Here is a 72,089-nt window from a genome sequence, read left to right as displayed (position 1 = left end):
AATTTTTTAAAACGTTAAGAATATTTAGTATATAAAGATGGGAGTCTTCAATCTTCAAAAAAAACCTACTGTCAGGATCATCCATCAAAGATTTCAATATTTATTTCAAGAAATGATATACGTGAACCTGTTTTTAAACGTAATATCCGCTCGAATTAAGTCAGAAGTAACCCCTGTATGTACCACCGAGCATAATGCTGAGTAAAAGTGCTCACTTAACGCACATCTTCCCAACGACAATCGCGATAACGGTTGTACAAATAAGTATACATATTAGCAAGATAATATCGCGCGAGGTCGCAAACGCATCATTTCGAGTAAAGTATCTTGTCATTTAGACAAAGTAATCAATAGCAGCAGCTTTACTTATGTGATTTCTAAAATTGTTCGATTTTATAATATTTTTTCCGCTTATAAAGTCGATTAATTCCAATCTCGTAATATGACGTATTTCATGCTCTAATAATAACACAATTTTTTGCTAGTGTGGAGAGATGCACAGAGTTATTTAAAACGATTAAAAATGATCCCTTAATTACACGAGTGATTTCTAGTCAATATTCTTCCACTTTAGCATATTCGTTGTTACTGTACAACAACGTGATTTTTAAATTCATCCAGGATTATGGACAACGGTGGCAAATACACAGTATTCTTGACGTACCCCAAAAAGAAAAAATGAAACTCTATGACTTGGTACTCTACAGCTGATCCTTTAAATCACCATCTTAATTTTTTTCTTTTAAGGGATTAAGCATGCTGTGTACTGCAATCCTGGATAAGCTCAAAAATCGCATTGTTATAGCTGTGGAATCAGACAACGATATGCTAAAGCGCGTATAAGAGGAATATGACTGTACGTCTCGACGTTACTTATGTAAGTAACAATAAGGAAAGTCACATCGAGTACTTATAAAATAAAAGACAAAATTTGGATAGTTTTTCTTTCGACTGATATATATCATTAATTACTATTAATTTGTAAACTTCAAAAATACAGTCATTTGAAATCGGATGATCATTTTGAATAATCCCGCATATAATCCTCTCAAACTAATCTAATTTCAATAATTTTACAGGGGGTAGACAAAATAATGTGAACACCTGTGAAAGAGGGGTATTTATATTTGTTTGTTAATAAAATGGGCTACCATTTGCTTTTTTTCTAATTGGAATGTTGTCTCATTCTTGTATCTACTAATTGCTTTGTTGAAGGAGGAAATATGTTTCTCACTTTTTCAAAATTGCCTACTGTCCGATGATATTAAGCTATTAAGATGTTTAAATATTTTTGCTGGCCAGCACAATTACCAAATTTGAATATCATTGAGCCAATCAAACGTTTTTTCAATCTCTTCTCCAAAACTGCCTATAGTGGTTCGATGATAATTGGGTTTGGTAATTATGCTGGCCAGGGAGAGTGTTTGGGCATTTTAATGGCTTAATATCATCGAACTGTGGGCAGTTTTGAAGAAGATTGAGAAGCGGATTTCCTCCTTCAACATCTATCTCTAAGGCAATTGGCGGATGGAAGAATGAGATAACATTGGAAAGGGGGCAAATGGTGGCCCAACACTGGAAAAGGGGCAAATGATGGCCCAACATTTAATTAATGTACATATATAAATACCTCTCTTTCACATAGGTGTTCACATTATTTTGTCTACCCCCTGTAGTTTCTAATTTGAAAAAAAGTGTAGAAAGGTAAAACCCTAAAAAATAATTTTTCCCTTCTAAAGTCTACGTCACGATTCCAATACGAGTAAGACAGATCGCGCGTATTTGATCTCAACACATAATTCTAATTATGCACACAAATTCGCTAAACGATTCATTAATTCGTACGAACTATTTATCAATAACGTAACGGGGGTACGCGAATTAAGACGGCGACGCGCGATCGAGAAGAGAGAAGCGGCGCACAGTCTCATCCTCAATCTACCCCAACTATCCTATCTACGGCATTCCGCGCGGTGTATTTCGCGCGTGCTGCACGTGGCTGCCACACCGCGCCGCACGTCATACCGTCGCCACGCCGAGCCACGCCGCCGTCGCCGTCGTCGCCGTCGCCGCAAGCTCTCGCTAATGAGGATTGTCCTTTCTTGCATGCCGGATAGCATTTCGACACCGAGCGTCTCGAATTTCTAGCGCTCGTGTTCTCGCTTCTCATTCCCTCCCTTCTCTCGCCTCATTCCGTCTCTTCGAGAACGATCGATGCCGAAGCCATCGAGCGAAACCTTCTCTATCTCGTTTACTCTTCATCCGTCTCCTTTTCTTTCAGATTTTATCCGTTATACGTGGTTAGGCACGACGATTTAGTTAAGGATACTATAGTTTTATATATATAGGATATATATGTGTGTGTGTGTATATATATATTATGTGTATGTGTAAAAAATAATTGGAAAATTCTAAAGAGCGCAGTAAATATTTTTTTATATTTTTATCATCAATTTTTAAGTACAACAAAACACAATTTTATTAGGATATATAAGTATATATTATAAAATTATAAATATATATTATAAAGATTATAAAAATAGAGAAATTCTTTAACTGTAAACTGTAATATATATAAGTGAGTTTTGATCGAGACTAAATATTTAAATATATGTGTACGTGTGTTTTATTCTATGTATCTTATCTATATCTCCAACATGTTTTACATTATATTTTGCAGATTGTACTGTATGAGATTTATTATAAGCCTATATTAATGCTCTGCCACAATTGTATAAATTATAAATTCATCAATAAAATGACCTGAGCGACAAACGCAAACCCTAGAATTAACATTGACATTATACATTATTATTTAACAAATGAATGAATTCTTTTGCCTTTCTTTTAATATCAGACTGATGAAATTCCATCGTAGAAATTTAATTTATATTTACACAGGATTTTTTAAAATCTCATTTTAAAAAATGAGCTTAAATAATGAAGAAACGTCACGTTTTCGAAAAAAATGTTTCAACAAAATTATGAAATTTCAGGAGGAATGTAAGCATAGTTTTAGTCCAGATAAAGACACTTTTGAGATTTTAAAATCATTACTTTTTTAAACGAAATCATCATAATTTTCTTACATACATCGATTTCTCATAATATTTGTAAAAAATAAAAAAATGTTAAAGCGGAAGAGTTGAGAAACGAATGGTTTACGATGAGAGATATTCTGCTTTATTTTGATATATTTGACTAAAAATATTAATATACTTATTTTTCGATAATCTGACCTTAAATTATCAACATAGAATAATGAGATAAATCAATCTGATGCAAAAATAAACATAGAATATTTAAAAAAAAAAAGTATATAGTTGCACATTGCAAATTACAAATTTTATTTTAATGGCAAGATGTCTTTCTCTGTTTCTCTACATTTTTATTATAATCTTTTATTTCAAAGTATGTTACAGAATACATCTATCAGTCTCTTTCTCTCTAACTGAAACTTTTTATTAACATTTTAGATTGCACAAAATCGAATAATGTTTTACGCATATACAAACTTTTCCCTCCTTTCTCGAAAAACATAAAATCTGCTTATGTGCAATTACTTATCACTCCACCAAAGGATGGGCTGCAAATCGAGAGTGAGAAAAGAAAAAGGAGATATGTTATTCGCGCGCACTTGTTATTGACGTCGCGAGCAGGTAGATATGTATATGTACTTGTGGAAAGCGGTGCGTACATACATGCAAAATGCATTTGCATAGTCGCACGCGCGCGTGAGTCCGGTGAGGTTCATTAAAAATACACACCCGTATATTCTACGTCACGCGGCGCTGTCGAACGCGTGTTCGTCGATTATCCAACACACTGATGAGCGACGTAAGACACGTTCGTCAGGTATATGTATGTCATGGTATGGCATGGTTGGAACTTTATACAGTTATGTGTCGCGCGCGTGATATATATACATGTCCAAACGATATTATAGTAGAGCGATATTTCGCTAATGATAATGGGATGAAAAGGTGGTAAATTATTGTGGATGCTCGATGAAGTAGTGAATTAGAAAAAATTATTGTAAGCTCTTCTAAAAAATTGACAATAAGATATGTTCATTGCAGTCAGAAATTCAGGAAAATGATCTATATTTAATTAAATATCAATTTAAACATAAATATATGTATACAATTATACATATGTACAATATATCTCTCAACATATATTTTCAATTTCTGTATTTAAGAAGAATAGAAATAAACATTTTTTGAAATGTATATATGACTATATAAGTACTTTTTTTATTTCTTTAAATTTTATTTTTTCTAAAAATGATGCAGATTATTTTAATTATTTTTTAATTATAAGAATAATTAAATTCTTATTAATTTTCCTCTCCATGCAGATAGAGATTTATACACAAAAAAAAACATTATATAAAGACATATTTTTTTAAATATAATTATACCAATATATATTTATGAACGGTCAATTTTTATATATTTTTAGACACTTTAAAAATTATTGACACTTATGAAAATTTTGCACCCAATGCTGCAATGTATATTCTGTACTGTCTAATAACGGTATATGTACATATATAGACTTTTTCAGGGATTTTTTATTGCAAATCAAAATCAACTATAAAGTTATTTGACATTGAGAAATTCCAATATGTTTTGTTTTACGATATACGATATAAAAGTTTAAGACCAAAGTAATAAATAAAGATCACGGAAAAAAATACAAAATAAAAATTACACGTTAAAATATGACATTCCGCTGATTGTTTTATTAATAGCTATAAGATCTTGTAGTTATATTATAACACCATAAAAGTAAAAATAGTTTTGCATTATTTTTGGCGTAGAAACAATAAATTAAATTTATACATTTTTCTGGTCTCAAATTTTTTGACAGTATAGTATATATGTACTTACTTATTATCAACATAAATGCGATTTAAATCATTTGGTCAAACAGTCTACGATCTTTAAATCGTTCGGACAAACTGTCTACGATTTTAAAATCGCACGTTTAATATCAGTACCAACTAAGAAATTTTCCTTCATATAATTATAATAAAAAGCGTCGCGAATTATCGCGTTAAAGGAACAAGATCACATGCATTTGCATGCCACACTACTTTCCATCCCTTGTTTTGCACGTATATATAGGGTGTTCCATTTAAAAAAACGAAGTTTCAATAATTAAGAAACATCACATTTTAGAAAACAATGTTTCGAACGAGAGTTGTTTGGTTTTGACAGAAAAAATTGATAATTTTGAGTTTTAATTAATTTTAAGGTAATTTTTTAAGATTATCTGAAGATCAAGCTAGACATTTTTAAACAGAACTATCATTATTTTTTTATATTAATCAATTCCTCGCATTATTTGGCATAAAAGTTATTGATGAGTAGGATGGCCAAAAAGTGAATAGTTTATGAGATATTTTTATACTTTGACATCATTATAAACTTTGAAATCTCTCTCTCTCTCTCTCTCTCTCTCTCTCTCTCTCTCGTAAAATATTCATTTTTCAGTAACCTTACCCAATACTTTTATATTCAGAATAGTGAAAGGAACAAATTGATGTAAAAAAAAAACATCTAGTGGTTTTAAAAAAATATGTAGCTATTAGTTGTAAATTACATACTGTTTCTTTATTTTCTACAGTCATACTCTTATAATTTTTTATGTCATGTATTGCAAAGAATTTATATTAAAAAATCGATTTATATTAAACAATTAGTGAAATTTTATTTTGAAAAAAAAACTAGATTGATTTAAAATTACTATAATTAAAATTCAAGATCATCAACCTCTTTCTCCCTCAAAGTCAAACAACTTTGGTTTAAAACATTGTTCTCTTAATCATTCGAGTTTATTTTTAAAAATGGGACACCGTGTATATACAGTATACAGTATACGGAGTGGGGAAGAGGATCAGAAGAGCGCGGCGCTAATGAGCCTCGTCTCTCGTCGCGGCGCGTAATGTCTCGCCACGGCCCGTTGTGAATTCGCTTCATCACCTCACAGGCCGTGCACCGCCGCCGCGCCGTCGTCGACGACACGCCCGTGAGCGTGTCGCGCGGCACGGCGACACGCACACACATATACACGCGTGAGAGCGTCAAGAGCGCGCCGCGGCCTTGGCAGTTCCGCCTGGGCGCGCCTCGTCGGCTTAGCTGCGACGGCGGTCGATTTAACCGCGACATGGCATGGCTCGGCACGGAACACGGCGTGGCTCGACGTGACGGCGCGGCGCGGCGCGGTGCGGCGCGGCGCGCTCTCGCAAAAAGCTTCGGAGCACCTTTCCCTCTTTTCTCCACTTCGCCGCTTCGCCCGGCTACCGTCATCTTCGCTCGGTCGTCTCCTCCCTCTTCCTCCTTTTTCTTAGTCCGTCTCGTCGTCGGAGAGCTCTTGTGGGTCTTCGCCGCGGGACAAAATAGCCTCTCGCCTTTCTCGGCCGCTTTTGCCCCGCGGCTGCGTCTTCACCGCGTGTCTTCGTCCTTCTTTCTCTCTCTCGTACCCTCCTCCTGCTTCTCATCATCATTGCTTGGTTTCGCGCTTTCCGAGAGCGACCGACCGACCGACCGACCGACCGCCCGGCGTCTGCGAGAATAATGGGTTTGACGTTCGTGAGTAGGTAGGTTCTTCGGCGATCTTCAGATATGTGTGTGTGTGGATGTGTCTACACTGTGCGGCTAGCTGCCCGCACGACGTAGATTTATATATAGATACATACACATGCACAGTAGGGCGAGCGATTTCTCGCGATGAGACTACCGGAATTTTCGTTTTATCACATATTTTTTGACAGTAAATATTTAACATATCACATCACGTTGTATATTCGTTATAATAATTGTTATGTTATTATTATATTTAAATCGAAACAATTTGTATTTTATTTTTTTTTCAATTTATGTATGAGCTGCTAATCTTATGTAAAATACATTTCGTAGATCAAAACACAACTACAAGAATCTGAGTTTTTCGTGTTTGACTGGCTGTAAATCAGTAACTATTATTTAGCTTTGAGCCAATTACATTTTTGTTTAGCGGATTATAAAACTACATATGAGAGAAAACCAGCAGATTTTACGAAGATTCAACTAAGATTTTATATAGGATTTTTTTAGTGTGGAATTTGTGAATGTATATGAAATTCTAAATAAAATTATGAATCCCGATAAAATCAGCTGGTTTTCTTATATGTCATAAATTGCTGAATAAAAAATGTAATAGGCTCAAAGTTAAATAATAGACAGTTACTGGTTTACAATCAGTCAAACATGAATAACTCAGGCTTTACGAGCTGTTTGACTGATTGCAATTCAATAATTGTTCATTATTTAACTTTGAGGCTATTGCGTGTGTTCAGCGTAAGCTACAACATATAAAAAAACCAACTGATTTAATCGAAATTTATTTAACATAAGATTAGTGCGGGATATTTAACAATTATAAATTCTATAATTACATATAAATTTGATTTAAATATAATTAATAGATTGCGATTCATTTGGATTTGTGATCTCAATTTCTTGTCTCTCTCATTCAGACCTAAGGTGTAAAGAACTAATATTAATACCTTGTTTTTTAAATAGCACAAGTCGAATCTTATTTCTGAAAATTCAGATGTGCCATTTGAAGAGGAAGAGATGAAAAATGATTATTATAAAAAATTCTTCATTACTTACTATTATAAAGTAAGTATTATAGGAAGAAGAGGTACTACTTCTCAAACAGATCTCGTGTAATTCTATATATGTACATAGGTGCTGAAACATGTTCCACGAAACTATACGTATCTATATGGTTCGATGTGCGCGTACGATCAGGATTCTCTAAAGGGGATGGGATGGGCAAAATGGTAGGAGAGAAATACATGCGAGATACGCGGAATCAAGGTGAAAGGAAGGAGGAAGTCTATGAGAGGAGAGGCAAGGCACTTTTTGGTCGAGTTCGACGTGACCGGAGTATCAAAGTCGTCGAGCGCTCGAACGCGGCTTGATTTCTCGAACGCAACTTTGCGATGCAATCATACTGACGAGAGATTCTCTCGTACGAAGAGGAAAATTCAGAAATGGACAATTCGAAACGCAAATCGATAAATTAATTAATTGTGGTCGCGCAGATTAAATCCAAAGACTTTTTCTCCTAAAGATACATATAATGTATAACAATTAAGTCACGCCCTATCTTTAGAGAATGAATTTACGAAGTTAAAACAAATCGAAAATAAAGAATAATGAAATTGCGTTTAAGTCTTCTTTAAAAAGTCACAATCAAAATAATGCGTTTTAAATCTAGAAATTTTATCATGTATAAACAATAATAATTTAAACACCTTCTGTTATTTTAATTTTACTATTTATTTGTTGTTAGATAATTAATATTATGATTCTTAATTTATTGTTATATCAAACCAAAACTAAACTTTTAATTCAAATATAAAAAAGAATTCAAATTTTTCGATTTTTAAGATGCGTGATATACCCTATATATCGATCTCTTTACGATTTGACTTATGATTTATAAGATTTATGTAATATAAGATCTCGGCGTGAATTCTAATCACTAAAATATATGAAATAATAAAATAGAAGGTACTTTTTTATCACAGCGCTCAAAATATGTACATATACATATAATATATACAAGATATATCTATCTGGTAATAAACGCATCACCTCTAGTGTATGATTAAACGAGATAAACATAAGGATATCTCTTTCACGTGTGGATTAACTCATCTTTTTTAATTAATTATTACGATCGTAAAACGATAGAAAAATTTTCTACTCGGTTAAATCTATTTTATTTACACTAGGAATCTAGCGATTATTACCGGGCACCCCGTATATGTATGAAAATATATTTTTTCGAGATTTATATGTTTTACAGATTAGTCCAACATATCTTTCCGGGCTTCGTAGCTCGATTTAAATGTTAACGGTAGGAATTTTCCGATCGATGAAAAAAAAAACTGACATCGTTGAACGTGAAATTAACATATCTGTAATAGTAAAATAAAATAAATAATTATATCAAAATAATTTATTATAATATGACCTGTAAAACTTAAAAAAACTCAATCAGAGATTTGTACAGGTATATCTATATCGAGCGTAATGCGTATATAAGATAATTCGTATAACGTTGACATTTCTGTTAGTTTTCTATTTTTGCAACGACACCCGGTAGGTACGGTCAAGCCAGGCGGCACGTTTCGCAGAGGCGAACCCAGCTCGAGGAGGCGGAAAGCGGGGATGAGAACGCGGTACATAGAATACATATATACATCCATCTATCTAACCAGCGGCGTGCGAGCCTTGCCTTGTGTGGGATTTCCCACAGTAGGATGAACCCTCCGCATCATCGCGCTACTGGCCGCCTACGGCGTGTTCCGAAAGTTTTTGTCGTAAATCAAGTCATGCGCGGCCTCAAGCTTTTTTTCTATAGCTGATTGTGATCGCTCGCCGCGCGATTTCAATTCAATTCCATGTCGTAGCTCGATGAAGGTGAAAAGATGGTAAGATGAAAAGATAAGCACGCACAAGTAGAAATAAATCATTAAAAGCATTAAAGGAGTATATCAAATTGCGAAAATTGGTTAAAAATCAGAAAATGTGTCCGATGTGTCATATGGCGGTAGTATCTATTTATCACTCATCACAATCTTACTTTGGCAATAGAATAACGTTATTGGTAATGTCGCAAACACTGCATAATTTTGCTGGCTACATAAATGGGGAGAAAAAAAGTGTGCCTAGAGTTCATAGAATTTTATAAAATAAACCCGTACTGATTTTACCCATTTCTATCTCCTTCGTCATTGTCGATGGCCATTTAGCCATTCGATTTCGGTTAGATTTTTTCATATTTTACTTCATACTATATCTGTGTCAAGTTTCATAACGATTGGTTTCGTATCATAAAATTTTCCCAATTTGGTATACTCCTTTGTTAATTTGATAAAAGAAAACGCCTTTTTTTGTATGCGCAGTTCGAATGTGCAAATTGCATAAATTTATTTGCGGATTCATAATAAAGAATACGCAATATAGGAAGTGTTTAAAAGAGTCACGGACAAGTCGAGGTGACATTTGACGTGGATAAAATCCGTGTTTATAATTTCTTCGACACAAGGACGTCGTGTGACCATTTGGATACGAATAGAAACGAGACTACGAGAAAGAAGTTGCTTTTTTTTTTTTATCGTATTATATCAAGAAAAAGTTTTATGCGAAAAGCGCGTATGGATCATTGAAGTACCAGCGTACTCTTAAGAAGAGCTTTCCCCTTTCCTTCTCTTATCATCCTTCTTCTCTGCTTTTTCCTTAGCTACTTTTCACCCATCGGAATTGATCCTTTCACATTCATAAAATCTCGCGATTTCCGTGTGCGAGCGCTTGAACGGCACATACGAACACACGCATTCGCTCCAGGCAAAAAAACTTGAAGAAAGAGAGATGAGTGCTCATGAGAGACTAGAGTAAAAAGAAGTGGACTCCTTATTATAGAAGGCGGTAATCTAGAAGATCTCCGACTATGGTTACGAACTACTCTACTAGTGGATGCTATTATTCCGACGAACGGCGGAGATGCGATGAAAAATAATCCCCGGTCTCCGTATGATTCGTGATGCACAGCGGAGCGTTGCTCGTCGATGTCTCGGGTCGATACGAGGCGGTGGAGAGGCAGTGCGATAACAACGTGGCGCATACACGTGCGCGCCACGAATGGTAGCGCGAATTAGATTTTAAATTAAAAATTCGCTCGCTTCTCGAGTCAGGTTTGCTGGAACTGGGTGATTGGTACAAGATGGTATAGAGGTAAAAAATGAAATGTAATATTTTCTCTAATTTCTAATGAGAACATAAAAATGTCCACGAAATATTACGCTATTGTGAAAGAGAGAGAAAAGAGTGCTTTGACATTTTTAGGGTTGAACGATTGTGACACAACTCTATTTTTTTATTTATTGCACGTGCGCGTTAATTTCATTGACATGCGAGTTTGGCACTTGGAGATACAGCCAAGCTCCATTATTCAATTTTTTGGTATCTCTGTCACAACAAAGTGTGAAATTTAAATAAAAAAAAGCAACTTGATACAAAATTAACAATCCTCATATAGGTATCATGGATATATTCACGTATGTCCAAGCAGTTCTCTACATATTATAACGCAAATATAAAATAATAAGAATTTTTTTTTTTTTTTTTTTTTTTCCGGACCAATATTTTTCTTGCTTATTTCTTTACAGGGGATGTTAAGAGAAGGAACAAGGGGAATTTCTGAGATCCCAACCATAGGATTCAAATTCCTTAGTTTCCAAATTTTCCAAATTTTCTTTCTTTCTTAATCGTTTGGCTCTATTGGTCGAGAGGAATGAAGTGTAGATTGTGGTTCAAATATAAAATCATTCAATTAAACGTTTAAATGATATTTCTCTCTTTAAATTTCGAAAGGGCAAGATAACCGATATTTGCCGCGTGACATTATTATATTCGCGAAGTCTCCTATAAACGCGCGTTAATCGTCCTCGTGTCGCGATACGCGTCGCTCCCTCTCGCCCTCTTTTCGCTCTCGTAGCGCGCAATCAAAAAAGTACGCGGCCGAAATAATGACCGTTTCGCTCGAAACTCTCCTCCGATTTCAGCCACAGCGCGCGTCGGCGTCGGTGTGTCATCCGACCGACCTGCTGCCGCTTCACACACACACACACACTCGCTCTCCGCGTGCACGCTTCACGAGAAGCGCGTGCGCGTGTGTGGGTAACGCGCGCTTCGTGGCGCGCGTGCCGACGACGGCGCGGCACGGCGCGGCCATCTCACTCCCTCGCTCGCTTTCCGTCGCACGCTTGTTACCTTCCCCCCCCCCTTCGCCGCGCGTTCCGCCGGCACGGCCGCCGCCCCGAGGGCTCATCGCCTCGCCGAGCCGAATGCCGGCACGGTTTGAGCTCCCACTGCTACGCCGCCTCTCTCGTTTCTCCCCTCTTTCCCCCTCTTCACTCCCCTGCCTACCCTACCTTCGACCGCGACCCGACGCGTCGCCTCGGTGTTTTTCGCCCCTTCTTCGCGTCTCACCTCCTCCTCTTTGCGGCTATTCCGTCGCACATGACGTGCCGCCGCCGCCGCCTTTTCGCGCACGTTGAGAGACGAGAAGATTAAAGGCCCGACGTGCGCGCGAATCCCTACGTTCCTTATCGCGTGCCACGCCGCGCGTAGATGCGTAGAAGCGCGGGCTCGTCTTTTCTCTCTCTCTCTCTCTCTCTCTCTCTCTCTCTCTCTCTCTCTCTCTCTCTCGCTTTCGCGTGACGACGTTTCAACGGGAATCGCGTGCAATGCTTTATATACCATTTGTGGCGATGCGTAGATCGATATCGGCGAGCCGCTAAATATTAGACGAATTCCACGGGTGAGTTCGCGACGAGCGAAAAAGAGTCTGAGAGTTGCTCGAGTTTCGGGTAAAAAAAAATTTTAGTAATAGTTTATATGTTTTTGTTTCACATTTTTATCCCGACGAAAGAGTTGAATGACACAATAAATTTTTTCCTCAAGATTTTTTTGAATTTTACGAATTGTATCATCAAAACAATTTTTTTCATTATCTTTTGGATGAAGACACTTCAATATGTTAAAGTCTTTCTTTTATTATATATATATATATATATATATATATATATATCAAATTTTTATTATATTTTGAATAATTAAACGGAATCGCAAAATTTTTCTGTAGCATGTACAATAAACCTATTTTAAATACTATCTTGCTATTTTTCGAAAACCAAGGCTTCTAAAATGTTTCATACAAAAGTTGTAGGATTTTAAGGAGGATGTCTTGTCGTAAATATAGTTTTCTTCCAGATAAGGGCATTTTTGAGATTTTCGATATCGTTATTATATTTTAAAAATGAAACTAGTATAATTTTCTTATATAAATCGATACCTCCGTAATATTTAACATAAATAACTGTTAGAGTAAAATAGTCGAAAAATGAATAATTAACGAGATATTTTATGCTTTATTTCGACAAATTTTGACAAAAAGTATAATAAACTTAATCTTATCTTAATAACTTTCTGCACAGAATAATGAGATAAATCAATCGATGTAAAAGGACACATATGGTTGTTTAAAAAAACAGCAGTTGCACATTATAAATTGCAAATATTTTAAAAATGACAAGAGTATGTTTTTCTTGCAATGCGTTATTTAAAAATAGGACATTCCGTATATATATACATAAATAAGATAATCAACTATGAACACGTATATATATCGTCAAGTTGTGTTTTAAGCAACGAAAAAAGAAAGAAACGAATATCTTTTCGCGCAGTATCCATCTCCGCGCGTATAAACGCATTTAGTCAGCGCGCGCGGCAGTTTTAATTCTCATTTATCTCGAAAAACCGTAGGGATAGAAGCAGCCGAACAGACATCGATTAAAAAAAAGAAATGACAGAGAGAAAGAAGAAAGCGAAGGGTGGAGAGGGAGGGACGAGGAGGAGAAAAAGATCTACCGATATCCAAATCGGTTCCTGCTTCGACGCTGCTTCACGGTGGCTAGGTAATAAAGCGGCTCCGAAAGAGTGAGAGAGAGAGAGAGAGAGGGAGACGAAGGCACGATGCGCGAAAAGGACGCGGCCGCGACAAAACGAGCGAACGTGAGCGAGAAGAGAACGGGAACAGGAGATGTCCGCACGTAGCCACAGGCAGGGGCGCGCGCGTGAGCAGGCAAGCGAGCCTTCCGACCGACTCGCCACCGTCGCCACGCCGGGCGCGTCGCGCCGTGCTGTGCCACACCGCACCATATCTCGCCACGCCGCGCCGCGCCGCGCCGCGCCGCGCCACGCCGAGCTATCCGCTGTGCTCCGATATCCCCCGCCCCCCACGCACGACCAACCACGACGCGAGCCGTCTCTTCTCCCCCATTACCCCACCACCGCCCTCGTTGCCTCGGCGCGCCAAGCTCGCCGCGTACAGCCGCCAGCAGCTACCGCTCACCGCCTCACAGCTCACAGTCCGCATCCGTCGCTCGTTGCGCGAGCACACGTGGACGTTTTCACAGTCAAATTGCGCGCGTTGCGTATCATACCTCGTTATCGCTCTGACAGTAGGAGACCTTTCTTCTATGCAAGTTGACACGAGAGTCGATGCACTTTCGGATACTTGAGTGGGTTTGTAATTCACGCGAGCTCGGAAATTCTCTTTGTATTTTGAACCATACAAGTTTTTTTCGAAACAAGATTGAATCGAACCTCGATTTTGATCTCGATAGAGAAATATCATTTAACGCGCATCATCGAAGAATATCGGTAAACGGAACATTATTTTATTACGAGTATTTGTGAATAAGTGCGTTTCGATTTTTTTGATCGATTCTACTCAGAGTGCATAGTCGTGAGACAATTCTAGGAAGGAACGAGGAATTGGATAAAATCAACACGGCAAACACGCGAGCCACCAACGGTTATTTCGCTCGCGAGTGACAAGTGGTTCGACGCGTGGTTAACCACGTGGCGCGGTGTGCGCGCCGGTGTGTATAACCGCTCGTGAGAGAGTTGGTGTAAACTTTTGTGAAACTTTCCTTCCTTCTGGACGTATTTGGCGCGCCAAACGCTTGCGCGTGCATATGACGGACAAGTGACAGAGAGGTCGTTGGTCTTCCTTGGTGTCGCGTTGCGAGTGACACCGCTGCGCTACTACTGCGCTTTACGATTCCAAGCGATTCGAGCGTCGCTGAGAGAACTTTGATGCGCATTGTCACGTGCTCGAGTTCGTGTTCCGAGACATTTGGCCGACACGATACTTGATCTCTCGAGACACTCGAGGGCATGGTACAACGGTGATTAGTCCGTAATATATCATCGCTAACCGACAACAGCAGTCGCTAGGGAAACAATAATCTGGGTGGGTAGTCTGGTCTCGCTGTCGCAGGCCGCCGCGAGATGCTTAGAGCCTCAGTTGCCCAATCACGTAGGGTGCTGCTGCGATCAGAGCCGAGGGCCGTCGCGGCCTGTTAAGATGACCGCGCGTCTACACTCGCTGAGGCATCAGGAGAAGAAATCAGCCGGCAGCAACCACAGACAGCATCATCAGCATCAACAGGCCGTGCATCAGGGTCCAAGCCCGGCACCGAGCCCCAGTCCTAGCCTTAGCCCGAGCCCGAAACACTCGGACGGACGAAGAGTGAGTAAACTTACGTAAAGAATTTTAATATTTATACAGGGTGTCTGGTAACTCGCGCCCCACCCGTCAGATGCGGGTGGAGCAGGTCAAACTGAGTAGAAAAGTCCTGTACCATTTTGCAAAATTCTTAATAATTAATGAGAAATTAATTTATATAAAAATCGGCCAATTCTCTCTCGCGTGCCCTACGCAAGCACGATAAGCGAGATAAAGGAATTAATGAGCCAACTATATACGAGTCAAAAATATAAGTTGTTATACAACAAGCTTTTAATTTATTCAAAAGACATTAAGCGGTATGTATTATTAAGTTTTTCGAAATGTCAATCAAGGAAAATCTACAAAACATGTGCAAGTAGAGTTTAGAATAGCAAGATAAGCGCGAATGCAGAGATAATAGTTTTATCAGAAATTTTAAGAATACCTGAAAGATCAGTCGTATGGGGATGCGACATCCTCATCTGTTACATCCCTTACGGCGCATGACTGCGTAATTCCAGATCGTGACTCACCCTACCCCTTCCTCTTGCGCGCTTAATTTCCGATCGTAAGCCGCTAGCGCGGACGCGAATCCGATACCAGACACGTGCCTCGTTTGCAACTCCTTATTATTCTGTTTACGTGAGATAACCTGCTGATCAGTCAGAGTTGAACCTCCAGATATATATATATATATATATATATATATGTATTAAAGATGAAATGTTGATTTAAAAAAAAATTGCTCGATTCTATTATTCAAAAAATTTTGGAATCAAACTTTTGTTTAGTGGAAAATTAATATTTTCACACTATGTTCTTTATCATAACATATTATTTTTTTTTTTTTTTAAGAATATACTAGAACTATTTATATACCATATTATAGGTATGCATTTACATATTTTATATTTTATATTGATATATATTGATAAAGATAAAGTTAAAATAAATGTAAGAGACATGTATTTCTGTAACAATGTTACAAAAAGTAAAACATGTAATTAATTTTAGTATATCAAGTTTAAAATTTAAAATTAATTTAGATTATTAATTGTATAAATATATAATTCATTGTATAATATTTTCTTTTTCGTGTACTTTGTATATTGTTATAAATATATAGGTAAATATAATATTAGTATATTAAATCTGTATTTATATCAAATGTACAGATTTAATACTGAAAGTCATTTCAAAATGTATAAAATAAAACATTTTATTTCTTTTTTGGAGATATTAGACAAACTATTAATATAGTTACAAATATATATATATTTTTACACACCTACACATAAAATACACATTTTTGTAAAACGAAACATGCAACTCACTAGTATATTATTCTTATAATATAATGAATTATTTAGATATGTTAAAATTTAAAATCTCAATCATTTATTTTGGTCAAAAAGAGTTTTCTTTACATTTTTGAAACTTGATTGTTTATAGAAATATCTTTATACATCTATTATATATATAAGATGTTTTTATCTTTTAAATATTATATTATAACGTAATGATAAAATTAACATTGCGTTTCCAAAATATTTTATACATAACTGTAAACGTAAAAAAAAAAACAGATAACATTGCGATCTTGCCGTCCGATATAATCGCAGCAACTTGCGAACGGTGGCTCAGAGTAACTCTAGGAAAAGTTGGCGACTGAAAAACTTGAATGCATGAAAAAGTCACGAGCTAGGCATTACTTACGCCTGGGGGTACTTCCCTCCCTCTGTCTCTCGCTCTCTCTCCCCCCCCCCCTCTTTTATCGTTGCGAAGTGAGCCAGTCTCGCAATACGGCGGATTCCTCGAGATTCTAGAATTCGAAATTGCGACCTTCACTCATTTCCGGATCGTAAAAAAACAACCGCTCAGGACATAAAAAATATCGCTCATCACGTGGATTTGCCGTTAAAATTGCGCAGTGAAAAGAGGGCAGAATAAAAAAAGCAGTTCTATTAGGTGCGTATGCTGAAAGACGAAATATAATTGCATGCAATTGAAGTGCGAAAAAAAATTAAATTAAAACAATTCTGATCACATTGTTATCGCATTTATTTGGTTGCACGTTGCTGATAATTAACATTCTTTTTCATATTACGAGATGATCTGTAAGCTTTCCTCGAGCAGAGAAAAAATATCGAACTTCTACAATTTTTGGACAAAAAATTTTTGACAATTTTTGAAAAAATTTTGAAAAAATAATTTTTTCAAAATTTTATTAATGTTTTTAAATAGAGGTGATTACATTATGAAATTTTTGTATAAAACATTTTTTGATATTTCGAATATTTTTCGAGATATATCGATAAAAGCAGAAAACGAAAAGTCTACATACACAGGTATAAGGAATGATTTCATCTTTTTTAGATTTTTGTTAGATTACAAATAAAAATTTCAAAATTCATCTATTTATATATTTTGATGTATTTGTTACTTGATTAATAGTGTATCGTAGTCGCCAGTAAGAATTAAATTAACTTATTAAATCCATAAAAAAACGACCAATATTGGACTAAAAAATTTTTTATTTATTTAATTCATGACGTTTCAACCTGTGTTTTAGGTTTTAAGTATGTGATACCAACGAGATGTCTTAAGAGATACAAGTTTTAATATATAGTGACAGATATGTTCTTAGGAATGGACACTACTTTAATTATATTATCATCTTGAAAGAATTAATCATTTGATAAAGACCTAAAACACAGGTTAAACGTCATGAATATCAATAAAAAATTGTTTAGTCCAGTATTGGTCGGTTTTTTTATGAATTTAATAAGTTTATGTATTTATCCCCACACATGTATAAACATCAAAATAAGAATTTTCGAATTTGCGAGGTTCCTTTCTTAATCACTTTTTATTATCTATATATCATCATATGTATCATTATTCTTTTTGCTCGTTACATATTTTTTCTTAACGCCTGCAAAAATTTAAAAGTTGCTGAGAAAATCAATTCCTCTTTCACTCTGATTGAGTGAAGACGAATGAATTGCTAATACTTTAAAACATATGACAAAGGCATTTCCTTATTTTTCTTCGTCTCACGGTGATAAATAGCAAGTCGCAAAGGTGCGAACGACGTGTATCAGAATACACTTTGTATAACATCAATTTGCGATAATTGGACGCATTTACAGGTAGTTATTATACAAATCGTCCACAAAACGCTCGCTCTCGTAGCATCGTAATTTAAAGGTGTAATTCAGTTAATCAATTAATTCGTTGATCAGAAACACGCAATCGAAATTTTTGTATATGTTATACGAAAATGCAGCTCCTTTTCAAACTTTTTTTAGTTTCTGTATTCATTTATTACATAGAATTTATTATTTATAATTATGACATGAAATCTCATTTATAAAAAGTTAACTTCAACTCTTGCATTTTTTCGTTCAAATTGTAAAAAAATTTTTTTATAAGAATTCTTGATTAAAATAACGAAGGGGAATAACGCACAGAGAAAGAACCGCTCATTCCGCGAAATATAAGGTCAGTCGATAAGTAAGCCGACAGCACAGAATGTGCAATAGACGTCCAATTTTGGTTTTTATTTAGTCCAAACGTCCATGGATATAATATAAATGTTTTAAGAGAATATCTATTATTAGACGTTCAAACTGTATTTATATTACATTGCAGTAATATAATAATTTTACAAGTTGCAACGTAATATTGGAGAGATATAAGAACATGTAATTGTAATATTTTATAAGAATTATTACAGCAATATTCGACAAATATTAAAACCAGACAGTGTTTATTAATCATTAGTTCCTTTATTTACCGCTATGCGACGCGCAATCTTGTATTTAAGATTCGTTATGAGAATTACCTATATATATAAAGCTTGCAAAAGCAACTATTAAGATTAAAGTAGCTAAATGTTCGATTATTACGGATAAATAAAATGAACTTATACAGTACTTGAACAATTTTAACGAATTTTTTCTTATCTCTTTTGGATGTCTGCAATATTTCTGCAATCTTTTGATTGTTGTGAGATGTTAAAAAACATATACTACATAAACTATTTCGTTTTCTTCGGCGATAGGAAAATGATGCGCCATCATTTTCACACTGCCTTGCTATAGATAACTTGGTGCGAATTATTGCGAATTTTGCAAAATGGTAGGACTTTTCTTTTCCGTTTGACCCAATAAACCATTACTTTTCGTTTGGTCACTCACGAATCGGACACCCTGTATACCTACATCTATTTACTCTAAAAAATACGTTCAATGTTCGAAGAGTTAAATTTTAATCCGTTTATCCTTAAAACGGACATTTTTTTAATTATCCGGAAAAGTAACACTAGACATCTTTAAAATGTCCTAAAGATGTCTAAGGTTCTAATATGGCTGTTTTAAATACGTACAAAACGTTCAATATGTATTTTAAATACGTTTAAAGAGATGAACGGTTATTCAGTTAAAAATATCTAAATAAAAAGTTTATTACAAAATATTTTCAAAATCATAATTTGATATCCCTGTTATTCGAAACAGCTGTTTGGCAACTATTTCAGTATACATAACCTCTATCACTCGTATATCGCGAGCGCGAGGCGGGGGCAGAACTGACAGGAGGCGTGCGTGACCAGCGGTGCACGCGTGCGTCAAGTGGCAGCTGAGTGTTGCCCTTTTAAGGTGATCCGCGTCGCGTGAGAGTACACTCGCTCGAGCGCGCGTTGCGAGCGATGCGTCTCCTATTAGGAAAGTTTCCTAGCGTTGACGAAGGGCGGCAACTTTGCGCACTCATCTTTATTAATGGAATGGATTTGCGGCGGGAAATATGCGCGCGCCACCTAAAATATCATCCTGCTTTAATAGCGCGTCAAATTTAAAAGTTAAAAAAAAGAAAAATTTATAATAGTAAATAAATTTAATAAAGGCGATTCATCTCTTAAAAAATAACACAAAAGTTAAAAGATTTATAAAATATTAACTCTTTCAAGTTATCCTTCCCTTCACTTATTTGTAATTTATAATAGGAAGAATGTTATTTCCAAGCTCTTTTAATTTGATAAATGTATTTGATAGATTTTTCATCGAAGAAAAGAATGCGCTAGAATCAATACCTATCATTGTTTCAAAATTTTAATTTTTTTCTGAAAAAATTACGGAGTCTTAGAAATAACGTTCTTGCCGTAATTTCATAATCTATCTTGCCATGAGCTCATATAATAAGCAATGACGAGAAACAAAATGACTTATTTTAAATAATAATACCGAATAGAAAAAATAAAATAAAAAATACAAAAAAATTTGATCAGTTTAAAATTATATAATTAAATATATATTTAAAAATATTATAATTTAAGATTTAGAGTAAATGAATAAAATGTGTGTACGAATTTCTCACGCACAATCAGGTTCCCGTTTCTTTCTCTATATCTTTTAAAGGTGTGAAATAAGAAATTCATAATCCTTACCGCATCTACGTCGGATTATCATCGTTGAGGGATTGGAAACGATAAATTTCTGGACGCATGGAGAACGGAGAAGTCTCGTGGGATTTCGAAATAATAGATGAAAAAGAAGTAATAGGGAGATACGACGGGACACGCTGGAAGCGTTGCTATCGTCGTTGGATGACGGTATAATTGACGCTCTTAACGGATCGTTGTTATGCCCGGTGTAATTACCTGTCGCTCGTTGCCCGCGCATTTTAATCGATTTATCATAAGCGAAGCGAAGGCATACTTCATTCCGGCAATTCACATGAAGATGACAATGGAACGAGCAAATAGCGCGTATACATATAACATCACGTTTCCAGAATCAAACAAAAGCAATGATTAAATTTTTCTTTATTTTTTAATTATGTCTTTTAGAAAAATGTGTGATAGCATAAATTAAATAATCTTATTGTATCTTTAATAGAAAAGAAAAGTATATTTGCAAAATGATCAATTTTTTAAAATTACAAGTGCTAGTTCTGCAAAATTTTGACGAGTGGCACAAATTTTTAAGTCACGACCCTTAAAAAGCTCCTTATAGATAGCTATAAGAATTATTTAATAAAGCTGTATATGTAACTAAAAAAGTGAAAGTTTTTGCGGATCGTAGTAATATATATATATTACTACGAAAGGTGACCGACTATGGTCAAACTGTTATTAAAACAACAACTCTTAAAAATTCTGACTGTTCGTGAAGTTTGCACGACGATGGTGATTCATAACGTCGTGCTGTATGTACGTGACGCGTCAAAGCCGCAAAAAAAAGCGACAAGCGACGAGACGCGATTTATCGCGCGTAACGCGCTAATCGACGGCACCGTCAAAGTCACGACGTTGCAAAAAAGCTCTCTCCTTTATTTTTTCTGCGTGTGCGAATATTTTTCACATCATGTCGAGTGAAAGAACGTCACGACGATTTCGAGTTATCTCGAATGTGACGGAGTTATCTTTCGATACCTATTGAAAAACGGTGCAATTTAGCATTGTGCAGAAATTGTACAGAGTTTAATACGCGTCGCGTACGAAGAGCAATAATGAGAGAAGAGCGTTCGTTAATTTTAAAAATGATGAAATAGTGTAGAAAAAAAAGAGTAAAACTCAACGTTATTAAAAACTTTTTTTATCGAAATATACACACAAGCGAAGGCGCACTTTTAAATTTGTATTTCTCCAAATTATTAATATAAAAAGCCGCTTTTTTATTTACCAAACATTTAAATATTATTATTGATTACATTTTTAACACACATTTTTATCATTATTTTCTCGATCGTAAGTTTGATTTTAGAACAGACACATTAATAAAAAAAGTTAATAATAAAAAATAAATCTAAAATTTCTTCGCATTCGATGATAAATGTAGTCATCAGATGCTATCAATTTTCAAAATCAAATAAAATTAAAACCAAAGAAAAGTCTCACGACTTAAGGATGTAATGCGACGTACATATAGCGGAGATAAAAATATTCACATTTTACAGAAAATCGCTATAGTTTAAGTTTTTTTACTTTTAACTGCTTCCAAAATTGAACCGAATGTTCAAACCAATAAATCAGTAATTTTTAATAATTATTTTAAAACGAGCAAGTAAATCGTTTTGAAGCTTTGCAGAAACATTTTTACACGTTTGAAGAATACTATTTTTATCATTAGTTTTTCATAGTTTGTGAATAATTTATTATCTACCTTTCGAACGCGTTCACATAAAATACTATTAAAATCGCAAAATTCAATAATTAATAACTTTTAAATAAACAAGTAAAAAAACTTGAAATAATTCACCATGATTTGAAACGTTACTAAAAATGTCCAGTTAAAAATTCATGACAATGTTATTGTATATCTATCCAATAAATCCTTAAGGGAATCTTGACTGTGTCTATTTTATCGACAAATATTATTTTCATTTAACTATTGGCTATTCGAAAAAATCCTTTACTAAAATTAAAGTATTCATAAAAAACAAATTTGGGCTATTATATATGTATATAAAAAAAAAAAAAACAAGAAACTCAATTGATAAAATTAATAACTTTCTTGGTTTTCTTTATATACATACATAGTAGCCCAGATTCGTCATTATGAATACTTTAATTCTAGTAAAGAATTTTTCATTCTGTATAGCCAATAAATAGTTAAATGAAAATAATATTTGTCGATAAAACAGACACCGTCAGCATCCCCTTAACATAATTTCATTTTTCGAGCCTCAAAAGTAAAATTTAAATATACCTACCTCTTTTACGAAATTCTTTATGCGTACCGAGGCCCGCACGCGAGAGTCCGCGTCGCCGACAGACGCGCATCTAATCTTCTCCCTCCTTCCGTCACTCGTCGTCCTTCCCCCTCCTTTGTACGCGGCTCTTGTAATAATAGAAGGACGCGACGGAGCAAGAGTCGGTCGGCGGTGACACGCGCGTGTGCACACACGCGCACACGTATACATGAGTACGCGGCGCGCGGCTTGCTCGTTTGTTTACCCGTCGCGGCGCTCCCGTGTGAACGTACCGCGCCGGCTTTACCTCATCCTCCTTCTCTCCCTCCTCCACCTTCCTTCGCTTCTTCGGCTTATCTTCGTCGCGCTCATGCGTCTGCGGTCACCGGCTTGCTCTATACGTTCCGGTCGCTCGTTATCCTTCTCGCCGACCGTTTTCCATCTACATCACTCTCGCACGGTAATTGCGGTGTCCTCCCTCTTTCGTTGGAGCCGACTTTGTTCGTCTTGTTGCTCTATATCTTGCTATCGTTTTTTGTTTCCTTTCGTTTCATATCTATCGCATATCTTTCTTTCGCATTTTTAAATCTATATAATTTTATTTGCTCTCGTCGCTCTATTGCCGTTATATGTTGCCCTCTTCGTTTGTTTTATATCTTGTATATCTATTATCTTTTTTCTCATTCGAATGTGGCGAATCTGCAAATTCGTTCCATACCTCTTACATTGTTTTTTTGCCGTTCTTCAGATTTTTTTCTAATTTTGTGGTGAATATTTATTTGTTTTCTCTTTCGGCAAAAATGTTTCTGTACGGATTCGGTCTCGCTATTTCGCATATTCTTTTTTTTTTTTTTTTTTTTTTCCCCCAAAGTGACGTGTTATTTTTATCTTTCTTTGCAGTAATTTTTGTTTCCTTTTCTCCAAACTCTGCAAATCCATTTTTTTTCTAATTTTTCTAGATATAATAGGTTAACACTATATCTATCTTCTTGATTCTTGCGTATTAGTTATTACACTTTTATTCCCCCTTTATTATCTACTTTTTCAGTTTTTGTACAGTTTTTGTTTTTTATTTCTTTTCTCAATTTTAACAGTCATCAGATGATAAACGCAAGAAGCACAGCAAATATTCATTTTAAGGATATTAATTTATAGTATAGAGAAGTTCACAATACATTGCACTTTCTCTTGACTAAATAAAGTCTTCTAAAATTAAAGTCTTTAGAAATTTAATATTTTAATAATTAATTAATAATGCATTTTTTAAAGCAAAAATTATCCTACGACACATCGTTGAGACATTGCATGAAAAATAAATCTTATGTGAACTTTTCAAACACCCGTTGTGTACGCCTTCGCTTACTGACTGTACTATCCATTTAAAGTCTAGTCCATTTTATCTGGTTCTATCTCCGTTCGTCTGCGACTATCTCTCTGTCGGAGCTTCCACGATTGCTCCTTGCATCCGCTTCTGAGCCGCCGTGAACGGCATCGGCATTTGGCCAGCGAATCGAAAGCCACCAAAAAGTGAAGGATTTGCCAGAATGTAGAAATGTTCGCAAGGGACTGTATATTACGAGAGAAATCACGTATCTTCTATAACCGGGAAAATCTTGATATTCTGATGAACGAAACGTGAAATATATCATTCGCTACAGCAATTCTCGAAAGACATTAAAATAAGAATGAAGAAAAAGAACAAAAAATTTCTGAGAAGACAGAAATTATTGCAAGAAAATGGTGAAGAAATTATTAATCTATTGTAAAGAAAAAAAAAACCTCCCAATTCTATTCAGCCTCATATCCTGTACAAATGTAATTGTAACTGTAACCCGATCTATACTCGATTTGAGTCAATAATACATATCTTTAATCGTATTTTAAATTCCGAATTAGGATTTAATTTAGATAGATAGATAGAGAGAGAGAGAGAGAGAGAGAGGAGAGGGAAAAATTATTTCTCTATTTTTAATTAATCAGAATAACGATTGCGTACTTCAGAATGCGAGTGTAACTGGTATATTTGAAGAGAAAATAGCGAGTTATATATATTTAACAGTTTTATGTATATATATATATATATATAAGGTTTTTTGACGCATCTTTCAGGCTAACAAACCACTAATGGAAAAACGACGGCGAGCAAGGATCAACCAATCTTTAGCGGCGCTGAAAGCGCTCATTCTCGACAGCGCCCGCCTAGAGAACACTAAGCACAGCAAGCTCGAGAAAGCCGATATTTTGGAGCTTACCGTCAGGCATTTACAGCGACAGAGGTCGCTCGCTCAGCCCGGCCTGTCCAGGTACAAGGCAGGATATCAGGATTGCTCAAGAGAGGTAAGAAATAATCATCATTTAAAAAAACACAATACATTTCTGATAATCTTTCAGAAATAACGCGATATACATATATTAGATACTTTTATTACAATTTTTACGAAGATTACACAAAGAATCATTCAAAATTTAAGTTTAATGATGTAGAAAGTTACTTTGGCACTTATGCAAAAGATATATATATATATATATATATATATATATATAGAACCTGAGGATAAATACTCTTAAACCCAGATCTGAAAAAAGTGAGGCTAATGGTTCTAATAAGCCTATGTTAAATTCTAAACTGAGGCTAAACAATACTAGTTAAAAACAAGAGGAAATGCAATTAATCATCATGATCTAGATTGTCAGGAACTGTATTGTCAGAAATTGGTACTTACTTCTATTATACTACTACTAAAAAGCTATTTAAAAAAATATATATGTATATATACAGTATACATATTTCTAAAACTACCGCAGTTTCTTTTTAATGGCAGATTCCTTACATCCTATCTACACCTAAGGATAATCCTATTTATGACTTATTCCAGTGAGTAGTATAAACGATTAAAAACTATACTGAAGTTGGTTTTGAATCGTATCAATCGAAAAAATTTACGATTGAAAGCCAACTTCAGTATGATTCTTAACTGTTTATATTACTTACTGGAATAAGTCACAAGTAAGATTATCCTTAGGTATAGTGCATCAGAACATATTAAAATAAAAATCTTCATACAAAAATGTCGAGACTGTAATTATTTTTAGAAGCGATTATATTTTAGGAATGACAAATCTGAGATTTCACGCGTTATGGCAAAATAATAAGTGAAAGAAGTATGAATAGAATGCCCTTTTTATGATATGATTATCATATTTTATGATAGTATTGTCATTATATGTTTTCTCGTTTATCTATTCATTGTACATGTTTTATGAATAATTGCAAAAACTAAAGGCATCTCAAAAACAATTTAAATAAAAATTTGCGACATGATTCAATTTCAACTATCAAACTGATCGAGCAATGTTACTATGAAAGTGTCTACTATATGCTATGCAATGGTGGTCATTTTAAATATTTATTGTAAAGATTTTTTTTTAATTTACAATTAGTTAAATATATTCGATTTTCAATTACTAATTTAATTATTTTTTACTGAAAACGATTTTAATTTGTATATTATTGCAAACGTTTGCGAACATATTTAAAAATGCAAAATAAATAAATGTCAAACTTAATACTATTACAATTTATTTGTCTCACACTGCATAGCATAGTATTGTAGATACCTTCTAGTAATAGTGATCGATCATTAACATTGGTTTTCGGGTTTAAACCGCGTAGATTTTGTTTGATTTCGTGAACATTTCAGCTCATTTCATCAGGGAGAAACACTTTGATATTGATCGATCACTTTAACAGCTGAAGTTGAAACATTCGCTTTTTATTTAAATCATTTTTGAGACGCCTTTAATTTAATTTTAGAACGTCCTGTATATATTTCACGAAAGTATGAGAACCTTATAACTGTTAAAAAAAAAAATTCTCGAAAATGACAATCAATATCTTCGAGAACAAAATAAAAATTATAAGATATGTAAAAATCTCTGAAGTCACCAGATGATAATTAAAAAATGGTAGTAATTTAATTAACCAACTCTGGCTATTTAATGATCTTTATTTAATATTCACGACGTTTCGGCCATGGGTTTCGGCCCTTATCAAGTGCTAAAACACAACTTTCTATATAGAAACTTAATTTCTGATCTTAACATGTGACATGATATAATGTGAAACAATTAACTATATTGAAAATTATAAGGTGATTACGATAAGAGGCGGAAAAATGCGGTTTTTACATCTCCACTATTATATTTCGTACGTTTCGCCAGTAAGGTGGCACGAGGCGGAAGAACGGACGATGCGACGAGAGAAGAAGGTGGTGAAAAAAAGTCGAATTCCAGCGCATCCGGGGAGCGTGTAATCGGAGAACTCGGCGGAACTGGTTCGTGTTACACGGTGAAAAGGAGGATAGAGAAAGAGATGGATTCCGATGGAAGAAGGATCCACCGAAACCATCTCGTCTCCATCCTCCTCCTCCTCCTCTCTCTTTTCCGTCCTACCTCCTCGGATGACGAGAGATATCTAACGTATCGGGTTGTCGTCAGAGAGTCTCGCGTGAGCTCACCCACCGCTCGTTCGTTAAAAGATGTCTGCGAAGCGAGAGAAAACTCGTTGAAAGCGAACACTGTAAATGCCGTCACGCTGAATTTGCTGGATAAGCTCGAGGTCAGATGTGCGTGAAGTTAGCACCCCATTTTTAGAATTTTAAAATTTCAAAAGTTGTTCCAGATTGTTCTAGACTTGTACTAAATTGTTCCAGAAGATGAAATTTATATAATAAAAATTTTCGCGAAAAATCGAAAAAATTATTTTTTGACCTGACACCCCATTTTTCGAAAATCAAACTTTCCAAGGTTGTTCTAGATTGTTCTAGTTGTTCTAAATATTGTTTTAAAGTATTAGTTTGATTAGTCAAACAATTTCAAAAAACAAAAATGAAGATTTGTTGAAGAAAAGGCTTTTCGTTTCTGCGTGTAAAGAGTAGCCGGAATATTGGCAATGCGCAATTAATCTTTCTACATGTATAGTAAATAATATAGAGGGTGTTTCTTAAACATATGTCAAAAATTCAAGGGGCGATTTCTTGGATTATTTTATGAAAATTTATACTCCTGATGATAAAATTGCTTCGTTTCGAAGCTACAGGGCGATAAAATATTGAGTTTGAAACACACAAAGCATTGGCGATATGAGAGAAAGATAGAAGGGGATATGGGAAGTTAGGAAGAGCTATGAATCGAATTAATTGTATTTTCTAAATAAAGCAATAATTCTTTTTAAAATTACATATACTTTTTAGCTTTTTCTTATACCATTTATGCGATTCAAATCTTATTAAAGTCTTGACTAGGACGTTTAGCTCAATTTTCTTGTTTGAATGTACATATATACATACAGGGTGCCTCAGATCACCCGATCATCCCATGCCGAATATGTTGAACACGATTTTAAAATTGACATTGAGACTTCTTTCATAACTGCTGCTAAGGTCAAATATTTATCATCATTTTATGTATCTGTTAAAGCCCTATAACTTTTGTTTAAAACATTTTTATCTGTCGTGTTCAATTTTCAAAATATTCGGCATGTACGGGTGGTCTGAGACACCCTGTACGTGTAAATGATAGATAAATTATCTGTTTTGATATAATATATGATATATTTATTTTTTAACACATTGAAAGTATTACTGTTGTGTGCGCGTGTGTGAATGCTATGAAAAATGATTCATTTATATAAAAAATATATTAATTATTTATTTTCTATATAAATAGGAAAAAGAAACTACGCATGTAACATAAATATCTAACCTAATCTAACCTAAATCAACGCTTCGTGTTTTACACTTACTAATACGTTACACATGAAATATATCTTCCCTACGTTTAATCAGTTACACCATCGCGATAATTCAGTCTACAGTTATTCTTGCTAGGTTTCCGGAAAAAACTTTCACTACTTACGAATTTTTTTTCCGAATGTTCGCACGCGCGTCCTCGTCAATGATACGCGACGCGATACGCCGGCTGTGGCGCCAAGCATTTCCGTCATATATATCTTCATCGACGCGGCGTGAAACTCGAGTCGATTGTCGAGTGTTCACTCGCTTCGACAAAGCGCACTTGTCACGGTATAAAGCACGAGCGTCGCGCGCGCGCTCTACCTCTCTGTCGCCTTATCGGAACACCGATAAAGTCGCTTGATTTTCCGACGCTCTAAAATATCGCAGCACGAAGTGTGGTCACAAAACGCACGTGATTTCACGCCGTGACAAAAAATAAATAAAATTGCCATGTCATAGAATAAAGAAATAATAAAATAGAAAAGAAATTATTTTATTGCTTCCTCATAGAAGCTTTGTCTTTGTGAAAAAATTTTTTTTCAGGTTTTTATGCCAACGTGTTCAGAATGTTCTAAAACATGAAAAAATCATATTTGTTTAAAAATGTCCATATACACATATATGTGTATGTATGTGTCACTAACTTTTCTGAAAATTTAAACGTCTCAAAATAATATGTTGAGTTACATATTCTAATTAGACATACTAGAAAAATTTGACAACACTTTTACTTTTTTATTATCATTTTTATGCAAATTTATATAGTTTTTTATATTTTAAATTTTAATGCATTTTAGTTTTTCAAAAAATGTCTGTGGTCGCTCTAACTTTCGTAAATTTTTAGATATCGGGATGCATTTTTTTACATAAATTCTACATAAAAATTATTATTAAAGAATGATTGATATTAAATTTGAATTGGTTGGTGAAAAGGTTTATTTTTTACAAAATTTTGAATTTTTTTAAAAATATGTTCTAACTTCCGTAAATTTTGAGATATTGGACTAAATTTCTTTACATAAATAGAATATCATTAAAGTATGAATGGATGATTGAATTTGGCAAGAACAAATAAAGGATTCATTTTTATGAAATTTTGAATTTTTAAGTGCACTTTTTTCGCAAATATCGAATTAAATGTTTTTGCTTGAATAAGAGTATTATTAAAGAATGGTTGATATTAAATTTAATGAGAATCGGTAAAAAAGTTCACTTTTTATAAAATTTAGAATTTTTTAAGAAATGTAATTTATGAATTTTACGAAAAGAAATATACAAAAGGAATATACCAAATTAAATACATACATACATATACATATATGTGACAAAAAATTTTATTTTATATGAAAAAAGTATGTAAATTGGAAACTTGCACATTGCTTCCTCACGATTTTAGTTCATTCATTAAGCTTTCCCAGTAAGAAAACCAAAATTGAAAAACTAGCTTGTTCATAGAAGAAGCTTAATGAGCACAAATAGAATGATAAGAAAGCAATATGTAAGTTTCCAGTTTACATACTTTTTTATATTATTATAATAATATTAGAATTTATTATTATTAGACGATCCAGTTTTTTTTATATACAATACACATTTATTATAAATTATATACAGGATTGATTTTCAGAATTAATAGTAAAAAGGATAGACATATTCTAAGTCAAAATAAGATAAAATTGTCTTATAAATATATGTTTGGAAGCGCACCCTCTTTGAGTTACACCCTCCCATTTAAAACTCATTTTGAAATTTTGTTAAATAATATTTGACAACAAAAATAAATAAAACACATAAAGATATGTATATGAACCAATTTTTATAAAATTCAAAGTTCAAGTTTAGATATACAAAAAATTCGAGTTTTTTCAGAAAATTTTGAGAGTACAACTCAGAGAGGATGCGTTTCCGGACATATATTTATACGATAATTTTATCTTCTTTTTACTCCTAGATTATGCCTTTTACTTTTTTATATCAATTCTGGGACACTATATATTCTGCAAATATTTGATATTTCGCGGTTTTACATAAAAATCTGAGATAAAGTTATAAAAATATAGACATTATTTTATGTAATTATTGATATAAATGTGTATATACGTATGGGGGCCAATTTGAAAAGTTTTAATCAACTATACATATATTGGTGTGTTCTCCCTTCTCTCATGCGCAGCTGCGTAGCATCGTGTTGATAGCCGTCGAGGCCAAGGTTTTCCACGCGCTCATATGGGTGTAATCGTTAAGTTCTCACGGTTTGAAATTTAATATATACTTTATATGATGGCGTGAGAAGAGATACAATCCTCAACTGCGTGTCAAAGATGTGCTATCAGAATTATTCGTCAAGTTTGAAAAAATGGTGATTAAGGAATTGTTGAAATGTTTGATTAGTGGTGTAATAAGAGTAGTAATTCCAAAAACACTTTTTGTGACAGTGAACTTTCTGTTTAAAAGAAGATGAATTTATATTTTTTCTTATGCTTTTATTTATCTACTTTTATTTTGAATGTAGATTCATCACGTTAGAATAGAGTGAAATTGATAATTATAGTCTATTGTGTTTCCTTCCTTGTCAGTTGGATATGATTTTTCAATTATAATTTGATACATTTTTTTTTGATGTGCTAATACATTATCGCTTATATTATTAAGACTATATATAATTACATTTAGTATTTGATACTCATATCAAACGATCAGTATGAACTAGGCCTACACTTTCATTATCTATTTGATTCATAAATTTCAAAGTTGTCTTTCACACTTGTTAATATTGCTTGTAGTTAGAAAAATCCAACTACAAAATCACTGTCGCTAGCGATTACGTGACATCTTATCGCCAAAAACGAGTAATGAGCGATACATGAAAAGGTACCTTAATAAACAGCATTCTGACTGTCTCATCCAAGATTTCATTGAAAAAAAGTTTGCGATCAGAGTTTAATCAATAGTTGTAATCAATACTTTGCTCTTCTCTATCTTACACAAGCTGGCGTTTGTTATGGATTTGTGAGACGTTGCAGTACGAACGGCACATAGCGTATGTTACTTAGAAAGATCTAAGCTATCCACCAGTAAAAGATTTTTTCAAATCGGTTCAGTAGTTTCTGAGTTATCCCGAACAATGGAACAAACTTTACCTCTTTACATATTAGTATAGAGTATAAATATAGATGTAGAATATCTTTTGAAATTGTGTGCGTAAAATTTGTCTCGGGTGTTGTAAGGGGATCAAATTCCGCAGTGCTCTATGTTTGGGGAAGGGGTTGGGTAAAGCGATGGTACAAAGCGTGCCAAAAATTTCGGACGGCGAGACGAGCGCTACTGCCGAGCGAGCTAAATCACGATACGTGTGATATACGAGGCGCAGCGTGGGCGGGCAAGGCAAACAGGAAGGAAGGAAGGAAGGAAGGAAGATCTCTCCGCGGGACAAACTTTACGGCCTTATAAAACTAGCGGTCGACCGCGGCACGTCCTGCAGGCTCTGTGCCTGCAGTTTCATTTCCGCTCCCCTTTCCGTGATCTCGTTCACCTCCGTCGAAAGTACGTTCTTACTCTCTGTCGAGTCTGGCGCCTCGTGTGTGATGTACACTATATTCCACACACACACACTGCACTCGAGAAATCATCCTCCGGTTTTTACGCAATTTTGGAGAATAAAAGAACGACGATCGCTTCAAAACCGAAATATTCGTTTCTCGAAAATTTCACAAACGTATATATAAAAGGTTAATTGGTGATCTGAAAAAAACTGGTAATAAGCTGCAACTTGAAGCAAATTTTATTTTAACGGAATTTCAAAATATCGTATGACGTACAACATGCACAGTTATTTAAAATGATTCAAATAATCATGTTTATATAAATATATAATAATTTGTGATACATAAAAAATGAGCGATAGTCAAATTTCGCTCACTCTAGCATATCCATTATCGTTTTACAATTGTACAACAATGCGATTTGTGAGCTCATCACAAGATTGTGGGCAACGATACTGCATATACAGCATCCTTAATCCTAAAAAAAGTGATACACTATGATTTGATGTTCTATAGCTGGCTCTCTAGATCATCGGATCTTATGCAATTTTTTTTGACGGATTAAACATATCGTGTCACTATTGTCCACAACTATGAATAAACTCAAAAATCGCATTGTTATAGCTGTAAAGTTACAACGGGTATAGCTATCATCTTGACTATGGTCGTAAATTAAAGGAAGTCACATAAAGCATTTATAAGTTGTAAGACAAAACTTGTACAATTTTTTTTGTTGATGTTTCATTAAATATTGTGTATTTATAAACTTCAAAGATGTAATTATGTGAAATGGGACGCATTATTTTGAATAACTATCTATACTTTTTCCTTCTTGATATTTAAAATAATTTAAAAATCTAGGTATGTCAATTGTCCAAAGATGTATATATCTGATTATATCGCAAATCGCGTTTTTCTTAATCACTGCTTAGGAAAATTTACTATTCAAGATCTACATACATAGATCGTAGATTCATTCAATATGTGATCTTTCGCCACTAACAATAAGTATTGTTTTATTTTGAAGTAGCGACCCTCTTTATATAAGTAAAGCTCTTCTCACGCGCTTTCGGTGGTGGTCCGCAAAATTATTGTCCACCAGTAGCGACGGCGATAATTTTGTCGGCCAGCGATGCGCGCGCTCAATATGAAATATAGCTCGCGATACGCTATGCGATTAGAGATCAATCGCGCTGCTTCCGCCCGAATCGCTGCCGCCGTTTCCACTCGCAATTCAGTTCCTTTCCGGTCGCAATCCTGTCGTAGCGCGTTACTGAATTTTTTCTATATAAATTAATTTCAGGTTTTTTTTACATTTATATTACATATTGGTCGACACAGATTTTATTACCAATTATATTAAATTCATTTTAGGGTAACTTTGTGTCACTGACGCCGAATATAACATTATTTTCTTATAGTGGGTTTAATTTTTAAGATATTTATTCCCATAAAAAACATAAAAAATGCAAAAATGTAATGATTAGTCTATCTCTAAATCATATACTTTATCTCAAATCATACAAAAGTATATTATATGAAATACCCATATATAATAGCGTATTCAGTAAAATAACATAAAAACAAAGTTAAGCTGATTCAAATAATTACAATTAAATGCAAAAAAATGCTGTTGTACGATTTTCTTTTATGCATATCATCAGAATCACGTTGGAGATAAAAATAATGTGAAAGAATAAAAAGGCCAAATCTTGTGTTGCATATGTCAGCTATAAGTCGTATTGGAGTAAAATCGTAATTTGTATCCATTGTCTTAAAAACTAGAGCAAATTTGGCAAAACTGTCTTTATTTTTGGATTTAGCATCCCTAAAATACTTTAAGTTTAAATATCATTTGTAACTAAACAAAAGTTTATTTTTATTTACCGGTGTTATTAATGTAAGTATTGTAAGTGTATAATTATTTGTGCGGTTTCAAATTCAATTTCTCGAATTTCTACTACGGAATAAAAAAAATATATTTTTTATATTTTTTGTTAAATTATCGAATTATTACGAATATTGAAACCACATAAAGCGCATTATTATAAAATCCGTGCGCCACATTAATCAGCAAGGCATTCTTAGTGCGCGTTAATTAGCGATTTGTGGCGATAACATGCGGCCGCGTAAAAGGTTCACAGTTGCGTCGTCGGAACGCCGCCCGACCGAAACGAGTTTAAAGAGCATTTTATCGCACCGGTCGTTATCGCCGGCACGAAATAAATTATGGGCCACGGGTCGTAACCAAGGAGAGAGGGAGAGAGAGAGAGGGAGAGGGGGGGAGTATACATATCGGGTAACAAATAATCATGCGGCGCCGTTACTCGACCGAATCGCGGATTAAAGAGCGAGCGCGAAATATTCAATTACGACCTGGCGGTCGATAATGACTGACGCACGATACCGCAATCCGCAGTCGCGACAGCGGAATTTGCACCACAGCAATATATGTATGTATTTTTCCGGCGTTGTGACTCGCATGGATATTTATATTGCCGCACGCGTACGCAAAAATTATTCTTATTTATGGAATTATAATTTGTAAATAAGGGAAAGTATGCTAAATCGTACGGTTCGGCAAATCATATTTCTAATGTATTTCTTAAACAGAATTAAAATATTTTAAGATGTTAATATTGTTGTATCGCAGCTAGTCTCATTCGAATGCTGCAATGTTTGTTTTTTTTTAGGTTCATTTTATTTTGCGTGATTTTCATGTAATATTCGGCACCCCGTGTCTAAACTATCACATTGAGAATGATAAGCAATTAAACTTGTTATTATATAAAGCATTTTTTAATTTTATTTAATTCTGTATATGAAAGCGTTGAAAAATCGGCAAAATGTTTTAAGATTATTGTTTTTAAAAAAGTAGAACTCTTCTCTCGACCGTACTGGCAAATATTATTTATTAAATTACAACGTTTCGATCCTTCTTTGAGTCCTTATCAAGTGATTTGTGAAAATAAAAATAAAATTATAATTTTAAGATGTCAAGAACGAATATAGTGTCGGTTTGACAACACGTCAAGACTCTTAGACGAGTTATGAGAGACTAGTCTAAAGTAAAACTCTTCTCTTGACCGTACTGGCAAATATTATTTAGACCTACGTTGTTGACGACCTGACGTCGTTGACGAAACATCATAGCGATGGGACGTGTTCCTCTTTTAACTATTAATTTTAAATAAGATCGGTTTTATGTTGCGTTAATTACATTTTAATTGATGGAATTCTCACTTGATAAGGACCACAACCAAATGGTCGAAACGTCGTGAAAGTATTGAATAAAATTGCTAGTTACGTCGAAATCAATTTTGCCAAGTTTATTTTGTAAAAACTATAGTAATAATTAAATAGAGAATAATAATAAAAAATAGTACTAATTATATTCCGTCGAAAATGTAAAACAAAATCTTTTCATACAAAGTTTTGTTTCAGAAAAATAATCTTAAAATTTGAAGACTTAATAACACAGCTCTTTTTTTGTCTTGACAACGATATAAATGAATAAAAAACATTCAATATTTATTAATAATACATTTTAAAATTATTAAGTTACACTGAAGAAATATTCTAATAAACACTGTCGAGATAAATTCGATAATATATAAAATATACAAAATTGTTGAAGATTATTAAAGCTAAAAAAATTATATTAATTTTACAATTTTTAAAAATTAATTTTGTCGAAAACAATCTCATAAGGAAAAAAATTATTCTATATTTTCATATAAAATCATGGCATTTTCGGTTGTGTCAGAAGTACATAAGTATATATTTGCAAAGCATACATATATTTATAACCTTTGTTTTTATCTAAATAAAATTATATAGATGATCATCTAGATGAAGTTTTGGTGTTATATTATATAGATAATAAAGATATGTATTATCTATATCTGTATCTTAGATGAAAAAAATGTTATCTTTATTAAATTATCTAGAATAATAAAAAAGTAATATTATATAATGGCTCGCGTTTTTGCAATGCAAATTATATCAAATTAATTATATCAAATACAGGACCAATATACAAATATAGAATTAGGTGTATAAAAATAATGTTAATATGAATTATGTTAATATTCTTTATCTATAGAAATATTCAGATAATTTGGTTTAGAGTCATAATACATAAAAATACTGAAATATTATTATTAAGTAACAGAACTTAAGCAGTAAGCAATAGAAAATTATAAAATAAAAATAAAAATATATTTTTATATCCCTTTTATAATTTACATTTTTTTATAACTGCATTTACATGAGCAATCTGTAGGGGTCTGATGGGCGTGAGAGAGAGAAATAGAATGTTTCTCTCACCGTTTCGATTAGGATATCGTGTTTCAATGGATAGGCCAAAGGTTTAATTTATTCCAACGCAAAATGATAGTATGTATATGTATGTATAATGTGCAATTGTGAATATTACACGTCTTCACGTCGACAATTCTTCAGAGCCGTATCTTGCCGTTTTCGCCGTCGTTCGATGTTTCGAAGAAGAGAGATATGATCTGTTCTGTTTGGTTCTCTATTGTCTGTCCCGATTCCCAAAAAGTCGGCATATTTATACCCGGTGTTAAAACCTTCCCTACCCGAAACATCGGACCAATCAGAATTACCTTCGTTCATCGCGCAGAACTGTGTTTTCGGTTTTCTCGACAAACAAAGAATCGCTCAGAACGCTTTCAATAATAAATATTACAAATAAATAAGTACCCGGCACGAGGTCGACAAACAAAACACGTAAATCAGCTAATCTCATCGTCGGTTAACGTCTTTATAAAAAAATGCCTACAAATCTTAAAAATAATATTATCTAAAAGTTATCTAGATGAATTGCCATATAATTTTATTTTTTATCTAGATATATTTAAAACAAAATCATCTTCATTTTATCTAAGATAAATTTATATATTATCACCTCATCTTTATTTACCTAATTTTAAAATAATTTAATAATAAGCACAACACTGTATATTTATATCGCCGGTCTGTCATTTTTCAGGTAAGCCGCTATCTCGATGCGCCGGACATCATCACGGGCAATACGACGCCGATGGATCCAGCGGTGAAGCAGCGGCTGCTGCGTCACTTGGACAGCTGTGTGTCGGAGCTGGATCTGGACCTGGGTTCGCGGCCCGATAGCGGTTTGGGTAGTAGTCCGGGTAGCGTGACGGACCGGGTAGTAGGGGCGACGAGCCCGGGCCCGTTGGATCATCACGTGGCGGTCGGGCCGCATTGCAGCGCCGCCGCGCTCACGCCGGCCAATCTGATCAAGTCCGAAATCCCGGATATGGTCGAAGCTGCTCGACCCGACAGCAGCACCACCGCCGGCGATGAGAATAACAACAGCAGTCGACCGACCTCCGCCTTTAGCCAAGTGAATCCGGCGACGTTGGACCCGCATCATCCGCATCATCCGGCGGGTATGCCGGTGGATCAGGCTTCCACGTCACAGCAGAATCCCAACAACATGCTCTCCGTGGTGCAGGTTATACCCTCCAGATTGCCAGACGGCCAGGTGGTCTTCCTGCTGCCAAGTCATTATGTACAACTGGCGGCGGCTGCCGCGGCAAACGGCATCAGCATCGGACCGAATCCGCCCACGGCAATCTGGGCAGCAACCAACATGTCGTTGCTAAAAGCCACCGATAAATTGGCGAAACGACCGCACGACGATATCAGTCAGGAGTGGCAGGATCCAACTGGCGGCCTCAAGCCCAGCAAAAGCCCAAGAATGGAACAGCCAGAGCAACCGCTCGACTTCACCACGTCTAAGAAAATGAAGATCGCCAGCTCGAGAAGCTCGACCGCGCACTCTGGCGATCATCATCATCTGCGACAACAGCAGATATCGGCACGTCTGTCGATCGAGCCTGCCGGCGGCCCCATCATCCACGAGGATAGGCCGTCTAGTCACGCGGACAGCGAAGTCGCCGTTGGTATACCGTCTTCGTCGCCCGTTGGTCAGCAACCCGTCAAGGATGAGGAGGGTATGTGGAGGCCGTGGTAAAGGGTCCATACTGGGGCCTTCTATCTTTGTAAATAGAAATGTATCTCGTGAGACAAAATATGCACGAATCCAGAAGTCGTACTGGTGCGTGGCTGCGTCATCTATTGTGGAAATCTTCCTTGGCTAGGGTAAGATTGTGTGTGTATGTGTATGTATGCATATATACAGGGTGTAACTAAAAAAGGTACACGAAGCACAGGTGCAGGACAACAAACTAAATCGAAAAGTCCTGAGTCATTTTTAATTTGAACTTTATTTTTGATGCTATAAATTGTTGAAATTTGCCAATTAGTGCGTGACTACAACGGAAAACGGTGTAGGCGCTGCCTTAGTAGGCCTTAGTACGCCTTAGTATGCGGCGTCTGCGCTGTTTTCCGTTGTAGCCACATGCTAATTGGCAAATGTCAACAATTTATAGCATCAAAAATAAAGCTCAAATTGAAAAATGGCTCAAAACTTTTCGATTTAGTTTGTTGTTCTGCACCTAATGGTGTGCTTCGTATACCTTTTTTTAGTTACACCCTCTATACATATGTACATATATATATATATATACTCTCTATCGATATGTAGATGTATGTATATCTAGACAAACGGTATCTGCTCTCGATCAGTAAAATTGACATACAAGTATATATCACTATGGGAATAATTATACGGAATAATTTGGAAAAAGGTATAGAGAAAAAATACTTTAATTGAACAGAAACTACACTTTTTTTCTCCGAATAATCTAAATATGAATAATTTACAAAAATAGAATGATTTAACCATAGTGATCATCTACTTTTTTATGTGAGTTATTCATAATATTGTAGGTGATCTTATTGTTAGATTATTTGAAAAAATGTGGCCGTTGAGTGGATGTACAAAAAATCAATTTTCTTTCCATGAGCGATTATATAAAACAATTTACATAATTATAGAAAGATAAAAAAGATTGTTATATTTATTTCAAACTATATATATATATATATTCATCTCGAATTCAAAAATACATCTTTAGGCGGAAATGCGTATATACTGTGGAAAAGTGTTCCTCTATAAGTAAAGTACAACATTATTTTTAAACGAAAAGCAAAATCTAAGTAATTATCATTTATTTATGTTACTATTGGAAGTAGTAATGAAACACAGTAAAGAACTCTTTCGGGATAATGCAATCTGCTGAAGTTACGCAGTCGACAAATTTTCATGGATACAGGAAATTAATATGTTCGGTGAAATATGAAGAAGCTGAGTTCTAATTGTCAAGGAAGAACTACAAACTTATATAAAAAGCCCCTTGCACAATACCACACAACGGGCAATAAGAATAAGAAATAGAAAATATCAATCAATCGGAAAAGGAGATAGATATTATTCTCTGCTCCTATTGGTGGATATTTTCTATTTCTTATTCCTATTGCCTGTTGCCTGGCATTGTGCAAGGAGCTATAATGTCCTTTCACGCATATCTCTACAAGATATTTACGAATTATATATATCGAGATAGAGACCCAAGTAGCAAAATGACGTCATAATGACGGCCAATTTTGGTCACAAATGAGACGTCCCAGTTAGGTCCTATGAAATCCGAAAATGACGTCGAAATGTCACATCCGTGAGACGTCATTTTCTGACGTCTTATTGACGTCATTTTCTGACGACTTATCGAGGTTATTTTGACGTCTCATTGACAGCATAATATGACGAATATAAGACTTAAATTGATAAAATTTTAACAATTTTAACAATTAATATACACATAGTATCAGTTATAACCCATATAACCGTAGTAAGAATTCGATAATATAAAATATAAAAATTTAAAGTATATTCGACAACAGAAGAATGCCTTATTAATAAATAAATTACGCACATGTACGTAAATTTATTTGTTAAAAAATAATTCTTTTGTTGCCGAGTACACTTTACATTAGAAGAATATACTTATGACACTTTACTCTTAACAGTCTCTGTCAGCTTTATATAATTCTCTGACTAAAACTTACATGCAAGATAGAGGACATTGCGGTGCGTCGCATAGCGATAAATTAAGGAACTAAATTAGGACGTCTTCAATACGTCTTAAGACGTCTTTAAAATAATCTTTATTTGGTTTAAAAAATGACGTCTTATAAACGTCCATTATTAGTCGCTGACGTCATAGACTAAAAAATGATTAAAAATAGATGTCATAATGACGTTTTCTGACGTCACTTTGCTACTTGGGGAATGTGTGTATTCGTTCTTCAGATATAAAGGTAGATCATTTTAATGGAATTTCTTGAAAGTGGTGCTATCTGGAATGAACAAGTTGACATCGTTGTTTTGTGTTCTTCTTAAAGTCAAACAACTTTTATGCAAACATTTTTTTGTAAAACATAAAAAGAGAGATACTTAGAGTGAAACATTAAAATGACTCACCATATACAGGTTTCTAAATAAGTATGAAAAATTTTAGGAAATGATTCTTTATATTAAAAATTAAGGAGTATTTTTTATACAAACATATACTCCTATATTCCTCCCTGAGGAGTTACATTTCTTCAAAGAAGGAAGTAAAAAATTGTGTTTTTTTCTTGAAAACTATTGATTTTGAAAAAAAATAAAAGAAATAAAACAGAAATCAAGTTTTCTAACGTATATGTTTAAATGATCTTATTTTCGTTTGGTTAAAAAGTTTTAATAAAAAATTGAAAAGAGTTAGTTTAATTCCCTTATAATACAGGAAGATTATATTAATAAAGGAAAAATTAATAGAAGAAAAAAATATTAATAAATATTTTTACTAGTAGAAAAAAATCATCAAAGAGTGATGGCAAATTTCGCCCATTTCTGGGATCTTTCAAACTTTTTTTCATGGCAAATAGTACTATTAGATAAAACATTAAGGGGATTCTGAACGCCTTTGAGAAGTCTGTTGTTTTTTTCTTGTTTTATCGACAAAATGTGAGGTTAGATAAACTATAAATCTATTTATTGGCTATACGGATTGTTTTTTTATCTAAAATTAGACCAGACCGGATTTCACATTGGATAAAGGAATATAAGTGAATGTTTAAATATCAATTTGGAAGCCTAGTAAACGATAATAACTCATCCTACATTTGCATGTGTACACGAAAATGTAGGATGAGTTATTCTCGTTTACTAGGCTTCCAAATTGATATCTAAACATTCACTTATATTCCTTTATCCAATGCTAAATTTGACCTGATCTTATTTTGTATGAACAAACTGCCAATAAAAAGAATAACCCATTTATACTTTATCTAACCTCACATTTTGTCGATAAAACAGAAAAAAACAAACGCACTCCAGCATCCCCTTAATCCCAGTAAAATTTTAAGATGAGCATAGGCACGGTTCCGAAGATACAAGGGGGAAAGTGATGTTTTTTAGTCAGTTTTATGAGAAATTATCACTTTCACTTCTTCATATTTAAGGAACCATGTTTAGGCTTATCTTGAAATTTTACTGGGATTAATGTTTCATCTAATAGTACTATTTGGCATAAAAAAAGTTTGAAATTTGAGGTCCCAAAATTTGACCTTATAAAATAGGAGAAAAAACAGGTCTTTTTGCCATCACTCTTTTATTTTTCTTATTTTGTTCAAAATTTGAGAAAAAATTAAAAATTTAATTTGGTAAATCTCCTCCTTTGGAGGAGTACAACTCTTCAGGGAGGAATATATGAAAAATCCTTCTTAATTTTCAACAAGAAATCCTTCCATTTTCTAAGGTTTTTCGCACTTGTTTAGAAACACTCTGTATATACATATATATTATAATTCAATTGATCTGGATTTTTGTCCTCGAGGCGAGAAAACTGCAACTAAGTTTTTTTTGTTTCACCGCACTTGTTCGCGTGGAAATCAGTATGTACATACACGGAAAAGGCGTATGCGCATTCTCGCCTAATAACGCCACATTCTCGCATGCATGACGTCAATGATATGCACGTTATTTCTTGCGACGGTGTTAATGAAGCCTTTAATTTGCATCACGCCTAAAAGTGCCGCAACCGCTAAATTCGTTGCGAATTGAGTTCGAATAACGCGTTCAATACGCCTGTTGTACATTGCAAGATTTTCGCATTGCGATGACGTCACCGAAGTAACGATTGGCCAGCAAAAACGAGAATCCTTAGCGGAAAAAGTGCAGTGTGATAAATAATGTAGCACGGAATATTTGATAATACTGTATGAAGGCGATTAACGCGTGCGCGACTTAACAAATATAATGACGCCTATACACACACACACACACACACACACACACACACACACACACACACACACACACACACACACACACACACACACACACACACACACACACATATATATATATTTCTTTTTAAAGGTATATGTGAAAATGCATTCAGGAAACTAAAATGTATATTAATATGTATTAAAATATGTTAATTTTTTCCAATCGATTATTCTAGTTTCATCAAATGGATTTTTTTCCTACTCTCTTTTCATAATGTAGGAAACATTTTAAGTATGAAAATTTATTATTTATTTTATTTTAATTTGTGATCTTGCGCAGTTTTCTTTCGATTTTTCAAATTTAATTTTTTTATTGATTCGAATTTTTGCTTCTCCCTTGTCGAAGAATCGACACGAGAAAGTAGCGCGCAAGAACGGAAATAAAAAACTTGCAATTAAATAGACGCGGATCTGAATATTAAAGCAATGTGTTTGCGAGACAGAATTATAAAAGATACGGAGTTAATCTAAGTAAATGCGAAAAATTTTAGATGATTTTTTGTCAATAATTAAGGGGGAGTCATAGTTTTACTTTTATGTATGTATATAATACTCCTATATCATTCATGTGGAGTTACACTTCTCCAAAGGGGAGGTAAAAATTAGGTTTCTCTATTTTTGGACAAATAAAAAAAATAAAATTTAGTGGAATTTTTCCGTAATAAAAATATTTATTAATGTTATTTAATCATCCCGAATCGTTATAAAGAGATGAACTAACAATTCCTATTCAATTTTTTTATTAGAATATTTTAACGTTCCAGAATAAAATCATTTAAAAATATGCCTTAGAAAGTTTGAATCCTTTAGAAACTTCTTTATTTCTTTTATTTTTTTTGTAAACTTAATAGTTTTTAAGAAAAAAATATATTATCATAAATTGCATGATGCTAAATGTTATAAAGGTTTCGAGTTACGAGAAGTTGAATTTAAACATAAAAAAACAAGCAAATAAAATTATAATAAATATTAGAAAAAATGGAACATTTTTAATTTTGTCTAAAATTTAAGAAAAAATAAAATTTTTACTTCTCCCTTTGAAAGAGTGTAGAAGTATCTATATCTATCGTCAAAGAGGAAAAGTATGTTTCTATGAAAGATTTCTTGATTTTTGACAAAGAATTATTTCCTAAAATTTTTTGCACTTATTTACAATTACACTGTATATAGATGCCTAATGAAAATTTCTGCAATTTTTCCTGCAAGAAGACAATGTATAGGCGGTCCTCGCTCCTTTTGACGAAGATGATCCTCAGTCCCATGAATGTGCAGTTATACGAATAACAAAGAAAATAGTTTTGACGTAGTTGCGCATTACAAGATAAATATGTATGTATGTAAATGACGAAGTAATTAGTTTATGATTATTGGGAAAAAAGTGAAAGAATGAATAATGAGTGTGCAAGAAAAAAAAGATGTATGCGAGAGAAAGAGCGCAAGTATTTTAGTCCGCCATTCGTGTACATAACCTCTCAATAACTATTACTCTATTTGCGAAATATAGATTTATTTTGATGTTATCTAGGTGTATACAGCGAGAAAAAGAGAGAAAGAGAGATAAGTATGTATGTATGTGTCATAAGTGAACGAGTAGCGAGCGTTTTTTGTGAAGACGCGATTAATAATTGCGATTCAACGTAGCGAGGAATCACCATTTCACCACCTAATTTACGTCTGTAATTGCTAAATATCCTGGAATTTGAATTCCTTATTCAATGTACTTAGAGACGCGCAGTCAATATAGATATATATATTGAACTGTACTCCAATGTGTTTTATTTATTCTCTGCCTGCTATAATTGAAAGTGAGAGACAACATTTCGATTTTCTTTGATCTGTGATTTTCTCTGATCTATGATTTTCTTTCTCTAAAATATATGTAAGAATTTTGCGTCTTTAGTAATAAAATAAAGGATTGTTTTTGTTCTCTCTCTTTTTTCTCAAAAATCGATTCTTTCTGTTATAATATTACGTAAATGGATATAAGTGAATATTAAATTTATAGCTGCTTCAGGTAAGTAGTATACAAATAATAATTGTAGAATAACAGTTGAAAAGAAATACATCTAGCATATGTAATCTAGGATATATGTATGTGTATATATATATATATATAAACTATTTTTTGTTTAATTTTTATGAATATAAACATTTTAAATATATATAATATTTTCTTCAAAAATTTTTATTATTTTAAAAATGTTTAACCGAGTAACTAAAATATTTCTCAATAGAATTAAATTTTTTGCGTTTTCTTGGGAAAATATTTTACAATCATAATCTAATCCGCTTTGTTACACTTTTCTTCATCTTTCCTTGTTATTCGGCGTTAAAATATCGATCGAAGATCTGCCGGGTCCGATTATTATATCTTCGTCTATTTTCTTTTTTTTCGTCGCAATTCGATCTTCAGCAAAACCTTTCGTACAGAAAAAAGCGACGGCAGCGATAGGATCGTTAATGCGATTTTTTTTCGGTCATTAAACTTTTTGCCCGGAACGTCCCGAGTTTTAACGACCGCGCGCGCTGCTGGAGAAACCGATTATACCGATCGTTAAGACTGCCTGTTTGCGTCTATTCGAAGTGACCGCGCATCTCTCTTTCCCGCCAGTTCTCGCCGCGTACATAACGTACATAAAATCCGCTTGGCAATTCAGCTAAATTCATTTCCGTGCAACTTATATTTGTTGGAAACCAATTTATCGGAACACATCTATGTGTGATCGCAAATATATGAAACGAAAAGTTCATACATTTAACAAAAGCTTTCGCTTTTTCGGACAAGGACAAGTGTTTCCTAGAAGACAGATATGTTTACATTTCAAAATTTAGAAATAAGAATTCAAAATTTGGCTGAACAAATTATTTATTTAGTATTTATCACTATTTTATCTATTATATTGTCAGTATTTTATTATCATATTTATTAATATTCAGTATTTATCAGCATTTTAGTATTAATTCAGACTTAATGATATATTGTTTTGAAACAAAAAACTAAACAAACTCTTAGAGTTATAGTTGATTTTTATTTAAAAAAAAACTAAATTTTTAAATTAATTTTGAAAAACCTGCCTTTTACCTTAATAAGTGCTTTACAAATCAGAATCATCCTTTTGATCAATTTTTCCAGAGTTTCGAGTTCAATAGACATCATATACACATTTACGCTGTCGATGATACACATATGTATATTTAAAAACAAAACATGCTATATGATTAAAATCGATATGTTAATCAACAACACGAGAAAGAGCTGACTGTTGCGATGATCATATTTAAGGTTCCACGTTTTTTATACTAAAGTCAAATACAATAATGATCTAATGGTAAATATTGACAAAAGGGGACATATCTTCAATGATCTTGATGTATATTGTCAAGGTTATTGTCCTGAATATGATATAAAAGAATTTAAGCATCGCTCATTGTTAAATTTATTAAAAATTATCAAAAAAATTTCCACAAATTATATGTAAATTTCAGATACCATGTACGTTTTATAAAATGTATTTCTAGATTTGTATGTAGTAAAGTAAACGCGTGGGTGGTTATTGTTTCTGCACCCTCATATTTAAAAGACCTAACCTAACTCGACCCATTTCGAAAAAGTAAAAAAATGAAAATCCGAATAATGAAAATAGACCTCCCTTTGCATGCAAAGTTGTAACTCTATGTGAAATTTTGGAAATATAAGTTTTGTTTAGAAACAAGAGATGATAAGATAGACCTTGTTTTTGTATAGAAAGTTGCAAATCCAATTGGAATTGTAGAAATATAGTTTTCCCAATTGGAATTGTAGAAATATAGTTTTCCCAATTGGAATTGTAGAAATATAGTTTTCGTCTTGTACTGAAAAATGTTTCTTCAGTACCGAACGCGTCCCACACAGCACCGATAGATTGCAAAAACATTACAACAATCTTCCACCGCAATATTGCAATATTGCAAATTCACTGCAAAATGTTGCTATACCATTGCTGTTGAATTCCAGCAATGTTAAAATGTCCGCTTTTTGGAAGATTGCAACAAAATATTACAACAATATTGCAATATGTTATGAGTTTGCAATAATGCATTGTTATTGCAACCATAAACTAATGTTGCATATACAGGTATATAAATGTAAATAAATCATTAATAAAAATACGTTGTAGTTAATTTATATATATTACAATATATAAATTATAGAATTTGGATTACATGCAATATTTCCGAAATATTAATGTCATGTTGCTACAAGTGTGCTGGAATTTTGTGCACTTATATCTCTGCAATATCTTTATAATGTTGCATTGCAACTTGCAACATTGCAACGTTGCTGCAATATAATTGCAATAATCTGTGCTGTATGGGGTAGGCGAAGGAAGGACTCTGCAAAAAACCTTAACTCAATCCATTCCTTGTAAAAGTAAAGTGAAAAAACACTTTTTAGTGCGAAACAAAGCTTACGTTCGTCAAAAAGTTTAAGACCAAAGTAATAAACAACATTGTGAAAAAGTACAAAATAAAAATGCTTCAAATTGCTCTCGTACACATTTATACACTTGTTATACATATACATACATTTATACTTCCATTACACATACACAATTGCATTCTCGTTGCACATATTATATCCTTGCACTCATTTATATTTTCGTTAATTAACTTAATAAAAATCCTTGGAATTGCTGTTTAAAACACATATAGTTGATGATGCTAATTCTGGACCAAAATGTATACGTAAAATGTTTTAGAATAGGAATTTGATAGATCACAATTGTATGATTATAGTCAATTTTGCATATTTAAATGCTATTTCCGAAGAATTTTTATACGATATTTTATCTTTTATTTTTTAAAAAATTTACGAAAATATAAGATAACAAATAGATTTTCATACTTAAATCATAAGGTAATTTTATTAATTTTAATAAAAAATAATTATTATATTAATTAAATTTATTTATTAAATATTTTACAAAATATATAAACTTTTTCAAAATTTGTAGAAATTTGGACAAGAACAATGTAGCTGTATTTATAACTATAGCTATATATTTCACACACAAGGAAATATTAGATTTTTTAAATAAACCATTTAAAAAGAATTAAAGGTACTATAATTTAAATAATATAGAAAATAATTTGCGTTTTTAACTATAGCAGAAAATTATAATTTATTAATATAATATATAAAAAATAATATGTTTACCATTTTCCTACTTATTAACAGTATAAAACTTTGAAATTAAATTAAAAAGAGACACATCGAGCGATGGTTTTCTCTTCTCAGAATATATATTTTATAATATATATATATAATAAAAATGAACAAATTTACAAAATTTTAGGAAGATCGAAGATAGGCATGTTATACTGAACTTTATATTTATAAGACTTTCCTTCTAAAAATTAAAAACGTTATTATGCTCCTATTTGCAAAGAAAAGAAATCAATGTTCTGATTTGCGTGATAAACTTGGTTGAAATTCGACGAAACTGTTGGCGGTTTCTATTCGAAAACAAGGCGAAATTCTCTCACCACCACTCACTCATGGCTTCCTTCATTCGCCTAATGCATAATATGTGTAGCGCCGCAACGCTTTTTCTTCCTCGCAAGAAGGCATCACAATTCTGTACTATTAATGTTCCTAACCCGTCGTCGCGAGAAATTCACGAAATTTGTATCGTGTACAACGCATATGTAGATTATATGCCATCATAATGGTAATCAGTCAAGTTTTTTTTACTTTAAATTATACGCAGCTAAAATCGATTTCAATTATTCTATTTCATCTATCCCTCTATTACACCTCTCTTTAAAAAATCGAACTTTTTAAATAAAACTGTAAAAGGTGTTTTCCTCCATCTCTTTATACATTTATATATTAAAATAAACTTTTATTATATTATATTTGAATTATATTTTTTAATTAATTTTAAAATGCAATTTTGATTTAATAGAATTTTAATTTGAAATGTACAATTATCAATCTATTCAAAATTATATAAAATAAATATAACAATTACAACTTGGTATTATATATATGAAATTACATATAAAGAAACATAAAACATTAAAATTACAAGCTAGACAAGAATTTTTCAACCTAAAAAAGATACTTGAGTATTGATGTATCTTAAGTTTAAATGTATATATTGAATCGAATCTATACTTACGGAAAAACATTGAGCCAATGAATGAATTTTATTACATCTGAAAACTAAAGCCGTCAGGTCCAAAATTGTAATTTTACAGATGTAGAATAAGTAGAAATAGACACCCCAGATAGATAGACAAACTTCGGTTCATTATTCACCAAATGTAAAGAGAGAAAGAGCGAGATAAAAAGGAAAAATAAAAAGCATGAGAAAGTGTGCTGGCAAGACTGGCTGTCTTGCTTAAATCAGGGAGCTTTTAAATCATATCCGACTCGAAACTCGATCATGGTGTGATACTTTCTTTCCGTTTTTCTTCGTCAACTCTCTCAACGGCTACCGTTAATTGAGTCATATCATTAGCCGTCACATCTCTGCTAGTTTGTCAGACATCTGACCGGCTATTAAAAGCTCATTATTGCGTGGTTTTATGCGAGGACATGTATATAATTTTGATTCTAGCTAGCCGACCGATTCGTGTTTTGTGACATCTCGCGACTTCGGTCCTTCTCTCTTTTCTTCTTAATCTTTTTTTGGGAGGGTTCTATAAACACATATACAGGATATCTGACATAATGTGTCACACCGCAAATACGATTTTTTCTCAGCAAAAATGTCGACAGGAGCCACCATTTTTTGTATGTTCCCAATTTTTGTCATCATGTACCCAGATAGCACAAGACGTTGCGTCCATACACATAAAATGAACGTCCACTGTATATCGGATTTCGGACATTCATCAGTGACTAATATTTGGACGTCCACAGGATGTCCACGAAATTCTCTTACACCACAAAATATTGCTAAAATATTGCATAAATATTTCATTTTATTGTGTCATTATAAATATTGAAGCAACATTGTGCAAATATTATAAATTTAATATTTCATTGGAAACGTTGCAAAATATACTATGCAATGTTATCTTGTAATAGTTCTTTCATTTGCCGCTATGCGACGCAAGATGCGCTGTTTATCTTGCTATTAAATTTAGTTAAGAGAATTATAAAGCGCATGCAAAAAGCGGCTAATACAGTTAAATATATGTTATAATTATTTTGATCAGTTTAACTTTTCTGATACTATCCCCACACAAGGAATTTAGATATTGAATTGATTGAAGAAATCGGATAAATGAAATTTGAAAATAAGAATCTTCTGCAATATTTTATGAATAGTATAAAAATGAATTAATTTTGCATTTTAAATTTATTATTGCTTATAAATTTTTTTTATGAATTTTAAATATCATTTTCAACGATATACATGTATAATAAAGAACTAAAATATGTCCATTAAAGATTTAAAATTTATTCATAAAAGATCCAAAATTCGTCCATTACATCCATAATTGGTCTATATCAGATCCAAAATTCGTCCGTTAGATACATAATTTATCCATTTAAAATCCATAATTCGTCCAAAATTGGTCAAGAATGGACGTCTTATGGACGTCCATTGCCGTTGCAAACGGACGTACACTGGACGTCTTTTGTATGTCCGCTGCAGTTAATATGGACGTTCCATGGACGTACACTACGTCCGGCATGAACGTCCATCGTATATACATAAAACGTATTTGTGCTAGTTGAGTATCTTTATAACTAAACATTAAAATAAATTTTATTAAAATAAACTCTACTTGAAATTAATTGTGAAATGTGGTTTTGTTGATATTTTATTTCCACAAGACTTAGTTTGCGAAAAATCCTTTATAATCGCTTATAACTCGAAAATTATTGATGCCTTAATATTTTTGCTGAGGAAAAGTTGTCTTCAAATAATAAGATCTACTCGTATATTTCCGGTGTGATAACTTGTCAGATACACTATATACGCACGCACGCACGCACGCATGCACGCACGCAGATATTTTAGATAACCAGCACGATTGACTAATACAGACTCAGGTAGTCCAAGTGTTTATCTGGCAATTAGCAATGTTGGCTATCAGCTCTCTCTCTCTCTCTCTCTCTCTCTCTCTCTCTCTCTCTCTCTCTCCCTCCCTTCCTTTCTCCCTCCTTCCCTTTCTCCCTCTCCCTCCCTCCCTCTCCTCTTTTTCTCCCCACCTCTCTCTTTTCTCCCCCTCTCTCCCTCTTTTTCTCTCTTTCCTCCTTCTTCTCTCTTTTCTCCCTTTTTCTCCCCTCTCCCCCTCCCTTCTCTTTTCCTCCTTTCTTTCTTTTCCCTTTCTACTCCTCTGCCACTCTCCTCTCTTCCTCCCACCCTCTCTTTCCCTCCCTTTTTCCCTTTTTTCCTTCCTCTCCTCTCTCTCGCGGATTATATGTATAAGAATTCTGCAATGCTACAAATTCATGACTTTCGGACACTTGGTGAAATTGTGTGATTCAAGAACTGTCTGTGGACACTGCTCAGAACCTCATCAGACTAGAGACTGTGAGAGACCTCCTATTTGCTGCAATTGCAGTTGCGATTCAAAAAGTACTGGAAATGCACATTCCGCTCCAAATATAAAGGCATACTAGTTAATAAAATGAAGGTCAAAATATCGGGTATTAGGTATGAATAATATGTCTTGTGACTATGAGAATTTAAGGACATGCCATGTTAATTGCCAATCGCTGATAGCTGATTTTACGAATAACACTTTTTTGCCGATTCAGATTATCATATCATATGTATGTCTGAGACATGGTTAAAGCCAGCGATCTCGGACAGTATGGTAAAGATGGCTTGATATTCCTTGTACAGATGTGATAGAATGGGTAGACAGGGAGGTGGAGTTGCTTTCTATTTAAAAGATACACTTAAGACGGTGATTTGAGAGCATTCTATAGTCAAGGATGGTAGCAGAAAGCCTGAGTACTTAATTGCTGAAATAAATTCAAATGACACGTATAATCTCCTCCTTGCAGTCGTATACAGCCCTCCAAACTGTGGGTATCTTCAGGACGTTGAAAATCTATTCCTAGATTTGCAGATAAACTATAGACACTCAATCATTTTTTGAGATTTCAACGCTGATATGGAGCAGAACACTTATGACAGCATAGAACTTCGTGGTTGTGTGGAATCTGCAGGAATGTTTCTGATACCATATTAGTCAACACACCATCTACTAATTCTAGCACATTTATAGATCTGGGCATAATAAACAATGAAGATAAGCTTGTGGAATTTGGGTAGTTGGGGGTTCCTTTCCTGTCTGTACATGATTTGATAAGGATGACATATAGAATAAGAACTGAACGGAATAAACATAGAGGAGTAATCTGCAGAAATGTTAAAAATTTTAATGAGCAAGATTTTATAAAGGATATAAATGCTTTGGATTGGAGTGATCTCCTGTCCACGAACTATATCGAGGAAAAAGTTTAAATTTTCAATGGCAATCTTATGAGTTGCTTGGATAAACATGCTCCATTGAGATGCATCATTTTTAAGAAACTACCTGCTCCATGGTTAACACGGGAAATTAATGCCTCGATGCATGAAAGAGATTTGTTGCAAAGAGTATGGTCTAGAAACAGAAATGATGAAAATTATAAAAAATTTAAGACAGTGAGAAATAATGTACAGAATGTAGTCAGAGCAGCTAAGAAAAAATATTATCTTGCCATATTTGGGCAGAAAGATAAACCGAATGAGATATGGAGAAACTTGAAGCATCTTGGACTGAGATAAAATCTAAGGAAGAGGGTGGCAGGTTAGCGCATAATGTGGATGAACTGAATGCATTTTTCGCAGGTGCAGATTACGGACTTAACGTAAATAAAAATCATGTGAGTGATGTCTTGATTCAACAAGATGATATTTTTGATGACAAGAAATTATACTTCAAGTATATAATGCCGGATGTCATTAAGAAATCTTTAATAAATATAAAATCTAATGCAGTCGGTGTGCTGATGGCATATCGGCAATGTTGATCAAGTTGATCAACCGTATTTGATGCCTGTAATTGAACACTTGTTAAATTTTTCAATTATGAATGGAGTAGTACGAATTTGGAAGTCTGCAATTGTTACACCAATAAACAAAATAAAACAACCAACATCAGTGTAGCATTATAGGCCAATATTAATTCTACCAACAATTGCTAAGTTGCTTGAAAGAATCGTATCAGATCAAATAGTAGAATTCTTATTAGATAATGAACTGCTCGATCCGTATCAATTTGCATATAGGAAAAACGTATCAACTCAGACTTGTATTTTAAGAATGCTGGATGCATATAAGACAGGCAGTGGATGACAGGAAAATGACTATTTCGGTTTTCTTTGATTTCTCGAAAGCATTTGACAGGGTAAGGCATAACCTTCTAATTAATAAATTAATAGCCAAAAGCTTCTCAGTGACAGTGATTAAATGGATACTCTCATATCTCACGGATAGGATTCAAACAGGGTATAGGGATAAATTCGATGGAACAACATCTTCTTTAATTAACACTACAATTGGAGCATCTCAAGGTTCTGTCCTTGGTCCTTTTTTATTTGTTTTGTATGTGTCAGACATCGGAGGGATAATAAAGAAATGCAAATATAATCTATACGCTGATGACCTACAAATGTATTTGCATTGTGAACTAGGATTATGCAAGGTGGTATTGAAAAGGTCAATGAGGACATCAAAGCATTTACAAACTGGTCGGAAAATAATGGACTTATTTTAAATCCTGAAAAAACGCAAGCAATTCTTTTTGGCTGATACTTGAATGGGATGATCACTGAAGATGTGCCCAAGATTAAAATTGGTGGCTCTTTTGTGAGTTTCTCGTCTAATATTAAATATCTCGGCATTCAAATTACTAGTATACTATCATGGGAAATGCATGTGACTAGTATTGTCAAAAATATTAGATCAAAACTGTATCAATTGAAAATATCAAAGCATCTGTTTACTAATGAATTAAAAATGTTTCTAGACCACACTCTTCGCAACAAATCTCTTTCATGCATCGAGGCATTAATTTTCCGTGTTAACCATGGAGCAAGTAGTTTCTTAAAAATGATGCATCTCAATGGAGCATGTTTATCCAAGCAATTCATAAGATTGCCATTGAAAATTTAAACTTTTTCCTCGATACAGTTCGTGGACAGGAGACCACTCCAATTAAAAATACGACTAATCTCTACCCTTATACTACTATATTTGGACTATTGCTGCGTAGCCTTAACAGATATCACGGATCAACAAAATCTTAGACTATACAGAGCACTGAATGCGTGTGTAAGATTTGCATGTAATGTCAAATGGGATGAACATGTTACTCTCCACTACAGAAGGCTACGTTGGTTGAAAATAGAAGAGCGTAGACGTTATTTTGTGGGAAACTAAATATTTAACATATTAAAAACGCATCAACCTGTTATACTTTATAAAAATTTCAAATTTAGACCTGATCATTGTTCAAGAATAACAAGGGCTACGGAAGACCTACTAATTATACCAAAATGCAGAACAGAAACTTACAAGCGCTCTTTCAGATTTACAACGTCTAAGCTTTGGAATGAACTTCCGTTTGCGTGATATAGAGTCGTGAAAGGAGTTTAGGAACGAGTCTATGAATACTTGCTAGATTATTGATTCATAAGATGCGTATCGAACTATTCTTTATGCTCATGTCGGATGTAGCTATATTGATACCTTTAAATTTTTATAATTTTTTAAATTTTAATTTCTCAACATATCACTATACTTATGTAAGTTTTTATAACGTCAGTGAACTGAATTTGTAAATATTTTTTTTAAATAGTTCAAATTATGTAACTAAATGAGCAAGGTCCGTTAGTAATAATGCAATCTAATTTTTCTAATGAAACATCTTTGCTATTTTCTTTAATATCGGTATGCGAATGCAGATGTATATCAATTGTATTGTCAAATCTCTTTATTATTATTATTATTATTATTATTATTATTATTATTATTATTAATTATTGTAATTTATTATTATTATTATTATTATTATTATTATTATTATTATTTATCATTGCAATTTATTATTATTATTAGTAGTATTCTTTATTATTATTTCTTTATTATTAGTATTATTATTATTTATGTTTTTTTCAAATCTTTTTTTGCTTCTTCTTATTATTATTACTATTATTATTATTATTTATAATTGCAATTTATTATTATTAGTAGTAGTATTCTTTATTATTATTATTTTTTTTTATTATTAGTATTATTATTATGTTTTTTTCAAATCTTCTTTTTCTTCTTCTTATTATTATTATTACTATTATTATTATTAGTAGTGTTATTGTTATTATCATTATTTTTAATCATTATCATATTATAAAATGGAATATCTAGACATATGTATTTAAATTTGTATAATAATGTAACTGGTTTTATGTGAACCATCTTGTAAGAGGCGCTTTAGGAGATCTCATCCCAGGGTGTTAAAATAAATACACGCTTTCTCTCTCTCTCTCTCTCTCTCTCTCTCTCTCTTTCTCTCTCTCCTTTTATCCAACTTCAAGAGTTTTCTTATGACTGACCGCTCTTACTTCACCAACATTTTTATCATCAACTCGTCTTTCGATTGTTGTGCTCGTAAAGTCTAATGATTTCAAGCAAAGGCGTCATTAATCGACACGATCGATTAACGTAATTTAGAAACGACAACCAATGGAATCAATGCAATTATCGATTTTGCGGTTTCGGTTGCTGCAGCGAAGCTTTCTCGCGACTTATAATAGTTCGATATTGAAGTATTAACTCCCATATATATAAACAAATTATAGACAGTTTGATCAAACTTTAATTTACCTATTTTATTTTATTCTATCACTGGCAACTTTTATATTATGTATCTTGACAAATTATATTTAACAAATTATTTAAGGAATAAATTATTATTTAGACCAACTGAACGAGCAATGAAATCTTAGGTTGTTATTGTTTATTATGTACGGTTTCTTAAAAAAAAAAAACAAAAAAACAAAAAACCAAAAAACCGCAAACGTTTCGACTGTATAATTCTTATTATTATTGTATTGAAGAAGACTGTAGTACAGTTGAAACGATTGCGGTTTTTTGGTTTTTTGTTTTTTTTAAGAAACAGTGCGTAATAAACAATAACAATCTAAGACTTCATTGATCGTTTGGTTGGTCTAAATAATAATTTATTCCTTAAATAATTTGTTTAATTTATACAAGCTTTTCAATATTTAATTTTTAAATTATATCTAATTCATGAACTTAAGATCTAATATTTATTATATACATAAGATATATGTAGAATTATTACACTTAATAATAAAATTTTGATTTTTCGCTTTAATAATTAGAAATAAAAATTTCCTATTTATCCGCCCAATTTTAAACATAATCTATTTAATATTTTAATTTTTATATTATTATACAAAATTATTATTTTATATTATTATATTTATAACTTTTAAATAATATATTATAAATATAATAAATTGTCTTTTATTTTCCCTCTCTCTCCCCTCTTCCTTTAACTGAATTAATTATCCTGTAGAATTGAAAATTGCACCGCATATGTGTTTTTTGAAGAATGTGCAACTCCCAAGCAGATAATGAGAGTCCGTTTACCAAGAAGGATGGAGAGTTGTCTCCTTAGACAGTTTAGAGAATTAAAAAAAAAATTCCAAAAAGACAAGAACGATCTATATAGAATGGATATATCTGTGCAATAATAATAATCATTGCTACGAAATCAACGATTATTATCAACACACCAAATTATAGAGCATTGCGAGCAACTATTCATCTTTTCATAAGTAGCACATGGCCAATTTTGATTGATTATGACAGGTAAGTAACAAATTATAGCAGGTGTAGTTGTGTGAGTAGGTTTGAAAATGTCAAATAATTGACACATATTTTTATGAGAACGTTTGCATAAATGTGAGATGATTGAATAATGAGCGATAATAAAGATATCTCGTATTAAATATTTTTCAAATATTAATTTTTAGTTATTTATTAATTATAAAACTGAATGTAATAATATCTTATTTTATTTAAAAATAAATTACAATTTAAGGAAATATTTATTTTTTTTTACGCTATATTTTTCCTTTTCTTTTTTTATAACTAAACATTTTTTAATTTTCTTGAATAATTATTCTTACAAAGTACTCTTTTATTTATTTTCATTTCTTAAAAAATATTATGTGTCAAATTATGAACTTAGTAAATATTATGAATTCAATGTTATGTTTTGTTCATATTTTTTTCAAATAAATAACAGACAAAATAATATTTTGTGTATTATAAAATTTGTATTTATAAAAAAAATTTTATTTTGATCTTCTCAAAATCTCGTCATCTTATTATACAATATCCGAATTATATTATTTGTTATTTAATTTATTTTATGCATTTTTTATATATAAGGTGTCTCGTACCCAATAAAATTTACAATAGATTACTGACGTCATTTAGAGATAATTTTTTCTTAGTGAAAATGTGAAGGTACTAATGATTTTCAAGTTATAGCGATTGAAAATAATCGGTTTTTCATAAACTAAGTCTTGTAAGAAATAAAATATTAACAAAATTATACATTCTTTAGTTAATTTCAGGTAGTGTTTACTTTAACAAGAATTTTAATTGAAGGGTAAGTTACAAACATACATGACAGCAAAAATTGGGAACATGCAAAAAATGATGACCTTTTTCGACATTTTCGCTAAGGAAAAATTATCTCTAAATGACATCGGGAATATCAGTGATTCGCTGAGTACAGAGGACATCCGGTATAAATATCTTTCATTTAAATAATTTATTAATTTTATTTTAATTTATTTATTATTGAATTTAATTTTAATTTCAATTTGTTTATTTTATTTTATATTTTGTATTGGCTAATAATTTTCTTCTGTTTGCGGGAGGTGGCGCTGTTAACATTATTATGCTTTGTTAGTTCAAATCTATAATACATATTTTTGGAAAGATGGGATGTTTCAAACGCGCACTTAAAAACAAATTTGCTCAGATTGATTGAGTTTTTAGCATTTTGTATTGTTAAAAATATGGAGAACAAGAATAATTTTTTTTTTGATACATTATGCCGTTTTATTGACCAGCTGATAATCAATTAAGGATGATCCAATCAAGATTTTAATCGAAAATAACCAATAGTGTGCAACACAAAAGATAGCAGGGATATTAAAAAAAATATCGGAATTTAACATTGAGAATCACTTACACAAATTTGTTATGTGAATCAGTACGTTTGGGTGCTACACAATTTAAATGAAAAAATTTAATGAATCGGATTTTATAAGCGATTGAGTGTTGAAACGGAACGATAACGATCTATTTTTAAAATGAATAAATACGAAGAAAGGTGAATTGTACACAACATGTGAAGCCAAAATAATCATGAATTAAGTGCAGTAAACCACCATTAATCACTTTAAAAACTAATCTGCATCTCAAAAAATCATAAGTCTAAATCATAAGAAGGCGTGAAGAGCTAAACGCGGATGTTGCTATGGAAACAAATCGTGCACAAGGCACATATTACTCTTGGTGTACTAACCAAGACTTCGAGAATTGAAATAATCTCTTACTTGAGATTTCATTTCAAAAACCCCTTGACCCTCCTATCGAAATAAATGATTAAATGCGAGAAAAAATCATGATCTGTGTTTAATGGGGTTTTTAGAAAATCGTGTATTATAAACTCCTTTCGCACAACGAAACGATATTCTTATTTAGACTAATTAAAGATAACGATCGAAGCGTCCATAGAGCTGGCCAATCAAAAAATCATCGTTTTTCATTAGGAACGCCACACCTTATATCAGCCCCCTCCGACTCAAGATTTTGCACGGCAAATTAATGACCAAAAAGTTGTAGGTGGCTCTACAATCGAGTTGGCTGGTGCGAATATATAGATAAGTAATGGACCGATTTGACTGATTCCATTGTACACATTTTAATTGAATAAAAGGAAATTTAATTTAGTAATAAAAAACCTAAATTATTTTGTATAATATTTGTTTATAAAAATTATGAAATAAAATAATGAAATAAAAAAAAAATAAAAATACAAAATATAAATATAAACTATATTTTAAAATAAATTTATGTCTTACAATGTTTAGATATTTTTTTAATATGTTGATTATCTTTTTTATTATTATTCAATTGGTAACAATATCGTGATAATCTTATTTGTAAATAATAAAGTACAATATAAGAAATTATATCTATTTTATAAATCTTGCAAGAAAAGGTTAATGCTAGATTCAATAATATCGTCTAAAACAGCTTCTGGTATATCTCGTGGCAATGTTTCATAAATACGTGTCTTAAATTCTTAATAAAATTGTAAAAACCTACATTTGGATGAACAAAAGATTCATGTAGCATATCACTTAATTTTGCTTTTCTGTTATATGCTTCAAAATTTGTAGTAAGTGCTTGTCTACATATTGCAGATGTAGCATAATTATGTTCTGATTCAAATATATCATGAATATCCCAATTGTCATTATTGATACATGAACAATGATATCAAAGTTGATTTTTCTTTCTTTTCGATTGTACTATTTTCATATTTCGATGGAGAAAAAATAGAATAGGAACGGAGAATTTTATAAATTTGCAAAAATGTCGGTGTTGCAGGATGGTCATTTGATCCTCTTGCTTGGCGAACACAACCAAAAAATCGTTATAAGCTGTAAAAATATTTAAAAAAGTTTAAATTAAAGTAGTTTAAAAAATAAATAATAATAATATATTAATATATATGGATCATTCCACGTCAAATTGGCCTCCCGCCGCCCAAAATTGTATTGAAGAAAATTTAACTTCCAAAATACCAAAATTTAACTTAAAACATCTAGTTTTTTATGCCGTGTAGCGATTTTGAAAAATGTTAAATAATGACCTTGGTTTTGTCAATTATATAAAAAATGTATGTATTTTCTTATTCAAATCTTTATAATTTCCTTACAAATAAAGTACAAAAGTCATTTTTAATGTAATTTGATCTGCTGAATCCGAATATGAAGTTAGAAAAACAAAATTTATATTTTTGCAAATAAATAATTAGTTATTGATATTTACTTCTAAAAAATAAAATTAATGTTATTATTTTTAAAAATGCTTTTTTCTCTTTTTACTACGACATTTCTGTGCTCAAATATTAACTAATTATCGTATTCTGCACAATTGCACATTTGGCAGTATCAATTATATTTTTAATATTTTATGAAAAAGCACCAAGGCTCAAGTGTATGGGATTGTCTCTAACCCTTCTCGATTCTTACAAATATGTCAACAAACAAACAGGGGTGCACACATTCGTATTACATTGATGTACGCCCGCGCAAAAAAAAAAAAAATAAAAAAATCAACGGTAACTTCGAAACGACGCGTCAAAAGACATAGGTTGTTTAACAAAAAAGGTTCCTTATTGTTAGATCTATCAACCCTCAGAGTTTGTCGCAGAGGTTTTGAATCATCCTGTATATATATACAGATTTAAAAAAATATTTAAAAAATATCTAAACATTGTAAGACAATATATATATTTTATAAATTAAACTTCGGCTCGTATACAATTAAAATATGTGATATAATAAAAGGCCAACTTAACGAGCTTATATGCTATTAATTGAAAAATTTTTTATTAATTCACGTCATACTATACAAAAATTGAGATAAACGTTTCGACTGTACGACAGTCTTTCTCAATATCCTAATAATATGTTAAAAAATTAATTTAGTCATTTCGACATCATAAATAAATACAACAATTATAAGATTATATGACGAACGCAGTACAAATTCATGTTAGCTGGCATGAGTTAGAGCGTCAGATGCTAATTATATTATGTAACGACATTTTTTGTCAACGAACATAACACTTTTTTTAAAAAATTATTTCTTTTTACTTAACATAATCACAATGTGTACTTTTTTAAAAAACAAATCGATATCTGTCCAAACAGATATCGATTTGTTTTTTAAAAAAGTACACATTGTGATTATGTGTTTTATGAAATAAAATAATGAAATAAACACATATTGTATTAATTGAAAAATTTTTTATTAATTCACGTCATACTATACAAAAGTTGAGATAAACGTTTCGACTGTACGACAGTCTTTCTCAATATCCTAATAATATGTTAAAAAATTAATTTAGTCATTTCGACATCATAAATAAATACAACAATTATAAGATTATATGACGAACGCAGTACAAATTCATGTTAGCTGGCATGAGTTAGAGCGTCAGATGCTGATTATATTATGTAACGACATTTTTTGTCAACGAACATAACACTTTTTTTAAAAAATTATTTCTTTTTACTTAACATAATCACAATGTGTACTTTTTTAAAAAACAAATCGATATCTGTCCAAACAGATATCGATTTGTTTTTTAAAAAAGTACACATTGTGATTATGTTAAGTAAAAAGAAATAATTTTTTAAAAAAAGTGTTATGTTCGTTGACAAAAAATGTCGTTACATAATATAATCAGCATCTGACGCTCTAACTCATGCCAGCTAACATGAATTTGTACTGCGTTCGTCATATAATCTTATAATTGTTGTATTTATTTATGATGTCGAAATGACTAAATTAATTTTTTAACATATTATTAGGATATTGAGAAAGACTGTCGTACAGTCGAAACGTTTATCTCAACTTTTATATAGTATGACGTGAATTAATAAAAAATTTTTCAATTAATAGCATATAAGCTCGTTAAGTTGGCCTTTTATTATATCACATATTTTAATTGTAAGACAAATTTATTTTGAAATATAATTTATATTTTGTATTTTTATTATTTTTATTACTTTTTTAATTTTATTATTTTATTTTATTTCATAATTTTTATAAACAAATATACAAAAAGAATTTAGTCAAGAGGAATGAAGTGTAGATTGTGGTTAAAAAGAATTTAGGTTTTTTATTACTAAAATTTCCTTTTATTTAATTAAAATGTATACAATAGAATCGGTCGAATTGGTTCACTGCTTATCTATATATTCTCACCGGCCAACTCGATTGCGGAGCCATCTACAACTTTTTGTCATTACGTGGACACGGTAATACGAAGAAAAGTTGGCAAGTTGGATAGAGCTGCCTTATATCGTTGTAAACCCGACAAAAATTGTAGACTGGAAATGGAATGTCCTATCACATCTATCATATTCACTTGACCCAACATCATTAGATTTTCACTTATTCTTTAGTCTCTATAAAATTTCCTTAAGGAAAAGAACTTCACTTTATTGGAGGCCTATAAAATCCACTTAAGGGGATCCCTTAGCAAATGACGAACACCGACAAAATAGCAGCACACATATATAAAACATATGCATGTATACACAAACGCACGCACACATACGTATGAATCGTATTTCTAATTACAAATTTTTATTAAACTTACTTTTATTAGACGTCTGCAACGAACTGTCAACCTCATCATAATATGTACTTTATATAAAACATATGCACTTTGTACGAATAAAAATGCACATTCCCTGGGATTAAAGGACACGAAAGAAAGCATTGTTATCCTCTAAACTTAGATTAGAAGTCTAATAAAAATTTGTAATTAGACAAACGATTCATACGTATGTGTGCGTGCGTTTGTGTATACGTACATATGTTTTGGATATGTGTGCTGCTATTTTGTCGATGTTCGTCATTTGCTGAGGGATCCCCTTAAAGATGTTCTTCGTCCAGAAAGTTGGGAAGAATTATGAAATTGCTTAAAAAATTACAATTATGCAACAAAACAGTGCATTACATTGATATCTCATATTTGTTGTTCATATTTAAAAAAACAATAAAAAATTTATAACTTTGAAAAGAATTTTATGATGTGATATCAGAACTAACTAAAACTAGTAGACGTATTGTCGTAAGTCGCACGCATGTTTCACAGCACAACGGATGTTTCTTCTCTTCAGACATGCTTAAGGTGATTCTTCAGCGAACGACAAACTCCGATAAAATAGTAGTGTCCTCATTTTGGAATTAAAAATATCGATAATTATCGACAGATTTTTGAAGAATATTGTATTACTGATATTTTTAATTTTATATTATAAATCATCCAGATTAAACACGTATTAGAAATCTATGCATGCGTGACACACATGGAGTAATTTTTTTGCGTTTAATACTATTATATATTATTATATATTATTTAAACGTATATGTATTGTTGTTTTTTCGCTCTATTATGCCTACAACCGTTGCACGCACACATACGTACGAATTGTAGAGATGTGCGAATTATTCGAATTCGAATCGACGTAGTTCGAAATCGAAAGATTCGATAACGTCGAATCACTGCAATTCAAATTCGAATCAAAGAACCGCGTAAGAAGACTTAAAATCCGTTTAATTCTATCGTGCATCCGCGCCTTTGCGGTGAGAAGGTTAGAATTCTACTAAAGAATTTTAGGCGGCCACATATAGCTTTTCATTTTACTAACACAATTCTCATTTGACGATAAGGGATCCCAATTAGTCCTCTACAATTCTGTTATTGTAACGGAATTTTACATTCTTCTAAAGAATTTTAGGCGGCCACATATAGCTTTTCATTTTACTAATACAATTCTCATTTGACGATAAGGGATCCTAATTAGTCCTCTACAATTCTGTTATTGTAACGGAATTTTACATAGGCTCGCATGAAGACTCCACTTTGTATTTTGTATTAAGTATTAATACTTATTGTATTTTATATTAAGTACTTGAATATTTACTGTCAGTTATACCTACCAATACTATGTCGTGGATTGTGGATTACTATATAGACTCTTGGTACAGACGGAGTAAATTGTACATTGCACAATTGGTCGTTACGAGACCTTCGTTAATTTTGATTCACCTCTTCGATGTTTCAAAGGCCTATGTCACATTCCTGGCTTGTAGGAATTCTACGCATTGATTCGATTCGAATTCGAAATATGGGTGATTCGATTCGATTCGGCGATTTTTGTCGATTCGATTCGATTTGATTCGAGTTGCTTTTTGCAAATTCGATTCGATTCGAATTAAAAAATCTGGATTCGCATATCTCTAACAAATTGTAATACAAATTATATTTTTATATTAGACTTCTAATCTAGATTTAGAGGATAATAGTGGTTTTTTTCATGTATCTTAATCTCAGGGATCTCTTGTGTTTATATTCATAATTATATACAAAATATGTATATTTTTTATATAAAGCACATAATATATGATGAGTTGACAGCTCGTCTGTCATTCGAGACAAAAGTAGATAAGGAAAACTGTAATTTCGTAATTATTTCTCGTTCTTCATGTAAAAGCAAACTTCCCTGGGATTGATGTATATAGTGCAATCGTAAAGAAGCATTTTTATAATTCTGTCAAATTAATGCGATAAAAGACTAGAACTATGAAAATAATTAATTAGTCGATAAAACAGACAATCGTGAAGGATCTCCTTATTATTACAGTAACACCAATTGCCAATTGATACACAAAGAACAAAAAGGTTAAATTTGTGAGAAGTGAGAGCGTGAAAAGGTGAACGCGTGGTCAAGAATAATTATTATCGTCCCGTGAGATCAAGCATGTTGAAAGAGATCAACAAGACAAGGGAATTCACACCAGATGCCGATCCTAACTTGTAATAAGGAGCGGCACGGCCGATCGCGCTCCTTAATTACCGCCGCGTCTACGAATGCCGTAAAGGCCCGACGGGCCATCCTAATACTCTGGCCATTACGCGGATTAGATTACACTTTGATCTTGCGCCGCGTTTATGACGTCGCCCGCGGTGATTTATCGGCATAAGTAAGATGAAAGAGAGGAAATTCTCGATCTTTCTCCTGTTGATGAGGAGAAGAGATATCTCTCAGAAATTTTAACGCCTCTTATTAGAAAAAATATCAATTCTGTCATGACTATAGATTTTTGTGTGTACCTAACTAAAATAGAAAAAAGTTTTTTTCAAAAACTATGTACATTAATGATAATTATAAAAATTTTGATGATAAAAGATCAAGTCTGATCTCTCAATGTAGAAATTTTGTATTTCAGGGGAATTGTGCAATCATTTTAATCTATCTGCTATAAACTTTGAATAAAATAAATGATGAATTATGAGAAATAATATATTGAAGAAGCGCGTATTTTATAATTACTTCATCTCATCTCTAAATTTAACTATTGTATAAATAAGGATTAAATTTCTATAAATTAGTTAATCTTAATGCAATTATTTAATAAAAATGTATCGAAACATTGATATCGTTTTCTAAATCATAAATAATGGAAAGAATTTTTATTATGCCTTAGAGATACAACTAACAATAAGTAATAAATATAAATTTAAAGTGTAAGACAGGCAATAAGAGCCAATCGCGGAAGACAGTGCGTTATACCAACAAAACTAAACTTTTTCGTTAGAATTAAATATCTGTGCACAAGGCACCAAATTTTACTTGGTCACGGCCAAGATTTTAAAATATGAAATAATCTCATCTTTGAGATTTAATTTCAATAATCCTTTAACCCCCCTACGGAAATAAATAAATGCAAGAGAAAAATATAGATCCGAAAGTCGCTGAATCGGGAATCGAACCCGAGACCTTTCGCAAGGCACAAATTTGGTGCCTTGTGCACAGATATTTAATTCTAACGAAAAAATTTAGTTTCGTTGGGATAACGCACTGTCTTCTGCGATTGGCTCTTATTGCCTGTCTTACACTTTAAATTTATATTTATATTACAGAGCCGTGTTAAACTCTTAACTAATAAGTAATAAATTATTTTTTTAAAGTGCTTTTATATAAATACCTAATCTAATAATAAGTATTACATATATATTTAAATTAGATGCTAAAACAAACTGTTGCTTGCACAGCACTTTTTTCACAGAAAATTTCAATTAAAAATAGATATTAGAATGCATTTGAAATATGTCGCTTGGTTAAGTGATAACATAAAATTGTGTGCTTTTCTAGAGAATGTTACAAAATGTCGGACTAAATACAGGAAAAGGGAGAGAGGAGGGGGGAGGGAGAGCAGCGGGCGGAAATAAGGGAGCACCGAGATAAGGAAGGGACGCGAAAAAGACTCTAGAGACTCTGGAAAAGAAGGAGAGTTGAGGGAATGAAGCGCGGCGCCAGAGGCAACTGACGCGTCTGATGAGCTTCCCTTTTTCCGCTTCCCCTAAGCTGTCCGATTCAGCCTCTATCGTACTCCCATGCTTCTCTTTATTCGCCCTCCTTTTCTTACACCACCTTTACTTTATCCCGCCAACGATCACACCGTTTCATCACTTTACATCCTCTGTATTATATTTTTTCTCTTCGGCATATGTGTGAGTTCTCAAATTCGTTTCTTTATCGTTCGGATTTCATTCGAAATGTCCGAATTAATATCTCTTTAATTCCTTTAAACCTGATCACATAAGCGACCTTACATCTATATAATATTTTTCTTTCTTTCCTCTCTTTCATCTCCTCTTCCTCATCCTTCTTTCCTTTCCTTCTTCTCCTCCTTCACAATCCTTTTCCAAAAACTTCTTAAGAGGTATCGGGGTGTTTAGGATTAAACCGAGTTATCGAACCTGGGATCTTACGTCCATCAGTTCGCGACTTTCACGCGAGGTCACACACATGTCACTCTAATTTGAAATTCTATTATTAATATACTATATCAAAGAAAAACGCAATTGTTAAAGAAGAGACTATCAAAAAATCTGTTCATATATTATTTGATTTTAATAAATTTAAACGGCATAATAAATCTTTTTCCTATTTTTCTATTATTATTATTAAGGGGATCCTTCACGATTGTCTGTTTTATCGACTAATTATTATTTTCGTACTTCTAGTCTTTTTTGTTGCAATAATTTAACAGAATTAAAAACGCTTCTCTACAATTGCAATACATACAATGATCTCAGGAAAATTCGATTTTAAATGGAAAACGAGAAATAATTACGGAATCTCAGTTTTCCTTATCTATTTCTGTCTATACGAGAACGTCTCGAGTGACAGGCTAGCTGTCAACTCATTATATTAAGTGCTTTATATAAAAAATATACATTTTGTATGAATATAAACACAAGATCCTTAGGATTTGATACATGAAAGAAATCACTATTATCCTTTAAATCTAGATTAGAAGTCTAATATAAAAGTATAGTTTATATTAAGATTTGTACGTGTGTGTGCGTTATAGGTTATAATAGAGTAAAAAACAACAATACATATTTACGTTCAAGTTTATAATAGTATTAAACGTAGCAAAAAATGGCTCCATGTGTGCCAAGTATACATGGATTTCTAATACATGTTTGATCTGGATAATTTATAATATAAAATTCAAAATATCAGTAATTATTCTTCGAAAATCGGTCGGTAATGACCGATATGTTTAATTGTAAAATGAGGGCACTACTATTTTGTCGGAGTTCGTCGTTTGCTGAGGGATCCTCTTAATAATATTTAAATATTTAAGTCTGAATGCAGTCAAATATTTAAAGTGATTTATGTGCATGAATATTGATTATTATGCCATTTAAAATGTTTAACGATGTGCTATATTTTTTAACACTTATTGTTAGTAGGTGTCGGTACGCGAGAGATACTGCATCCTCCATTAAACTTACTTTACAGTATTAAGGACTGCTCCCCGTCCAGGCAGGATGTCTCCGAACCGAGCCAATTTCCTTTCGTTGCCCGCGGCGCGCAAAACCCCTTTTCCTCCTTACTCCTACCACCACCGGACGACCATGCTCTCGACGACGATGGAAATGGCATAGGGCTACGGAAGACAGCAGAATCGAATTAATTAAGACCGCTATGCGCCTGGTGTACAGGATTCATGGAGATATCTTCCCTAAATGCGCTTTACGACCGGCGCAACTGTCGCACGTCATGTTGTGAAATCGATAAGTTAAATGTGCGAGTAGAGGTAGGTAGATATACGTTCGAGAAGTTTGTAGAAAATAAGATTTTCGAAATAAATGGATGATTTAATATTGATTTGTGATTATTATATATTATGATTAAATGTTTATTCTAATTTTAATATAACATAAACATAAATATTTTATTATTAGTATACAATACCATTAATATTGTGTTATTTACATATATGAAGTTATTATCATTATACTTATTTGTACGTGAATAATTGTTATAAAAAATAACTCTGAATTAATTTAATAAGTATAATAATTATAATTTGTAACTAATAGCTAGCATATAATTTTACAAACAACTGTTTTTTTACAAATTAATTTATTTTATTATTTTATGCATAAAAGTATTAAGGTAAGATAGTCGAAAAATAAATATTTTACAAGACATTTCGTAGTTTATGTAAAATTATATTAACTTAAATATAATATATCCAGTAAATTATTCATTTTTTACCATCTTATTCTTATAACTGTTTATGTCAAAAATTACCAGGAATCAATTTATATTACAAAAATATGGTAGTTCTATTTAAGAAAACATAAATAACCTTCAAATGACCTTGAAAAGCGCCCTTCAGAGAAAAGTTAATAGCGTCATCTTTTCTGTCTTCCTTCAAATCAAACAACTTTTGTTTAAAACATTTTGATCTACAATCAAAAATAAAAAAGCTTTCGGAGCGATCGATCAAAATAAAACATCCATATATGTATTAAAAGATTATTGTACATTTATAGAGACAGAAAATATATAAATATACATATATATATATATATATATTTTTTTTTTTTTATGCTAATATGCAACAATCTTTTAAATATTTTTTGTCGCGATAGACTTTTGACAGTTAATTACCATATTTTCTCAAAAAAATCGACAGATTAATATTTCATTAATAATAATAATAATAAAAACTTGAGATTAATGTGCGCACATATAAAATAAAGAAAGATAATAATTAATCCACATAATATATTAATGTTGCATGAACATAAGTAAGCACAAATAGGAGTCGCGATCTTTTGCGCGTACTTCGTGCGAAGTCCGATATCTTTTTAACCCTTCCCTCTACTCTCTCTCCAATCCATTCCCTCGCGTCGCTCGCGAATTGCTTTCCAAACCTGTTTAACCACCTGTTACGTCGAGAGAGAGAGAGAGAGAGAGAGAGAGAGAAGAGAGAGAGAGATAGAGAGAGAGAGAGAGAGAGAGAGAGCGCTAGATAGTATCGAGATAGAGAGAGAGATAGCTCTCGTCGCTCTCCTCTCGCGCTCTCCGTCTCGCTCTCGAGCTTCCGCCGCTTGCTCCCTCTCTCGCTCGCCTCCTATCTCCTCTCTCTCTCTCTCTCCTCGCTCCTCGCTCTCTCCTCTCTCTCGTCTCTCTCTCTCTCTCTGCTCTCCTCTCGCTCTCTCCGCTCTCTCTCCCTCTCTCTCTCTCCTCTCCTCCTCTCTCTCATCTCTCGCCCTCTCTCTCCCCTCCGCTCTCCCCTCTCTCCTCTCTCCTTCACCTCTCGAGCCTTTCTCCCCTTTCCCCCCTTTCTTTTTCGCGAAACAAGCGAGCATTCACCTTTTCGTCCACCTTCCCTCTCCTCCCTCTCCCTCTCTCTCCTCCACTCTCTCTTTCCGTTGTGGCTGTGAAATCTGTCAGTATCCCTTTTGCTCTACGCTCTGAATTCGCGCGATATGAGAGACGCTCTGCTCCACTTCTCACCTGAACTTCCCCACGCTTTTACTTTTTTTTCGCGAAACAGCGAGCCATATCACATTTTCGTCCACCTTCACCTCTCATCCCTCTCACTCTCTCTTTCCGTTGTGGTTGTGAAATCTGTCAGTATCCCTTTTGCCATCTCACGTCGAAGTCCTTTGTGCTTGTGCTCAATATCATGCGCACATTTATCTTCCTAAAAAAATGTATTTTATATTTTGCATCCTCAAAGACAAGAATGCGTTTTGTTCTAAAAAGATGCAATAAATGTGCGATATTTAAATATATAAATAATACATATATACATATATATGTATAATAGTAAAACATTAAACAGATATTAAGAATATTTTATCGGCTCTCGATTAAATAAATATTATTTTATATATTTCTTAAATAATAATTTATAAAACTTTTATTTTTTATAAAAAAAAGATAAGACTCTTCTCTCGACCGTACTGGCAAATATTATTTATTAAATCACAACGTTTCGACCCTTCTTTGAATCCGTATCAAGTGATCTAGATATACATAGAGAAGAAATACAGAGATTAATACAATAAAAAAATTACCTCTCTTAACAATATTACAAAATAATAAAAAGAAGCGAAACATACTTGTGAAAATAAGAATAAAATTATAATTTTAAGATGTCAAGAACGAACATAGTGTCGGTTTGACAACACGTCAAGACTCTTAGACGAGTTATAAGAGACTAAACGGCTTTTATTATTTTGTCGTAGATATTACTTAAATTGTCAGTATCCTTTTATAAGTTAATAGCGTTATTATTTTTGTTAATAAAAAACATTTCAGCGATTTTTCTTTTTTTTTATGTGTTTTTTACTGTGCAAAATAACCGGTGAAGTCCAGTCAAAATCGTGATCAAATTCAATTTTATGTTTACTGATAAATGATAAATTACTCGAATGCATTTTGATATTGCTAAAATGTTCCTTTACACGTGTACATAGATGTCTCTTTGTTTGTCCGATGTATGACACGTTGCAATCATTACAATTAATTTCGTAAACTACTTCAGTCTTTTTATCTGTAGGCTGTCTATCCTTGCCGAGTGTAATTAAATGATTAGGTCTATTAGGACTATTATGAAGAACATTAAATCCAATATTTTTAAAAATTCGATCGATATAGCCTAAGCTATTAACACAAGGTAGTGAAATAAAAGGAGATTTATCAACAATATTTCGCTCATTACTCGTTTCATTCATGTTTCTGTGTTTTAAAAAATTAATCCTTTTATTAACCCAACGATCAATTACATGTTTACGAAAGCAGTTATTAAATAAAATTTGTTTCACGATATTAATATTCTCTTCATGAAACTGGTCATTAGATAGGAGAATGGCGTGGTCTACAAGATTAAAAATTGTGTTTATTTTATATTTAAAAGGGTGATTGGAAAAGAAATTCATATATCTGTTCGAACACGTGTTCTTCCTGTATCAATTTGTTACAAGCCTTCCTCAATTTGACCGAGAGATCGTTGTATTCAAAAAATTAATACATCCGTCTGATTCGGTCTCATATGTAAAGATTAAAAGAGAAATAATTAATACCTTTAATAATTATCACCACTGTTTAACCTTTACATATGAGACGGAGTCAGACGGATGTATTAATTGTTTGAATACAACGATCTCTCGGTCAAATGGAAAGCTTGTAACAAATTGGTACAGAAAGAACACGTGTTCGAACAGATATATGAATTTCTTTTCCAATCACCCTTTTAAATATAAAATGAACACAATTTTTAATCTTGTAGATCACGCGATTCTCCTATCTAATGACCAGTTTCACGATGAGAATATTAATATCGTGAAACAGATTTTATTTAATAACTGCTTTCCTAAACTTGTAATTGATCGTTGGGTTAATAAAAGGATTAATTTTTTAAAATACAGAAACATGAATGAATCGAGTAATGAGCAAAATATTGTTAATAAATCTCCTTTTATTTCACTACCTTGTGTTAATAGCTTAGGCAATATCGATCGAATTTTTAAAAATATCGGATTTAATGTTCTTCATAATAGTCCTAATAGACCTAATCATTTAATTACACTCGGCAAGAAGTAGACTGCCTACAGATAAAAAGACTGAAGTAGTTTACGAAATTAATTGTAATGATTGCAACGTGTCATACATCGGACAAACAAAGAGACATCTATGTACACATGTAAAGGAACATTTCAGCAACATCAAAATGCATTCGAGTAATTTATCAGTTATCAGCAAACATAAAATTGAATTCGATCACGATTTTGACTGGACTTCGCCTGTTATTTTGCACAGTGAAAAACACGTAAGAAAAAGAAAAATCGCTGAAATGTTTTTTATTAACAAAAATAATAACGCTATTAATTTATAAAAGAATACCGACAATCTAAGTAATATCTAGGACAAAATAATAAAAGCCGTTTAGTCTCTCATAACTCGTCTAAGAGTCTTGACGTGTTGTCAAACCGACACTATACTCGTTCTTGACATCTTAAAATTATAATTTTATTCTTATTTTCACAAGTATGTTTCGCTTCTTTTTATTATTTTGTAATATTGTTAAGTGAAGTAATTTTTTTTATTGTTTTAATCTCTGTACTGTATTTCTTCTCTATGTATATCTAGATCACTTGAGAAGGACTCAAAAAAGGGTCGAAACGTTGTGATTTAATAAATAATATTTGCCAGTACGGTCGAGAGAAGAGTCTTACCTTTTTTTAAATTCTGTCTGGCGATTCTCAAATATTTACGGTTTTTTTTTTATTTTTTATGTAAAATAAATTTAATTACATTTAATTATTATTTTATAAAATATTTAAAAAATATAAAGATTACACAGCTCCACAAAAAAAAAATCGAAGTTTT

The 72,089-nt window shown here is 32.7% G+C and overlaps 1 protein-coding gene and 1 long non-coding RNA gene across 3 annotated transcripts; both read left to right on the top strand.

Annotated features, from left to right (window-relative positions):
• Positions 1–6,133: 6,133 nt before the first annotated feature.
• Positions 6,134–8,963, top strand: LOC114929592 (uncharacterized). The gene is made up of 3 exons (XR_003819282.2): positions 6,134–6,607; positions 7,572–7,673; positions 7,743–8,963. It is a non-coding gene; the product is annotated as an uncharacterized LOC114929592 (long non-coding RNA).
• A 4,946-nt stretch (positions 8,964–13,909) lies between these two features.
• Sidpn (bHLH protein similar to Deadpan) lies at positions 13,910–44,220 on the top strand. 2 transcript variants are annotated; one of them, XM_029301168.2, is made up of 3 exons: positions 13,910–15,168; positions 24,949–25,176; positions 37,191–44,220. In XM_029301168.2, the coding sequence occupies exons 1-3, from the start codon at positions 15,004–15,006 to the stop codon at positions 38,196–38,198; spliced, it is 1,401 nt and encodes a 466-aa protein (XP_029157001.1). In that variant the 5' UTR covers positions 13,910–15,003; the 3' UTR covers positions 38,199–44,220. The 2 variants fall into 2 exon arrangements, with proteins under 2 accessions (XP_029157001.1, XP_085343762.1); XM_085487636.1 differs by lacking the exon at positions 13,910–15,168 and adding an exon at positions 23,057–23,299.
• The last annotated feature ends 27,869 nt before the right edge of the window (positions 44,221–72,089 follow it).

Source organism: Nylanderia fulva, unplaced genomic scaffold (genome assembly GCF_048542155.1).
Source record: "Nylanderia fulva isolate GAGA-0341 unplaced genomic scaffold, ASM4854215v1 Scaffold59, whole genome shotgun sequence".
Taxonomy (NCBI): Eukaryota; Metazoa; Arthropoda; class Insecta; order Hymenoptera; family Formicidae; genus Nylanderia; species Nylanderia fulva.
The sequence above is the reverse complement of the archived record's forward strand: the minus strand, read 5'-3'. Positions and strand labels throughout refer to the sequence as shown.

Coding starts and splice junctions, on each gene's coding strand:
- Sidpn (XM_085487636.1), top strand. CDS start 23,069: ATGAGTACGCGGCGCGCGGCTTGCTCGTTTGTTTACCCGTCGCGGCGC. Junction 23,300..24,948: donor ATCTACATCACTCTCGCACG/GTAATTGCGGTG, acceptor CGCATCTTTCAG/GCTAACAAACCACTAATGGA. Junction 25,177..37,190: donor ATCAGGATTGCTCAAGAGAG/GTAAGAAATAAT, acceptor GTCATTTTTCAG/GTAAGCCGCTATCTCGATGC.